This window comes from Danio rerio, chromosome 13, assembly GCF_049306965.1.
Source record: "Danio rerio strain Tuebingen ecotype United States chromosome 13, GRCz12tu, whole genome shotgun sequence".
NCBI classification, from domain to species: Eukaryota; Metazoa; Chordata; class Actinopteri; order Cypriniformes; family Danionidae; genus Danio; species Danio rerio.
This window is the reverse complement of record NC_133188.1, coordinates 18,003,854-18,072,081: the sequence shown is the minus strand read 5'-3', so window position 1 is coordinate 18,072,081 and position 68,228 is coordinate 18,003,854. Positions and strand designations below refer to the sequence as shown.

Below are 68,228 nucleotides of genomic sequence, written 5' to 3'. Positions count from 1 at the left end.
GCATCCTGGAAGGGACCATATACGGTGGTAGAAAGGGTAGGGCCGGTAAACTATCGAGTCCGTCAGCCGGGACGAAGAAGAGAAGAACAACTGTACCATGTCAACTTAATGAAGAAATAGGTTGCAGCTCCAGGTCATCTAGTTGCCTTCTCAGAAGAAACTTCTCTCGTCGTCCATATAGGTGAGCAACTCTCACCAAATCAGAAGGCGGAGCTGCAAGCGTTGGTCGGTCAGTTCAAGCATGTGTTCTCAGAGAAACCGGGCCGAACCACCATCATCCAGCACGACATCATCACCCCACCTGGCACCATCCTCCGGCAGAGGCCTTATCGAGTACCAGAGGCTCGCCGGCTGGCTATCAACAAGGAGATCCAAAAGATGAGAAAATTAGGAATCATCGAACCATCCCGTAGCCCGTGGTCCAGCCCTATAGTGATGGTCCCCAAACTCGACGGCACCCTCCGTTTCTGCAACGACTTCAGGAAACTCAACGAAATCTCACAATTCGACGGGTACCCCATGCCTCGGGTGGACGAGCTGCTGGATAGGCTGGGTGGAGCCAGATTCATATCCACAATCGACCTCACCAAAGGCTACTGGCAGTTACCACTAAGTGAAAGCGCCAAGGAGAAAACCGCCTTCTCCACTCCCGGTGGGCACTGGCATTACCGGGTTCTTCCCTTCGGGCTCCACGAGGCCCCAGCCACATTTCAACGAATGATGGACATCCTGCTGAGGCCCCACCAGCCATATGCAGCAGCATACCTCGACGACCTTATCGTCCACTCCGAGTCATGGGAAGAACATCTATCCCGGTTGCGGAGGGTGCTCCTAGATCTTCGAAGGGCTGGGCTCACAGCTAATCCCAAGAAATGCCACCTGGGTCTAGCAGAAGCCAAATACCTCGGATTCCACATCGGAAGAGGTCTCATACAGCCACAACAAAACAAGATCAAAGCACTACAAGAAACTCCACCACAAAGACCCAGGTACGTGCATTTCTGGGGTAAGCGGGCTACTATAGATGTTTCATACCTAATTTCTCATCCATAGCCAGCCCTCTGACAGACCTGACCAGAAAGGGGCAGCCGGAGAGGATACAATGGAACAGAGATGCAGATGACGCGTTCCGAGCCCTGAAGACGGCCCTCACATCCTCACCGGTACTGCACGCACCTGACTTCGGCTGCCCCTTCATTCTACAAACAGATGCTTCCGACTCGGGCCTGGGCGCGGTCCTCTCCCAGGTCCACGGCGATGAAGAACACCCCATCATGTACGTGAGTCGGAAGCTTACCCCTGCAGAGACCCCGTACGCAACGGTGGAGAAGGAGGCCCTGGCGATCAAGTGGGCAATCCTGGAGCTCAGGTATTATCCTTGGCAGGAAATTTACCCTGGTGACCGACCATGCTCCCCTACAGTGGATGGCTGCAGCAAAAAATAACAAAGCTCGAGTCACCAGATGGTTCCTGTCGCTCCAGGATTTTAACTTCACAGTACAACATCGAGCCGGGGCCTCCCACGGAAACGCTGACGGTCTCTCAAGGCTCTGGTCAGGATGGGCAGGTCTGTCAAGACATTCTACCCCCCCTCTCAATACTTTACCTTTCTTTGTAAATAAAGCACCCTCCGGGGACTTGTCTGTAAACATACGCAACTGTGTCAGTGTTTTCCCTCTGCCTCGCTACAATATATATATATATATATATATATATATATATATATATATATATATATATATATATATATATATATATAATGCCACACATTTTCTATTGGAGACAGGTTGGGACTGCCTTTTCCTCCGCAGCCAGGACTTTGTGTTGTGTGCAGAATGTGGTTTTGTATTGCTGAAATAGAAGAAATTTGGATTGTCATATTGTGCATATTGTGCTCCTAAACCTCTGTGTACGTTTCAGCATTAATGGTGCCATCAATTATGTTTGCCAAGGGGGCACTGACACAACCCAATACCATTGCTGGTAACAGTCTTGATGATCCTTTTCTTCTTTCATCTGGAGCACACAGCATCTATTTCTCCCCCCAAAAATAACCTAAAATGCTGATTCATCTGGCCACAGAGCAAATTTCCATTGTGTGATGGACCATTTCAGGTGCCTCAAAGCCCAGTGAAGTTGATGGCGCTTCTACACTGTGAAATTAGGGCTTCCTTTTGGCACAGTACAGTTTGCACTGGCATTTGTGGATTTAACTATGTGAAACTTGACAAAGGTTTGTCAAAGTAATCCTAATTCCTGAGCCCATATGGTGATATCGCTTATATATGAATGGCGATTCTTGATGCAGTGTTGACTGAGGGATCAAAGATCACAGGTGTTCAGCTTAAGCTAGTGCCCTTGGTCTTGTTGCACTGAAATTCATTCAGATTTCATGAATTTTATTATGTTAATAATAACCTGTTGAAATTGAAATATCCAAATGTTTTCCTATGTTTCTTCGAGGAACATTGTTTTTTAACATTTCAACAATTTTCTTATGCACTTGTTGGCAAACTGGCGATCCTCAGCCCACCTTTGCTCCTAAAGACCTTTCTTGGATGCCGCTTTTGACATCACCTGTTTCAAATCACATCACCCTGAATTGCTCCTTTCCCACCTTATTTTTCAAATGTGTTGCAAGAACCAAAATTGGAATATGTGTTTATTTTGAAAAAAATAAAAATAAATTAAAATAAATTAAACAAACAAACAATAAAAATCATGAGGAACACATTACATAAAATTTGCTATATTGTTTGCAATGAAATACAAGTGAAAGTAAATTTAGAAATCACTACTTTCTATTTTTACTTGGGCTTTCCATACTGTCCCAACTTTTTCTGATTTGGTGTTCTAATAGCAAGCTCAGCTAGTCCACATTTGTGAAAAGAAATGTACAGTTTAGTAGTCAAAAGGCTTTATTTTTTGTTAAAAAAAGGAATGTTAAATAATTGGTTTGAAGATTATTTTTTATAAACCCCTCTCTTCCAAGAGACTATTCTGTTCGGTCCATTGGTGGTTGTGACTAATCTACCTCTTGCAGCATGTTTTGGAAAAAAAAGGCCATTATTACAGTATATCAGAATTTCAGCTCTAAATGCTTCATCAATCCTAAGAATTGGTTCTCACTGTAGGACAGTAACAATCGAATGGATTTTACTAAATCAATTTAAGCGCAAATCTGATGATGCAGCACAGGAAAAACCAGTTCAACCCAATCGCAGCAAGACATTTTACAGCGGTAAGATTGATAAATAATAACTAATCATGCACATTTCTATTGAGCTTATGAACACAATGGCCACTCAGATTTGTTTAGATCGTTCATCATGTTGAAAACAGTTTTAAAAAGACTTCACTTAAAGATAACTTAAAACTGTTGGAAATCAGAAGCAATAGAAAATAAAATAGGAAATCAATGTTGGCTTCTAACATTCTTCAAACTTTCTTTTTTTCTGTTCAACAGAAGAAGAAAAAAAAACCACTTGAGTGCAAAAAAAAAGATGAGTGATTAAGAACACAATTTGAAACAAGAGTAGTGTATTGAGTAAATGACAAGATTTACAATTTAGTGTAGTGTAAACTAACCACTTATGTTCTTATGTACCACTTAAAATGTGAGATATTTATTGTGCAAGTTTAGTGATTATAACAGGAACTTTTGTTTAAAAAAGAAAAGCAAGTTATAAAAAAATCTTTTCTCTTAACAATAAATATTGTGTCATAGCCCTTGAGAGGGGTCTGGATGCAGTGCAATCTGAGATGCATCCAATGCTTTTTAATGCGCTCACTTAACCCCACCCCTAACCCTATCTGTCACATTGACGTCACTCACTCCATTGAGTGCATTGAGTCTGACATTGCATCGCTAAGTCACACTGGGCTTTTCCACCCATAGACACACCATTTCCAATTCCATTCACACGCACGCGAATGCGTCAGACCGGAAACGCAGCGTCATGTGTAAAGTTTTGCAGGTTGCTGTGGTGCAAAGTTCAAGCTTGGTGAACTCTGACCCTCGAAATCGCATCACTTGACTGCGTGAGACCAATCGAGGATCAAATTATAACCTCTCTGGCCAAAATATAAAACATGGAGCAATCGCTCGCTTATTTTAATGTTGAAAAAGCTTGTTTAATCCCGCCCCTTTTCGCAGCGCCACACGACAAAATATCGCATGCTCAGACTCCGATGTGACCGCAGCTTTACTTGTTGTTGTTTGTGACTTGGCCATGCTTGTTTTCTCTGTGCTGTTGTGTCTGAATTGAGTTGTCTTTGTCTAATGGTTATGTTTTTCAGTAGGCCTTTAGTATCATCCCTGTCTGGTTTATCCTTTTCTAGTCTGCTTGTTTAAGTAATTCTATTTATCTTTGATTCATTAGTTAATTTAAGTTTTAAGTTCCTTTTTATTATTGGATTTATTTTCCATTTTATTTTAGGAAGTTAAATCCAATTATTTTCACTTTCCTTTTTAACAACTTTAGTTTTCCTTTTTGTTTTATTTTAGTTTATTTTGTTTCTTAGTGTGCGTGTTGTCTTTGACCTGCTCACTGTGATACCCTGGCTGCTGGTGTCGTCTGTCAGGTTACTACTGGTAAGACCACAACTCTCCAGGATCACTGGTCAGCAAGGCATTCACCACCTCCTGCCTGCCTGAGCATCTCAGCTCAGTCTGCTGTTCTCCGGGCATTCTGTGGCTACTATTTACTCTATCTAGGACTCTCCAGCACAACTTCCTTTGTCTGTCAGTACCTTTGTTAGTCAGGGGTCATCACAGATGAATGAACTGGCAACTTATCTAGCATGCATTTTATGCAGCAGATGCCCTCCCAACTGCAACCCCTCACTTGGAAATACCCATACACACTTTTTTAGCTTACCCAATTCACCTGTACAGTATGTCTTTGAACTTGCAGGTGAAATTGGAGCACCTGGAGGAAAGGGGGAGAACAAACTCTACACAGAAATGCCAACTGACCCAGCTGAGGGTCAAACCAGCGACTTTCTTGCTGTGAGGCGACAGCACTACCCACTGTGCCACCACAAAAAAAAAACAAGGAACTTAAAACAACAAAAAAAAAAAAAACTGAAAAGTAAGCTGTTAAAATCTCTAGTTTGACAAACTAAAACAGTCTCTATGGACCTAGTGTATGCTGCTGGAAGGTAAGATCTGCAGTTTGTCGATCAGTTTGTAGTGATCACCCCTTTAGCTGTGATGACGACTATTTGTGTGCCATGCTGCTTCCTATACACTGTACTCTTTTTGTCTCCTGTCATTATCCATTTAAAGACACATTTTAAAGAGAAATAAATGGTTCAGACTCAGTAAAGTTTCAGATATATTGGAGTTCGTTGCTAGAAGGGCATCCATTGCAAAAACTAACAAAAAAAAAACTAACTAACTGGCAGCTCATTCTGTTGTGGCAACTCCTGATAAATCAGGCACTAGACTAAAGGAACGTGAGTAATCAATTATAGTTTTACAGGTACGGTTAACCCGGAAAGTATGACTTTTTCCACATTTTTTATGTTTCAGTCTTATTCCAAAATGAATTAATTCATTTTCTTAAAATTCTAGACACAATACTCCATAATGAAAATTTGAAAAGAGTTTTTGAAATTGTTGCAAATTTATTAACATTTTTAGTTAAGTATTCACAGCCTTGCTTAATACTTTGTTGATGCACCTTTGGCAACCATTACCGCCTCAAGTCTTTTTAAATATGATGCACACCTGTCTTTGGGAATTTTTGCCCATTCCTCTTTGCAGTACCTCTTAAGCTCTATCAGGTTGGATGGGAAGCAACAGTGTCCAGCCATTTTCTGATCTCTCCAGAGATGTTCAATAGGATTTAGGTTTGGGCTCTGGCTTAAGTTTGTGGGCCACTCAACGACATTTACCGTGCTGTTGTGAAGCCACTCTATTGTTATTTTGGCAGTGTGCTTTGTGTGATTGTCCTGCTAGAAGATCAATTGTCGCCCAAGTCTAAGGTCAAAAGCACTCTGAAGCAGGTTTTCATTTAGGATGTCTCTGTACATTGCTGCATTCATCTGTCCCTCTTTCCTGACTAGTCTTCAGTTCCTGCTGGTAAAAAACATCCCCACAGCATGATGCTGCCAACGCCTTGCTTATCTGGGGATGGTATTAGCCTGGTAATGAGTGGTGCCTGTTTTTCTCCACACGTAACACCTGGCATTCATTTAAAAGAGTTAAATTTTAGTCTCATCAAACCAGAGAATTTAGTTTCTTGTGGTCTGAAAGTCCTTCAGGTGCTTTTTGCCATATTCCCGACTTCTGTCTGGCCACTCGACCATACAGACATGATTTGCTGCACAGATGATTGTCCTTCTGAACGGTTCTCCTCTCTCCACAAAAGAACACTGGAGCTCAGACAGAGTGACCATTGGGTTATTGATCATCCTCCCTAACTAAGGCCGTTCTCCTCCTATCACTCAGCTTAAATGGCCGGCCAGCTTTAAAAAGAGTCCTAGAGTCCTGGGGCCTCATGTATCAACGCTGCGTACGCACAAAAACATTGCGTACGCAAGGTTTCACGCTCAGAATCGCTCACGTTTGGATTTACTAACAATGAACTGAACGTGGGAATGTGCGCAGGTTCACGGCAGCTTTTTGGCAGGCGTACGCACATTTTTTGTGCGTGTCTGTTTTATTTCCATTGGCGACTCCTAGAGGCAGTTGTGTTAAATTCTTCTCTACAAAGTGTCTGAGCCTTGCAATGGCAGCTGTATGAGACGGGTTCATCTAGTAGGTATATGTAAGATTTCCATACCATACAGTTGACCAGCTAAACATTAAAGCACAATTTGCAGCGGTCGCCTGTTTTCCCAATGTAATCTGAGCGATCTACTGCACGCACATTGCTATAAAGACACTATCTGAAGATGAATTTGCAAGCGTGAATCAGAAACATTTCCATTCAATAAATGTGCAAATAAAATATGATGCACAAACTTATTAATGATTCCTACTAGTCTTTCTCGTGATAAATAGTAGGCAAAATATGATATGTAGCGGGGGGGAAAAAAGAAGATAGAGTTCATCAGACGCCGGATTCGAGCCGAGTTCATGCTCGAACGTGTCAAAACATGATCACATGCGTCTTACGAGCGCGCCACTGAGACTGTTCAGAGTGCTGCAACAGTTTACAGATATAAACCAGACTATTTTTTTTTAAATGCACTCAGTGCGATGTTCAGACCCAACTGTGTCAACCGCATCAGCTAAACTCTCACACTCTATTTTTTTTTCTTTTGTTGTTAATTCCGAAAAACAAACTTGCAAATAACACCGCTTTTCTCCGATCTACCTCCGAAAGCAGCACCTCCAATTCACATTCTGTTCAAAGTTTCTCTTTTTGCTTGCTTTTGCAATTGCTTTTTCGTTGGGTTTTGCCATTAGCATAGTCATTAGCATATTCATACGGGGGAGGAGGCAGGGAGGGGTTTTGTGCTCGTGCATGTTGCGCTCAGTTTCACGTTCATTCGGATGTACAAAAGAATATGCGTGACACTCGGCGTACGCAGTGTTTCATACATCTGAATTTTTTTCTGCGTACGCACATTTACAGCTTTGTGCGTACGCAATGTTTTAGTAAGATTTCCACGCAAGTCTTCGTACATGAGGCCCCTGGTGGTTTCAAACATCTTCCACTTATGGATGATGAAGGACACTGTGCTCCTTGGAACTTTCAGAACAGCAGAATTTTTTTCCCCAGCCTTGTGCCTCGAGACAATCCTGTCTCGGATGTCTATAGACAATTCTTTTGTCTTCATGCTTGGTTTGTGCTTTGATATGCACTGTTAACCCTGGGACAGGTGTATGATTTTTCAAATCATGTTTAATCCTCATCAAGATGGCGACGTGGATGGCCGCCTCGGTGTGGAGCTCTCCAGTGTTTGCACTGTTTTTGTTAGTCTGTCTTGTTTTATGTTTAACAAACACAATTAGTTACACTAGGGACGAGCTGCGGAACATTTGGCAGTGCACACCAACTAAACAAAAAACGTATTTTTTTTTCTGCTGTTTTGCGGAACATTGTAGTCGGTGGAGCGGCTGTACTGTGGAAACGCTACAAGACGCACAAGCATGTAAAGCGAGCTGGCTTCAGAATACCACTGCCAAGCATCCATCTGGCGAATCTCCACTCTCTTCCTAACAAAATGGACGAACTACTTCTGCTCACATGCAAAAACAAATACTTTAACAACTCTGCTGCGCTGTGTTTCATGGAAACCTGGCTAACTGAAGCGCATTACACCACTTTCAGCTGTGCAGAGGAGATCGCGATACAGAGTCAAGGGCAAAATGTGCGGTAGTGGGACATGCTTTTACATCAACAGAAGGTGGTCTGCAAATGTAACTGTGTTAAAGATGATGTTCTGTCCTTATGTGGAAGTGCTTTTATTAACTGTAAGTCGTTTTTTTCACCAAAGGAGTTTTCCTCATTCATTCTCATCTGTGTTTACATTCCACCACAAGCACACGTGAGTATTGCACTCCAACAGCTGGCTGATCTAATCACAGAGAGAGAACAACAACACCCGGACTCTGTTTTTATCATACTTGGTGACTTTAATCAGGCAAAACTCACACATGAGCTGCCTAAATTCAAACAGCACAATACATGCCCCTCCAGAGACAATAACATTTTGGACCATTGCTACCCTACAATAAAGGATGCATATCGCTTGGTCACCAAAGCAGCTCTAGGACTCTCCGACCGCTGCCTGGTTCATCTTATACCAACTTACAGGCAAAAACTTAAAACTACTGAGCCAGTATTTAGGACTGTTAGGAGATGGACCAACAACCCAGAGTAGATCCAACAAGCCTGTTTTGAATGCACTGACTGGAGTGTTTTTGAAGCTGCAGTCACAGACCTGGACAAGCTCAAAGAGACTGTAACATCATATATCAGTTTCTGTGAGGAGTTAGGCATTCCTACCAGGACCTACTTATCATTTAACAATGATAAACCATGGTTCACACCAAAACTCAGACAGCTTCTTTAGGCCAAAGAGGATGCCTGCAGGAGTGGTGATAGGATCTTATACAATCAGGCCAGGAACACACTGAAAAAGGAGATTGGTGTGGCTAAAAAAAAAACTATGCCAAAAAGCTGCAAAACCAGTTTTTAGCTAATGACCCTGCATCATCATGTGTGGAGAGGCTTAAAAGGTTTTACTAATTACAAGACACCATCCCCCAGCATAGACACCAATAAACATCTTGCAAAAGAGCTGAATATGTACTACTGTAGATTTGACACCTTTGAACAGACACCTCACACCCACCCAGACCATCTCCCTACACAGCCATTAACACCACAACAACACAGCCCGGACCATCTCCCTAAACAGCGATCAACACCACAACAACACAGCCCGGACCATCTCCCTACACAGCGATCAACACCACATCAACACAGCCTGGACCATCTCCCTATGCAGCCCAGCCATTTTCCTTTCCCCCCTTGCACTTCAGATCAGTTAGGATAATATGTGTCAGATCTTCAGTAAACAGAAGAGAAGGAAAGCACCAGGCCCAGATGGTCCTTCACCAGCCTGTCTGAGAACCTGCGTTGACCAACTGGCTCCCATTTTCTCACAGATCTTCAACAAATCTCTAAAACAGCGCAAAGTTCATGCTGCTTTAAGCGCTCCACCATCATCTCAATCTGGAAGAAGCCAAAGATCACAGGACTCAATGACTACAGACCTGTTGCCTTAACATCTGTGGCCATGAAGTCATTCAAAAGACTGGTACTAGCATATCTGAAGGACATCACTGGACCCCTGCTGGACCCCCTGCAATTTGCCTATAGAGGTATGTGGATGATACAGTCAACATGGGAATGCATTACCCTACAAGATCTGGACAAACCAGGAAATTACGCAAGGATTCTGTTTGTGGACTTCAGTTCTGCCTTTAACACCATCATCCCATCACTGCTCGAGTACAAACTGACCCAGCTCTCTGTTCCTAGCTCTGTCTTTCAATAAATCACCAGCTTTCTGACAGATAGACAACAGTTAGTCAGAATGGGCAAAATCACATCCGACAGCCGCACCATCGGCACTGGTGCCCCCAGGGATGTGTTCTCTCCCCACTGCTCTTCTCCCTGTACAGCAACGACTGCACCGCAAAAGACCCCTCCATCCAACTCCTTAAGTTTGCAGACGACACTTCTGTTATTAGCCTCATCCGGAATGGTGACGAGTCTGCATACAGACAGGAGGTGGAGCGGCTGGCTTTTTGGTGCAGATTGAAACAACCTGGTGCTGAACACCCTCAAACAGTGGAGATGATAGTGGACTATAGGAGAAACCCCTCTGTGCACTCACCCCACTCACCATCATGAACAGCACTGTGGCTGCAGTAGAGTGATTCAGGTTCACCATCACCATCTCTCAGGATCTGAAGTGGGACATTCACATAGACTCTATTGTGAAGAAAGCCCAGCAGAGACTGTACTTCCTTCGTCAGCAGAGGAAGTTTAACTTGCCACAGGAGCTGCTCATGCAGTTCCACTTACTGTAGCTGTCATCCAGTCCACCCTCTGCACTTCAATCACCATCTGGTTCGGCTCAGCTGCCAAAACTGACCACTGTAGACTACAGCGAATAGTCCGAACTGCTTAACGTATCACTGGCACTACCCTCCTACACTTCAAGAACTGTACTCTTCCAGAGTGAGTAAAAGGGCTCGCAAAATCGCTCTGGATGCCTCACACCCAGCACATGACCTGTTTGAACTGTTACCGTCTGGTCGGCGCTTCAGAGCACCAAGTAGAAAAACAGCCAGACACAGGAAAAGTTTCTTTCTTGAGGCCATCTACCTTATGAACAGTTAAATATTCCCCAATATGCAATAAATACGTGCAATACTTTCTCCTACACACTTGTACAAAGCTCCTTATATCAGCATACAATGCAATACTTTCTCTATTCGCATCTGTACATAGCACTTTATAACCTGTATATTTATAACAAATCTGTACATACAATTCAACATCCAGATTTCTTGACTATATTTGTTTAATGTTTATCATATTTCTTTTTTTTTTCAAGATCTCAAGAATGATCAGTGGAAACAGAATGTACCTGAGCTCACAGCAAAGGCTGTGAATACTAGTGTAAATGTGATTTCTTTTTTCAGTTTTTTTATTTTTATTTTAATACATTTGCAACAATTTCAAAAAATCTTTTTTCACTTTGTCATTATGGAGTATTGCATTTAAATTTTTGATGAAATACATTTAATTAATTTTGGAATAAGGCTGTGACATTAAAAAAATGTGGAAAAAGTGAAGGGCTGTAAAAACTTTCCGGATGCAGTGTATGCATGATGTCTTATTGTGAGAACATGGCAAAAACCTTTGTGTTTAGCTGAAAATTATTTATAGATATTTTTGGGGATTCTAACAACCTTGAGCCAATTTCAATGTCTGTGTGGGTTGTCTTTGAGCCAACAGTGATATTTAGTAGAAAATATTTAGTAGAAAAAACATTTTTATAACATTAAATCTGCAAACCCTGTATTAACAAACAGCTATATTACCCACTTCATGAAAGGCAATATTTGAAAAAGCACTTTAAGCCAAAACAGGCTGAAGGTCTGTGCCGAAAGTGGTCGATGTGGCTGGGAAAGCTTCTAAAAGCAATTACAATTTAGAAAGAGAGAGAGGGGAAAACATAGTGTTACAGGTACAGTGTATACAATTACAGAATATAGGCTTGACTAACAAAAGGTATTGCGTCTTACACTGCTCTTTCTTTCTACCTGCTTTTCATTCATTTTGTTTAATATTTATTTCCCATTTTCTCATGCCATTTTCTAAAATATACAGTTGCATTTTTTTTTTAGACGAATGAGGCTTACCCAAATTAGCCACTCTGGTGCACGGCTGGGCACCATGGGATGGGTGTGCGGCTATTTAAATAATGTCAGGGCCTGCAGAGGGAAAGAGGGAGCAGACAAGCAGACTAATAACCAGATTTCAGCAACATGGCATTCTCACTCTGTCTTTTTCTCCCTCTCTCTGAAGAAAATTATTTCTTGGACTAAAAATACCCATATCCCTGCCAAAAATACTTTCATCTGCAAGCTCCAAAGACGTTCTAATTCATTAAGAGCTCCCCTACTGAATGAACCTCAAGCAAAAAGAGAACAAATAAATTAGGCATTGAGCATTAATTAGGAAAAGGAATAGCCTCACTCACGTTAACACAAAGCATGTCACATGTTTCCAGCGTTTTATTTGAGAACGTCTATATCGCAAATTGTGGAACTCTTGTTTTGCCTGGGGCGCCACTCTCACGGATCATATAACTAATGCCTAAGGAGTCTTTTACCAATGGTGTTGCAAAAATGTCATCACACTGTTTTTGTCAGGAATAATATGGCCAATTAGTGTGAACACTGACCTGAGAAGACAGAAAAGGTCTTGTTTTGAATGTGGTTCATTCAGGAGAACAATATTTTTTAGAGGTGAATAGCCGTCTATGACATTTCTAGGCCTTGAGTGAGGCATTAAATCTTAATTGTTTACAGAGGAATTTGTTTACGTCTCTGCAAACACCACTGCGGTTGTTTGTGTGTTTTCAAATGAGCAGTGCATTACTTAACGAAAATGCAAATTGAAGCATAAATAACATAAATGACAGTTAAATGGCCTCAGTTAATTCAATTAAACTTTGGAAACCTTTTAATCTGTTTGCAGATCCTGATGAGCACAATCACATTGTGCACACTGGTGAGCTTAAGTTCCTAGCTGTACTGGTCACTGGATAGCTAGAAAGTGTTTGATCAAGTTACATATGATGTTCTTTCGCGGTTCTTTAAGAATTTCAAGTGTGAAAGAGTGCAAGAGCTATGATTTAAAAAAGAAGCTATTTTAAATAAGCTTGTGTAGGGAAATGATTAATATTCAGCCTTGGAGCTTTATATTTAGGATTTACACTCAGTCAAGTAGGACCTATGGTCTGTTTTCTATGGGAAAGAACATAAAGCCTGAGATACAGCTTCTTTTGAAACAAAGCAAGCACTATAAAAGGGTGTAAATTATTAAAGGGAAAGTCTGAATTTGAACTCCCACTGAAAAGTGTGCTGACTTACTGTTTTAGGCCTCCCCCCCTCCTCTCTCTCTCTCTCTCTCTCTCTCTCTCTCTCTCTCTCCCCTTGAATCGGATCTGAGATATTTTTCCGACATAATTAATTGGGAGGGCGGGGGTGTTATACATGCAGAGCACCATTTTCAAATAATTCTAATTGGACTATTTTTAACCCACTGTTTCCAGTCCATATAGCTTCCTGAATGTTTGTTGGGTGTTTATGTTAACGAAGGCACAAGTTCAACATCAGCTATCAGCGCTTATCAGTGTCATCAGTACCGCATTGTGTCATCCCGATATGCAAGGGCATTCTCATCAAGAGCGCAAAACAAACACAGCCATATTAATGACAGAGCTGTTTTTCTAAACTGTAAAGAAGAATATTGCATTTGACCATTTTATCAAGCCAACCATCTACTAATCTTTGGCCACTGAGGCAGACTGTATGAGATGCACTTTGCTTCAGTGAACATGGATGAAAAAATCCTCTTGAACAACAAGAAAACCAGACCTCAAGATGCACTAAATAATTTTATTGGTATTTCTTGGTTTGAATCAATAGGTATTAAGGGACTCAAAAGGTGCCAAGAAAAAAAATCCTTAAGTCATTATACCTACAGTAGCGGAAGGGGTTCATCCTTTAATGTTGCTTATGCCAAATTTTGGCCCTACTACATTAATGTTGCAGTAGAATTCAAGACTCATCAAAGCAGGAAACATTTATAGATTTTCTACTGTGTAATTTTTGTGTGTTCTTAGTGTAACCTACGTTTTCTCTTCCTAGTTGACAAAAGCGACATGTGTGCTCTTTTTCTGCTATAGCTCATCTGCTTCCAGGTTTGACATGTTTTGCATTCAAAGAAGCTCTTCCCCATAGTTAAAACTGGTAATTTGAGTTACTGCCGCCTATCTATCAGTTTAAACCCGTTTGGCCAATTCTTGCATTAATGAGACATGTTCCCTTTTTTGGTAGATCATTATTTGTAAGTTCCATGATTGAGTGTAAAAATCCTAGTAAATCATCAGTTTCTGAAATGCTCAGATCTGTAGTAATAGTAATTTTAATCATCTTTCATCCTCACTCAGGTACCCTGTTTGAACATCAGCAGATCAGCTTGACCAGGACTACATGCCAAATTGCTGTCAAGTGATTGGTTAATTAGTTAGGTTTAACATGTTGAACCAATTTGCGTAATAGGGTGGGTGAGATTTTGCCATGTAGGATGCAATCAGTGGCGTAGCGGACGGAGGGGGCCCTGCGTCATCGCAGTCCCCACATTCTCACCCTGTTATTTACTTGTTTATTTATTTTTTTGGCTTCTGTTTTTGTCTTACCTGCTTTCTGGAACCGTTCTTTACCGGACTCGAACCCCGTCGTCACGGTCAACTTCTCTCTGCATCTCAAGCCTGCCTACGTACGAGTCAAGCTACCAGACAAACTGGTAATAGTGGAAAAGCCGTCTACATGGAAAAGGAACAGACCATACCACCCTGAAGGGTTCATTTAAAAGACAAAATGCTGCCATATTTACTTCTGGATACATAATTCGCAATCTCCAGGTATGTAGAAAGGGCTACGTTTTTAAAAAAAAAACCTTGGATGTAGAATCACATGGCAAAAATCAAATGCCTAAACTTACTGTAAGTCTGGTAACTTAGGTAAGCTGTAACTTATCCATCAAATCTGATTGGAAATAAATGTTAATCCAAGAACATGTTCTACTAAGTAAAATCAACCAACCAACCAAACAAACAATCTCATTAAGCTCCAAGTTGTGTTTCAAGAGTTCACACTTAGCTGATGATTGATTATAAGCAAGTTTGGCATGCTGTCCCGGGAGAAAGCCCTGAGCTCGAAGGTTCTTGAGCCCTGGGCTCCCTCCCGTTTGGAGGTAGAGAGGGGAGCCTCGAGCTCAGGTAGATCTCGACAACTCCCCTTTTTATAATAGCTAAAGATTAAGATTGAAGGCTATTAAAAGATATGCTGCATTATTAGATTACCTGTATTGAAATTTAGATTTAACGATTAACTTCTTGTGCATGTTTTTGGAATGTGGGAGGAAACCGGAGAACCCGGGGAAAACCCACGCAAGCACGGGAAGAACATGCAAACTACACACAGAAACGACCACTGTGAGGCAACAGTGCTAGTCACTGAGCCACCGTGCTGCCCTATGGAGGGAAAGGTGAAAAGGTAGGGGTGGAAGGAGGGAATTCTTTAAATCGAAGATGACTGTAGTGAGAAAACCCTGGCTCTTTATAGTGGTTAGGAATGGCCTAATTGGTGGATCAAGCATGCTAATGCAGAACCAGCCGTGTTCAATCATAATCACGTGCTCCTCTCGAAATTAGTTTATGAATAAACTTCACTTCAAGAGTTCACACTTAGCTGATGATTGATTATAAGCAAGTTTGGCATGCTGTCCCGGGAGAGAGCCCTGAGCTCGAAGGTTCTTGAGCCCTGGGTTCCCTCCCGTTTGGAGGTAGAGAGGGGAGCCTCGAGCTCAGGTAGATCTCGACAACTCCCCAAAATGCTCCGCTCGGGACAGCAGCCGCGTATTTGAAGAACCCCCCAAAAGGCACATGAGATTAATGCCATATCCGGCTGCTGAAAAGTGATACAGAAATAGCTTGGAGGAGCAACAGAGACTGGTGTGGGTGTAAAAATTAACTGAAAGTGCTTATGTATGACTATGTGTGCTCCCGGGGCCGGTTAATTGTAAGGACCAGCGGGAGAGTGAGTGGGGTAAGTGTAAAGGTTTAAAACATATGTGGTGAGTTTCGTAAAGGTTTAGTAGTGATGGAAAATAAAGCTGTAAGGTTCTGCGGAGCTGTAGCTGCAGATGAGAAGCGGTTAACTGATTAACCGCTTTGGCAGTCCAATGGGGGGTGTGTCAGTAGTGGTATGGATAAATGGTAGTGTGCGTGAGCTCCGGTGGAGCGACACTGCTGCAGCAGTGGTGCAGGGGGGATGAAGCTCGGCTGAGCGTCTCTGCGACTGCAGAGGTGCGGTGGTAGTCAGTACTAAGGGGAAGAATACGCTTCTGCAGCAGCGTTTTAACTGCTTTAGCAGTGCTGGGGGTGACAGAAGTGGTATAAGTGTAATGGAAGTGTGCATGAGCTCCAGCAGAGCGTCACTGCTGCAGCAGTGGTGCAGGGGATGTAAATGATGCTCGGCTGAGCGTCTCTGCTGCTGCAGAGGTGCAATGGAAGTCAGTATTTGTAAGGGAAATACTCCTCCGCAGGGACGTTTAACTGCTTTAGCAGTGCTGGAGAGTGTATCAGTATTGGGTTGCTAAATGAAAGTGTATAGGCGTTCGCTGAGCATCACTGCTGCGGCAGTGATGTGGAGGGGAGTGATGCTCGGCTGAGCGTCTCTGCGACTGCAGAGGTGCGGTGGTAGTCAGTACTAAGGGGAAGAATACGCTTCTGCAGCAGCGTTTTAACTGCTTTAGCAGTGCTGGGAGTGACAGAAGTGGTATAAGTGTAATGGAAGTGTGCATGAGCTCCAGCAGAGCGTCACTGCTGCAGCAGTGGTGCAGGGGATGTAAATGATGCTCGGCTGAGCGTCTCTGCTGCTGCAGAGGTGCAATGGAAGTCAGTATCTGGAAGGTAAATACGCCTCCGCAGAGACGTTTAACTGCATTGGCAGTGCTGGAGAGTGTATCAGTAGTGGATTGCTAAGTGGAAGTGTATATGCGCTCGCTAAGCGTCACTGCTGCGTCAGTGATGTAGAGGGGAGTGATGCTCGGCTGAGCGTCTCTGCGGCTGCAGAGGTGCGGTGGAAGTCAGTATCTAAAGGGATGTGCGCTTTGGAGAGCTGATTAACAGCTGTGTAGCAGATAGGAATCAGGCACAGTAGAGCGACTCTGTGGCTGCAGGGGTGCATAGGTATTCAGAGTCTGGTGCATTATATGTGTGAAAGCAATACATGTTCCCGCTAAGCCTTTACAGCTGTATTATAGCGGGGAGTGTGGTGATGGAAAATAAATTGATACTACAATGCAATGTAATTAAGTGGAGCTGCTGTAAAGGTGTGATGGTGGTCAGTATGTAAGCAATACGAGTTCCCGCTAAGCCTTTATGGCTGTATTGTTGCGGGGAGCGTGGTGATGGAGAATAAATTGATGCTACAATGCAATGTAATTAAGTGGAGCTGCTGTAGAGGTGTAATTGTAGTCAGTATGGAAGCAATACGAGTTCCCGCTACGCCTTTACGGCTGTATTGTTGCGGCGGAGTGTGATAATGGTTAAATTTTTGAAAAGTGTACATGTGAGCTCTTAAAAGAGCTTTATTGCTGTGGCAGTGGGAGCTTGGGGCTACCCCTGTGGGAGTCCGAGCTGCGGAGAATGAGTGCAAGTGAAATTGAAAAGTTATGAAGAGGAAGAGAAGGGAAGTTTAATAAAATAAAAAGGAAAGTTTAGTAAAAATAAGTCCTATGCAACTAAGACAGAAAGTAGGAAGAACAGACAGAGTCGTGCTGCTTGGAAACTAGGTTGAAGTCTGCAACCGAGAATCAGCTGGGCTTCTCTGAGGAAATATTGGCTGAGGCAAATTGAGGATTTAAAGGTGTTAGAGGACCAATGACAGAGTTTATATCTGTTGTTGGAAGACTGTTCAGGCAGGGCGTCACTGCTGCAGCATTGGTGCAGGGGAAAGAATAATCTCAGCAGAGCTTCTCTGCAGTTACAGAAGTGCAATAAAATCAGTGGTGCAGAGAATTAAGGCTAAACAGCCGTCTCTGCAGTTGCAGCTCAGGCAAAGCTTAACTGTTGCAGCAGTGGTGCAGAGGGAGAATAAGGCTCGGCAAAGCGTCTCTGCAGTTGCAGAGGTGCAGTGGTACTCAGTATTAGAGCCTCACACGGAAATACAAAGTACTATTAGCAGTGATATTTAGAAATTAAAGTGAAAAAGGGGCTCAGCAAGAGCGTCACTGCAGTTGCAGTGATGTTAATGGGGTGTATAGTTAAGTGGAGCACCTAAACAGTCGATATTAGTAAGTTTTGAGTGCTCCCGCATGGACGTTAAATACTGCCTTTAGTGATATGTAAAGATGAAGGTGAATAAGGCATATGCTAGAGGGTCACTGCGGTAGCAGTGGTGCTTTGGGTGTGAAACTCTGCGGAGCATTTCTGCAGCTGCAGTGGTGTAGTGGGCCAGTATGGAGGCAACTTGTGCTCCCGCAGAAGCATTTACTGCTGTATTAGTGCGGGGAGTGCAACGATAGCGGTATTTAGAAAATTTGTAAGTGTATGCTAGCTCATTTAGAATGTTCCTGTTGCAGCAACTGAAACTCAAGACAACCCCTGAATTGGTCGGAGCTGTAGTGAATGGAAGTGAATAGAAGTATAGGATAGTTTAAATTTGGAGAGAAAAAGTTAAAGCTAGAAAAACAGGGAAGGGTAGTGAAGGAGCTCCTATGTTAAATAGGAAGGGAAATAGGAAGGAAATGACAGAGTCATACTTCATACCCAATAGTGCATGATGGTGGAAGTTGGCTGGAGAGGATCGGCAGGGCTTCCTCGAGGTGGTATTGCTCTTCTGTGGTGTAAAAATGCTAAGAGGTTTAGAACCAGGGCCGGAGTGGGACACCCTTTCAGCTCTTTAGAACTTCAAATGTTCTACAACCCTAACAGTATTATATGTCTTATCAATAAAAATGAAAACACTAAATTACTCTAGCAAGGATCGAACCCGGGTCCGCGGCATCTTAACCTAACGTGCTAACCACTCGACCACAACAACAAAAGAGAAAAGTTGCGGTAAAATAATGAATAAAAAGGCTGTGGTCAAGTAAATAAATTTAAAAAGTGTCACTGCTGAGAGCAACAGATTCTGGAGCTAGGAACACCGGCCCTCGCGGCCAAAAAAAAAAAAAAAAAAAACGGACCGGCCCACTGGGAATTATCGGTCCTCCCGATAAGTCAATCCGGGCCTGTTTAGAACGGGTGTGTGGGGGAACGGATATCACCCTGCATCCCTTCATCCTGCGAAGATAGATCAAATATGGTTAGGTGTATTGTTGGATTGAAATGTCATACTTAGTTCAGAAGACTTAAATTAAAAAGGCTAGTGTGAATATGGCATCGAGGGTGTGGGCTATGTGAGTGAAAAAGTGTCATTTGCAAAGAGTGTAAATGTATTTAGAAATGGATGTGGAGTGTAATAGGTTGGATGAGGGTCAGCTTCTGCAACCAGCTGACATGATCTCTGAAATGAGAAAAACAAGAGAGAATCAGAAATGACATTACAACATGGTACATGTATGGCAAACACAATGAATTATTTTAGCTGATAACCATGCGGGGCGTCTTAATAAAAGCATGGGCAACTAAGTGTGAAAGTGCCTTTGTTAATGCATGGTACGAAGCCTCATTGTCGCAACGAGCAAAGATAGTAGAGGTAGGCATTTGTCCCTCCTAAGGATGGCAGATTAAATGGGAAATCTGCTCGTCTAGTGGTCCTGATGTACCTCTTGAAGACAGGGTAGGTGGAATTATAGTGGAGTTTAAACCCCTTGGTTTGTATCTAACACAGAGTCAATTGATGAAACATCAGACATGTCAGAAATGTCCTCCTCTCATTCGTGGAAGTCAAAGCGGGAAGTTTGTTTCTTTGCCGTTTTCACATCTAACCAACTTGCCATTATAAGCTTATGGCTTATAAGTGTATGGACATGAGTCACTGGGGCATATTACGATTGGACTTCTATGCCTAATGCGTTGAATGTTTTTCAGTAGCAGAGTAAACTTTTTAGAAGTTAAACTGCTATCAGATGTGGCAGTTTTTTTTTTTTCCCTTGATTTATACATTTTATAATTATTTATTTTCTTTATTATTTATTAATTTATGTATTTATTTATTTATCTATCATCTGCCAACATCAAACCCTGAACTTAAAATTAATGTCACCATTTTGTAGTAATTGTGTAAATGTAATGATAATCATTCATGAGCTTGTCATGAGAGAGGGTGGGACCATCTCAAATTTTTTGAGAGTTCATGGGATGGTGCCGCTTCTCCTTTCAGCTATTGGCTCGAAGGAGTGTCAATCAAAGTTGCAGAAAAAGGCTGGCGGCCATTTTGTTTGCCAGAGAACTAGTGTTATGATTGGAGACGCTACTCTATTGAATGCACCACAGCGACTAGTTTGGAGGATTAACATGGATGTTTATAAATGTATGCATAAGTTGTGGACTGGTGTTTTAGGGATTGGATTGTCTAGATCCTTGATTGAGAGGTGAGTCATTCTATTCACGCTAGAATCATCCTTTAAAGATGGATGTTTAATCTTAGTTGTAGTTTGTGAGGCTTCCCCTTAAAAAGTGTCATGTATGTTACCGCTGGTGCACCCCTAGAAGAGAGTTCAGCTTGGATCGCAGGCATCGAGAGTTTAGGCAAAGTTCATGGATGGTGATCGAGTTTTTACTGTTATCTTGTTGGAGAATTGGGTTGAAGACACAGAGATTGCATTGTGTGAGGCAATTTGAAGAAGGTTGAGAAGTTGTATTTGTATAAGTTGTTGAAGAAGTTGTTGTTGTTGTTGGAGAAGTTGATGTAGCTGGAGAAGTTGTTGTTGTTGTTGGAGAAGTTGATGTAGCTGGAGAAGTTGTTGTTGTTGGAGAAGTTGATGTAGCTGGAGAAGTTGTTGTTGGAGAAGTTGATGTACCTGGAGAAGTTGTTGTTGTTGGAGAAGTTGATGTAGCTGGAGAAGTTGATGTAGCTGGAGTAGCAGTAGTAGTGTATTCTTTAAATCGAAGATGACTGTAGTGAGAAAACCCTGGCTCTTTATAGTGGTTAGGAATGGCCTAATTGGTGGATCAAGCATGCTAATGCAGAACCAGCCGTGTTCAATCATAATCACGTGCTCCTCTCGAAATTAGTTTATGAATAAACTTCACATTGTAAAGTATGAGATTAATATATATATATATATATATATATATATATATATATATATATATATATATATATATATATATATATATATATATATATATATATATATATATATACCTACAATAATTACCACATAAAACAATAAAGTTGTCATTTAAAATAAATACTGTAGCATTGTTAAAGGGCACCTATTTTACCACTTTTTGATAATTTAAGATAAGATTTAAAGTAAAGTTTCAGCTCAAAATACAAATCAGAATATGTATACCTTTTAACATATGAGAATTTTGAGGTCTGAGGACGCTGAATCTCCCTCTATTGCTCTGATGGATGTTTCCTTTTCCTGCTTCGTCTCATGTTAGATAAACAGCACAGTGACAGACATGTAGGAAGCTGATCTCCCATTCATGGGAAATTCTACAGTAAGAATTTTTCCAATGATTTTTTGATGTACTTGTTGTGCTGTTTCTTTAAGCCTTTCTACAACGATGAGTCACACACAATGTCATTACAAAGCAGCTGCGCACACACACACATTTTATTTTGCACTGTTTTTGCAGGCAAATGTGACAGGATACACATTAATATACACTGCTATATAGACATCCATTATGTTAATGTACAAAATAAACCTAATTTAACATCCATAAACCAGGATTGAAGTGTCTTCTTTTATAATTGTACTGACGTGACTGTGGTGATTATTAAATAGCAATTTTACATAGTCTTTTCTTTATTGCAAACATGCACTTTTTTAAAAAGGTTTTAAACGTGCAAAACTTTTTCTTGATGTGCAGCTGATCTCAGAGAGTTCTTTTAATCCCAGTTAGCAAGTCCTGTCTTGTGAATATGGTTATACATGTTACTATGAAGACATGTTAATATGTGGCTGTCAATCAATTTGGTGGGCGGGAAAAACACCACTCCTTTATTAGATTTGGATACTATTTTAACATTAAGTAAAAATGTAAGGAAGTAAAGGAAGTAAAAAAAAGAGAGACTTATGGTGTTTATCATTCATTCATTCATTGTTTTTGGCTTAGTCCCTTTATTAATCAGTGGTCGCCACAGTGGAATGAACAGCCAACTTATCCAGCATATGTTTTACGCAGCGGATACCCTTACAGCCGCAACCCAACACCCATACACTACTGCATTCACACACATACATTACAGCTTTAAGTCCATTAAGTAATACATTATTATTTGCAACTTTGTTAATGAATGCTACAGCAAACTGTTACTTTCACTTATGAGATGAAACAATGGAGTATAAGTTACAAATGCAACTACTGAGGTCAAACAGGCAAGGGGTCAAAACTGGTGCAAACAACAATGTCAAGGATAATTCACAAAAAGTAATAAAAAAATCCAGGCAGAAGTCGAGGCAGGGAGCAAACAATCAAAAAAACAAGACACAGTCCAAGATCAAAAACACAACAGGGCAAAAACACAGGAACGTGGAAACACTCATTAATGCACATAACAGCAACACAAACAATGGTCAAATACACGACTTGACTAGACAGAGAAACAAGACTGGTGCCCACCCTTTTGGTGATTCAGGAGAATCTGGCACCTACTCCAGGGACTCAGGAAGGGAATTTGTAACCTTCTATTTGGGGAATTCAGGATGATCTAGCACCCGCCATTTGGATAGTTCATAAGGATTTAGCGGTTCTGGCAGTGGCGAAAGCTCTGGAATTGGTGGTGGCAACTCTGGGAGTAATAGCTCTGGTGGTGGTAGCAGCTTTGGCAATTCAGGTGATAGTGCCCATTCTGTTGGCTTCCCCTCCTTCCGCAAACCAGCACTGTTCTGGTAAACATCCATTCATTTTCTCGTTCACACACACACTTATACACTAAAGCAAATTTAGATCATTGATTCACCTATACCTTATGTCTTTGGGGGAAACCGCATCTTGAGGTAACCCATGCGAGTAAGGGGAGAACATGCAAACTCCACACAGAAATGCCAAATGGCCCAGCCTGGACTCGAACCAGTAAACTTCTTGCTGTGAAACAACAGTGCTAACTGTATTTCCTATATATTTTTTTCTTCTGGAAAAGGTCTACTTTTTTGTTTGGCTGGAATAAAGTCATTAAATAAAGATTTAAAGGCAATATTTTTAGCCACATTAACATTTTTCCCCTGATTTGCTACAGGACAAACCACTGTTGTCCAATGATTGCCTAATTACCTGAGCTTACCCAATTAATTCAATTAGCCTAGAAATACCTCAACAGATTAATTATAATTATCAAGTACTTTAAAATAATATAGTTCATATAGGTAAAAAAATTGCATTTTAATTTCAGTTTTTTTTTTTTTTTTTTGGAGTCCTAATCTCTAGCCTCACAGTGCTTTGGTCCACTGACTGCTTCCCCTTTACCACAGCTACACCACAAGCCTAGTGGGAGAGAACAGAATTTCATCGGTAGTTGTGGAACTCCAGTAATAGGCTGTCAAGGCAATTTAGTGACTTTATACCTAGTATGAACTGATTATTTTATTTTCAACTCTGGGAATAATGAGTCAACCTAAGATTTTTTTCACAAACGATTTTGAGTGTATTTTTTTCACAAGTTTGTATTATATTAGTAATTATAAAAATACCTATCTTGTTTAATCTCACAGCTCATTAGACAACTTGTAGGCTAAGTATAGGCTACCTACTCTAAAAATGTTGAGTTGTTTAAAAAAATACAAATCCAACATCTTGGTTTATCACTTCCATTTATAACCCAGTTAACCCAATGGTGTGGTCTGTATATTTTCTCAAACCAACCACCATTTTATCATTTGACCAGTGTTAAATAGACACACCATACACACACCATTTCACTTTACATGACCAATTTGTATTTCATCCTATAATAAAAGTGCAGCTTCAAAATCGCAACTGCACAGAAATATTAAGATATGAAACAACTACATTTAAGATCCCTTTAATCATTACAGGTTTTTATAAATTGTGTTTTATTGGCTTTAAGAACCACCATCATTTTGAAGGATGTTATCATTGCCCAAATGATTTGATCTAGGTCTCCACCTAGTGACCATCAAATTACATTACAGGCAGATCTCTTTGATATCTACTGTCTACAGTAGGCACATTCCAATCATTTCAAGGCGTACTACTTAAATAACCAATCACCATTTGTATAACTAATTCACATTTTGCAAACTCTAATTCAACTCAGTGCCTTTTAGCTTCACTGTGAGCCTTTTGAGACTCAGCGTGTCAATTTACAGACGTGTGGCAGTAATTTGACCTCCTGCTGACTGCAGTGACACAGGAGGCAATCTAATGACAAACTAATGACACAGTCTCCTGGCAACAGCGGACGCTGATGATTACACCTGTGGCTGCCATCTGCATAAAACCACATACCCAGCCACGTCTACAAGAGAGATGGGGTATTTATGAAAATATATTCTATTCATTTCTTAATTGTTTGCTTTTATGAATCATTAATGGGCGAGAAAGGAGAAACTTATCGTGTAAGACTTCTCAAGGCTCCTTGTGGGAATTCAAAAGAAGTGAGCAGGTGGCTGTGCAGACGCATGAATCTGCCCTGTGAGAAAGGTCCAGAGGGAAGGTATGACTTTGAAAGCATGGCGGAGACAGACAGACGTGCATTCTCCAAATTCAATCCTGCAGCCAAGCAACCAGCTGAAAATGCGGCTCTGGCCCCTCTGCGTGATGGTGTGTCTCTAATAGATCATTGCTCTGGTCAACTGAGTACAGGGGCACAGGTGCATCTGGAGGTAACCAGCAGAACTCCATTCGTCAATAGGGTTTATCCTACGTCTGATCTGTGGGTTCCGGCAGGTGCACGAGACAGGCCTCAAACTCCACCAACCCGACCTTCAGCTTTGATATATGACAATTCTGAACACAAGAGGTGGAACTCGAGGATGAGACCAGAGGCAGCACTGAAAGCAAAACTTGAAGGTATTGTAATCACAACCTTTTTTGTTCTACAGGTTAGGACTGACTGCAGCAGAGTGTTACAAAAAGCAATTTAAAATATCTGACTCTTACATATTTATCATCACATTCCATCTGCTCTTTCATCAGGTTGGACAAATGCACAGAGCATTAAACAACCCTCTCAGGACAGCCATGAAATAAATGCGGTCAGTCATAGCTATGCTCAATTATTCATCCCTGCTACTGTAGCAATACTCTTGTATGCTGTTTGTTCTGAAGCTTTATCACTTTTACAGTTCTGAACATTAACTATTTATGTGAAATGTGCCTTAAAGGAACGGTTTAATCAAACATTCTATCATCATTTACTTGCCCCATATTGATCCAAACCCATTATGACCTTTTGATGGAGACATTATGGAGAATTATATTTGAAAAAGTAAAAAACTTACAATTACAATCTTTTAAAATTACACAAAAATAACTGTGATTGGCTGGGCCATTCTAGCAGCTTTATTTTGTTTTCTGAAAAAAAAAAGTTTTCTCTGTGTTTTGGGATCATTGGCTTTATTCAAAAGTGCCACCTATACCCTCAAATAGTAAATGAATTTGAAGGGCTGTTCTGTGCTCCCAGTACACTATTTGAGGGAGCAGCCATTTTTAGAGATGTCCAAAATTATAGTGGACCTTATGTAGTGCACTGAATCAATTCCACATTGAACAGCAATAATGAGTCCACAACACATGTACACTCAACAGCTAGAGAATATTATGTACTGTGAGAGCTGAAATAATTTACCTGTCTGACCACACGATGGCATCTAACATCCAATACTATATTATTGGTGTAAGTTTTATATTAACATATATTTTTTGAGGGGCGGCACTTTCATCCCACAGCAAGAAGGACACTGATTTGAGTCCCGGCTGGATCAGTTGGCATTTCTGTGTGGAGTTTGCATGCTCTCCCCGTGTTCATGTGGGTTTCTTCTGGGGGTCTGGTTTCCCCCATAGTCTAAAGACGTGGTATAAGTAAATTAAACTGGCTGTAGTGTATGTGTGTGAATGAGTATGTGAATGAATGTTTCCCAGTACTGGGTTGCAGCTGGAATGGCATCTGCTGTGTAAAACATTTGGTGGATAAGTTGGTGGTATAGTCCACTGTGGCAACCCCTGATGAATAAAGGGACTAAACCAAACATGAATAAATGTATTTTTTGACAAGGTACTAACCCAGTGACAGCTCTTGTAACTTTATATAAAAAGAGTTTTTAAGTAGTTGTTGTAAAAATTAACAATAATAACAATGACAGAAGCAGCCATTAAAGTTTCTACCATATTTAAAGTTTATTATGACGTTTCCATGTGTGGTTAGGTTTTTTATTGTGAGATTTGCAAAAATGTGTACTTTTGGATTTGGGGCAGGCATCTAACACCAGTCAAATGTAACTGGATAAGCTAATCAAAGTCTTTTGGAGTACTAAAAAAATTAAAGCAGGTTTGTTTGGATAAGGTTAGTGCTAAACTGCAGTATGCGTAAAAGTCAATTTTTGCAAGAATTGAGAACCCCCGTCCCCCTGGACTATACTGTTTTCTCCCAGTTTACAGGAAGCATAGATTTACTTGTATCTTGTATATCTTGTATTGATCTAACATGGACACATGTTTATGTATAGAGTTAAGAGAACTTCACAGACTCTTCAAGCATATCCCAAATGCCACTATCTGGTCGTGTCCACCTGCAGTGCTTTACAGCTCACTGGAGGGCAAGATTATTAGCACAAAATAACTTCAACCTGCTTCTGCTTTGACCAGTATTTTTATGGCTTCGAGAAAAATAAATAAAGTGGATGCAGAGACTACATTGAAATGCCACAGCATTAAAATCAATGACATGTGAAGAGACATTGACTTTGTTACAGTTGCCTAGACATTCAAAGTCCAGAAGAAGTACCAAAAGCATTGTAAAAACATTCCATGCGACTACAGTGATTCAGCTATCATCTTACTATGGGCAGTACAAAGGTCCTCATCTCAATTTAAATACCTCAGTGTTGTTTGTGTTAGCATCCTTCAACATTTACAGATACCCTCCTCAACCCTAGGTCCACCTGTGTCTTCTGTATCCAGCCTTCCTTTAACTTGATAAGGCCTACAGTAATTGCTTATGAAACATTATAAAACCAGTATGTGTTGCCATGGTTTCCAAATTCACCACAATTTAATCAATTTCAGTATTGATGAGATGTGCTGGATCAACACATCCAACCTGCAGGATTTGCAGGAAATTTCTTTGTGCCAGATCTCACAGGACACGTTTAGAGGACTTGTTGAGTCCATGTCTCTGCGTGTTGGTGCTGTTTTGGCAACATTAGAGCCAAACTTTAGACTATGGTATGTTAAGCAGATAAACTTAATGTTGTGAATGATTGGTGTTGTTTATGAAAGCTTGTAGTGCTTTTATAAAACAATACACATTTATTTGCATTGTATGGCTAAAACTGTTCTTCAGAATTTCTACTTTTGTGTTCCAGAGAAGAAAGAAATAAATCATACTTATGTTACATTTTATGTTATGCTTTTATATTACATTTGACCACTCTTTAGACCAAAGGGCATTTGCTAAAATTACACGATTGTGTCATTTTACTTTCCTTTCATAGGATCCGGATCCATCTGTTCTTTTTGATAGCAAAGCAACAGCAGCTCAACAATATATCTACACTTCTGCAACCCAAAGGTCTGATTATATGCTATAAAAGCTCTCTTATCAATCAACTCAACCGTATGTACTTTTCAAATACCTTTAGTACCTTTCGTCATTTTATAAGTTTGACACAAACTTTTATTCAAAACTTGTATATTCAAGTTATACAAAAACAACCCAAACATTTCAAAAACAAATTTGACTAGGTTAGCAGGGAATGCCTGGGAAGAGCAGGGATGGACAAGACTGTAACTGATGAAAATAAGTACTAGAAGAATCCAGTATGCAAGTAAAATACTTTATTGACGTATTTAATAAAGCGCTGGAACAAAGTCCAAAAACGATAAATAAACAAACAAAAGATAAGGTATCCCGCTCAAACAGGGGTCAGGGAACAAACAGAAACAGAACTGTAGATCTGGATCTCAGGCGGAACTCCACGCCAGTCCTGAACACAGACAGAGAGGACATCAAAAACAACAACGAACTGACACAAGACAAGAGACGGGCTGTCCAGATATAGCCAAGATAACAAGTCGCAGGCTAATCAAAATAGCAGGGTACTACATAGAACTTGACATAACACTGACACACATGGAACACCAAAACAAAACAAAGCCATGTGACCAAACAGACACTCAGAAGTGCGCACACCTACAACCGTGACAAAGACAGGATATGACATGACAAGACTTGACTCTCTCAAAGATTGATGACAAACTGGCACAGGACAGCTGACAAGAGGGAGCTATAAAGGAGCACACATTAATAAACAAACAGGTAAGCAGGATTAGCTAATAATAGGTTAACAAGGAGCATGGAACAAGACAATAGACAGGAGAGCACATAATACACAGATACAATAGAAGCTCAAGTAAAACAGGACTAGAACACACAGGCAATGAGAGAACCTATTAAACTCATGCTCACATGAAACACAACACGAAAGCATGTAGTCACAATGTAAACACCAGGCCACGTGCTTTACAAAACACCAACAGAAGACTGAACATAAGACACAAGCACATGGTAAATGAAAACATTTGCGTTGCACTCACACATGTGATGTGCATGTTCCAACAAACTTAACTGAAGAGCTGAACTAAACATCACACCGCCGACAAAACAAACACAAGCACGAGAGGTCAAATCCCGAGCATGCCTGAACCTCGCATGTCCACATCAAACGGGAAACCATGCGCAGCAATCGAAGGACGACGACAAAGACAGGATGTGAGTGCTTGCCCCATAAAAACTTGAGCACATCATACAAGACAAGAAAGGACCAGTGTCTGGACTGTGCCACCAAAACAAGAATTAGCAAGACCGAAGTGGCAGAATCCTGACTCAAATTATTATAGGCCTAAAGAGAAGTTTGATTATTTTGTAAAAGTATTTGATCGATATTGTCATTATAGTACTTTCATTGAGTTTCATGCTACTTTCCTCTTATTTCCATTACTTAAATTTTAACTGACATTAATATTCATCTGCAATTGATATTTATTTGTCAAATGTCCAGGAAAAATATACCTAATGGGAAAATTTAATTGTGTGGATATAGAGGTTATGAGGATGTGGCCTGGGACTCGAAGTTGCCTCCTCGTCACGAACCACCCATATCTTCTCTGGAAAAAATGGCTGACCCTGTGAGCCAGTGCTTTGTGCTAAAGCGATACCATAGTAGACCTGAGCTTTGGCAGGTGAGTCTGATGCACTGATTACTTTGGGGAAAGATTTTTCCTTTCTTTCAGGCCATTGGATCCCATTGGAGCAAACACCAGTTACGTGGCACATTTAACCCAAAGAAACCCATTAGCTTGTAAGTGATTAACCTAACCTTTGATTTTAGAATTATTACAACTGAGAGTCTAGACAAAGTCTTTAGACATATGCATTATGGCCACGTACACACTATTGCTAAGTTTGGTTGTCAGTTCCAGTTCAATTCATTACACACAAGTTCAGTAATTTCCAAAAGGAACACAGCACCGTACCACCACACTTACAAAAATGATATCCATATGGAACCAAATGAAACCCTAGTTATTTACATATTTAAAACATTTTAAAATGTCAGTATGGACTGTGCAATGAATCCAAGGAAAATACATATACCTTTACACAGTAGTGTTGCCAGATATTAAAGTCAGATATTAAACAAGAACAAGCTTAATCATAAAATCTTTGTATTTTAACATAGTAAAATATCAATATCCATATCTGTATGCTTCATTAACTCTATAAACTGTAAAATGGTAAAATTTGTGAAGCGACCATCAAAGCAACAAAACACCACCAAGCTATTTCAATTCTGAATCTTTCTAACATACTAGTATCTATTTTCATGCTAATTGTACTTCTATTTTTAGACCACTAGTATTATAGTTCTAGTATTTAACACTATTCTAAGATTCCTTAGATCTCATTAATTATATAGTGATTTTCAAACAATTAAGAACTTTTTGAATCCGAAAAACATACTGTGACAAATGTTGTCATATTAATTCAGTGTTGTCTAGACTGAACTTTGGGATATCTGATGCTGTGCTAATACTACAGGTGTGAATGAACGAAGGATATAAATGAGTGGGGTGAATGAAATATAATTAGTATAGGACAAATAAAGTGTATTGGAATATGCATAATAACTACAGTAGATGTTTAAAAAAAAATGAACCTGTAACAACTTTTCAGTTACAACGAGACATCAGCAAAAAATATTCTCATGACTATTGTGAATGCAGATTTTTTTAATAAGCACAATTTTGGTTTCATGGTTGGACCATTAGGGTTTCTGTAAAACATTTATGACTTGTTTACCTACAATATCTTTAACACATTTTATTCATCTGTATTTTCTTCATTGCCACCTGTATGTGTATTTGCTTAGTTGGATAATTGTTATCTAACTCAAGTTATAACCAGTGTTGGGGGTAACGCATTACAAGTATTGTGAGTTACATAATAATATTAAGAGTAAGTAATGAATAAAGTAACACATTACTTAAAAAATAATAATAATATTTGAGTTACATTTTAGATTAATTAATTCACTTAAAAATAATAATTTGCTGAATTAAAATTAGTGTAATCACATTGAATCACCCTCAATAAGAGAATGAGCTCTTAGGAACAGGCAGAAACCAAGACGTCAGAGTATTAACACATTGCTTTCAACTTTCATTAATCTGTACATGGCAAGTATAGCGTCAGGGAGTTCTCAGAAGGTATCATTATTCAATTTGTTTTTAATTATTGAATTATTTTTTTAAGGTAAATGAAGGTAGGTTATACTGTGTGCTGTCAAATGCTGAGCTCGTCTATTTAAAAGTAAGTACCCTGCAAGTTCTGAAAGAGATCAAGCCTCAGGCTGTTATGAAAAAGTAACGCAAAAGTAACTTAAAAGTAACATAACGCATCACTTTCAATAAAAAAATTACTAAATAGCACAACTAATTACTTATTTAGGGAGTAACTCAATATTGTAAGGCATTACTTTCAAAATGAACTTTCCCCTGCATATATTACAACTACTCACTTCAGATGTTAAGCATTAAACATTCACCAGTGTGATAGAATTGACCACAATACTTCAAACTGATTAATTAAAACAAGTGTTAAAGAACCTAAATGTGTGTATGTGGCTTAAACATGAGTTTGTGTATAATAAATTATGTTCTTCTTAATTAACAGCACCAGTTCATGCCCAAAATCAGGCCATATTCCTTTATACTGGTAAGCAGATGCAGAAAGGTTACTTCAGAATTACCCTTCTTAAACTACATGCTTTCCTATATGCTAATAATTTGCTCAAAACTAACACCCAAAAGTGCTACTGTACTGTACTTAAGCATGCAAGTTCCGATTGGCGCATGAGCAAAAGTCAAACCCTCTTTTGCTAATTTTAAAAAGCCAATTTAGAACTGTTAATTTTTTTTTGTTTGTTTTTTGTTAGTTAGTTAAAGTTTATTGCTCGTAATAAAGGGATAGTTAGTGCAACATTTTATTCATTTATACACCTTTCACTTTTTCCAAATTGTTGAAAACTGGTACACACTGACTTTTGTTTTTACTACTTTAGAAGTCTGTGGTTATATCTTTTGTGTTTAATGGAACAAAACAAAGAAAAAAACTTAAACTTATTGGGAACAAGTTAAGAATGAGTGAATGATGAGAATTTTTATTTTTGGGTCAACCATCCCTTTGAGTTAAATAAACTAACACTTATTTATTAATGGTTTGATGTGACTGTACAGCGGTACAGTGGGCTCTGAGAACATGGACAATGTGAACATCCCAGAAGAAGACTTCACCCCTCTGACAGTTTTGAGGAGCAAAGTACCTCCTCATACCCTTACCAGCTAGTATGTGTCTGAATCTGTATATGTTGTAACCATATATCACTTCTGTTTTTTTTTTTTTTTTTTTTTTTTTAAGCAATGTTTGATTTTCTCTGCAGTCGAACTACTATTCCTGGTTACACTGGAAAAGCCCGGTTTGATAGAGCACAGACTTCAGAGGCCAGTCTGCCTTCTTTGCTTTGTACTCCACAAACAGCAGGGTAAGTCATTATAACATTGTAAATTCAGATATTAAGTTTGGTCTGAAAAGGCCTAGCCATCTGTCCAAGATGTTTTCCTTTCTACAACCCAAGATATTGGGACTGATTCCAATATCTCTTGATCACACAAGTAATAAATTGTTTGGATTAATAACAACAACAACAACAACTCTTATAAACTATAATAGCAAAGAAAAAAAAACGTATAAGTATAAATATAAAGCAAGACCATGGAGGTGTGAACCTAAACTGGTCTCACGGTTCAGTTACGATTATCATGCCAGTGATTTATTTAATTTAAGTTCTTTGGGCATTGACGATGCTTTCTATACAGTTTTATTTTTTCTTCACAGGACAGCAATTCTTGTATTAAAATGTATAAATCTATTTATATGTATATACTATTTTTAATACAATTTTGACCTTTAAAACGAAGTGAAAAATATAAACTGTACCTTTAAAAACTTAAGTACATACACAAAACAGGAACATTTAAAGCAAATAAACAAAAATCCCGCTCACTTTCTGAGCCTTGTCTAGCTAGTTCTCTTACACCTCTATAATTGGTCATGCACTCAACAGAAAGAGCTGGTATTGGCTCTAACTGTAACACCTGGGTTCACTCAAAGAAGGCACAGGACCTCAGGATTATCAAAACACGTATATTTATTTACAAGACTTACGGAGATGACCACAGGAAGAACATGGAGTGAAGCTAGACATCGACATAGTGAGAATACCAGACATTGGAGGAAATGAATACAAGGACTTGGTAACACTTTACAATAAGGTTCATTAGTTAAGGCATTTACTAACATGAACTAATCATGAACAACACACAGCATTTATTAATCATAATTGAACATTTACTAATGCATTATTAACATCCAAGTCCATGCTTTTTAACATTAGTTAATGCACCATGAGTTAACATGAACTGAAAATAAACTACTGTATTTTCTTTAACTAACGTTAACTAACATGAAAAAATGTATTGTTCAATGTTTGTTCATGTTACTAAATGCATTAATTAACATTAACTACTAAACCTTATTATAAAGTGTGACCAAGGACTTAAATACAGATGAGGGTAATGACAATGATTTAACACAGGAGGATGAACACTGGTGGAACAGATGAACATAACTAGTGGCTAAAACTGGAACAAAGGAGCACATGGTGAAGGTCACATGAGAAAAGCAAACACAAGAGGGCGTCAGGTTGTGACTCTAACGCTCTGGCGCTGTTCACTAATATGAGGCCCACAGATTGTGTGTCATCTTCAAAACAGATTTCAGCAGATTTTTAGCCCATCATTAATTCTGTTTATTTACTTGAGTAAATGTGTAAATCTGAATTTATTCAGTTTTTATTCAGAAATTTATTACTTTTTATTTAATATTTTAAGGTTTTAGTTATGATACTCCGCTGGATACTCCCAAAATAATTCCGCAGAAATCCGCAGATTTTTACCAAAATTCTCCGCAGAAATAGCAAGAAACGTCTGCAGATTCCGTCTGGCCCTGCCAATAAGTAACACTGATAAATGGCAGCGGCGATCACAGCAGATACTTGACAGACACGGAGAGGAAACTCACTCTGCGCCTAATACCAAATGTGTGTCATCTTCAAAACACCAGTTTTTTCGCCATTGGTGTCATTGAGTTCTTGGCCGGATTAAAAACAATTACGTTTTCTGCCGATTTTGCTATGCAAAATGGCGTAAATTGTGGAGTTTGCACTGGAAAACGCAGTGATCTTTACCTACTTTTCATCTTAAACGCTAGCATTTGGAGCATGACATGCGCTTGGTAATAGATGCACTTTGACTCATTTGGCTTTCCATTATCCGGATGTATCGCTGTAACAGCCAAGAGGAAAGGAAAAGTCACACCAGCAGGTCAAATGGGCCACAGTGAGAGAGAGAGAGAGAGAGAGAGAGAGAGAGAGAGAGAAATGGAGTTCCCTTTCATTTTCTCAAACGCAGTGAATTAGGGGCTTTTGCTGTAAGTGTCAGCGAAAGACTGTCCAGCAAACACACACACAGTGAAATTGTGTAGTTTCTGCGTTTTTAAGCAGTTAGAGTGTTTTAATTGTTCGTCCTGGCCTCCCTCGCCATAGTAAGCAACATAGAGCACATGAGATAAATGACGTCAGTACACAAAAAATGGTTATGATTATTACTGAACTGATACTGTATTGTCTGCATCTGCATCGCAGTGCACCAAAGAAATAATTAATTTTGAGACCCCTACAAGACCATTACACTATTAACTAATTTATTCATTCATTTTCTTTCGGCTTAGACTCTGATTTATCAGAGGTCGCCACAACAGAATGAACCGTTTACTATTCCAGGATATATTTTACACAGCGGATGCTCTTCCAGCAAACTTCACACATAAATGCCAACGTATTTCAGTCTTTTTACTTCAAAATGTCATAGTTCATTTAATGTGATACTTGCCATGTGTTTGTAATTGTTAAAATTGAATAGAAATGTAATCTTTTAATTTATTTATACTGTATGCTAGTTACAAATGTTTGTCAAGGGTAAACAATAACTTGTAAAAATAGCTAATTGATAATAAGGAACTTTAGTTATCAATATTCAGTAAATCAAACAAGCAACACTGTTGCTGTAACTGTATTAATATATATTAATTCTAAAAAAAAAATCAAAAGTGTTGGTAATGTTAAAACTAAAGCTTTAGTAATATATTTTTATGTTAACAAATGTAAATAGTGCTAATGTAAATTCTGGAAGAGCATTCAATGTGTAAAACATCTGCTGGATAAGTTGGTGGTTCATTCCACTGTGGCGACCACTGATGAATAAAGGGGCTAAGTCAAAGGAAAACTAATGAATAAACAATATTGCTAACTTTACTCCTCTTTGTAAGATCAATTTATCTCAGTAGATGGCAGCATTGCTTTGTTTTCAGAATGTTCTTCATGAATGGAACTAATTCCCACAAATAACTTATTTATTTAGAATAAATACTTTTAATCATGTAAATCCTGTACAATAACCAAGCACCACATACTTGTATTACATTTACTAAAAACACTGTGAAGATAAAATCAAGATTAATCATGAACTGTTAATGCTGATAAAACTATATGGAGAAAAAAATAATAATTGAATACATGTTAAATTGAATTTTTACTATTTGTCAATTCTGTGTTTGTAAGTTTTTAAGTGGGCTGTATTAGACATGCTCTGCAGCAGTTTGCACATCACAGGATCACTCTCATTTCACTTTGCACAAACTTTTCACTCAATTACCTTCTCCTACAGTATCTTTCTCTGTTTCTGTCTTAGTATATGTCCTGTATTTTTTTTTTCAAACTCCTCCTCCTTCCTTGTTCTGTCTTTGCATCTGTCCTAGATTTTAAGCTCTTTAACAGAGTGTGGCTTCATCTGGAGGTGTGTGAACTGCACATAAAGCATCACTACACTCTCAGAAAAAAAGGTACAATGAGGGTACAATTTTGTTCCTAGAGGGAACAAAATATAAAATTGTACCTTTAAAGGTCCTATATTGGTCCTTAGGGTACAATTTTGTACCCAAATGGGCTATAAAGGTACAAATGTCCAGATTTAGGTTTGAAAGGTACATTTTTGTACCTTTTATAGCACATTTGGATACAAAATTGTACCGTAAAGGACTAATTTGGCACCTTTAAAGGTACAATTATATATTTTGTTTCCCTATAGGAACAAAATTGTACCCTCAGCTCATGATAAGACCAAGACACTATATAACACTAATTTAAATGTATTAATACTAAACATTATTACTAAAATACATAATTAAAAAATATAATAAATAAATTGATTGAATTAAATATTTTAATAATTAAATTTTCTTACGTATTTAAATTAAAAAATTTTCTCAAAAATGTTTATAATTAAATTTATAATGAATGTAATTTTAATCATTAAAAACGTAAATACTGGTTTTTGCTTACTGTTTAAGACCCTATAGTTTATGGGATGTAGAATAAGAACCATGCAGAGTGACAGCATCTTCATACAGGTGGTGATGCTGTCTCTTTAAGAATTTGGCTTGTTGAGACGTTATAGTAGTGTTTGTTACTGAGGCGGTCCGTCGAGTGTGCTGGCTGTTTACACAGAACTTCGCACGCTTTGCAAAGAAAAGTCTATTTTGGAGTCCACACTTTTCAGGTAAGAATGTATTAAAGATATATTTTTAATCTCATTTTTACATGTGAAGCCGTGTTCTGTTGATTTTGTCTGACTCTCGGGTCTCGGCTTTCCCCCGCTTTAAGTGCTCCGGGCTGGCCTGCAGGATGGAGTTTGCTAATATGTCTGCAGCTTATTAAAGAAGTTAATACAATGTGATATCGAAGTCACCGAGGGACATAACGTTATAGACGGTGAGTACTATATGCTGTTAGTTTTCTCGGTGTAAAAGTTCCCTTTATCGCCTACGTTACGTATTTGTGCCTTATATCTTACGTTACGTTAACGTTACTGCTTTATTAATAAGTGTTGCCACGGCGGAATATAATCGCAACCCAGATAGCAAAATACACTCGGGCCAGTTGCGGCGGCAGAAGCGAGCCGACGCTGCCGTATCCATGCACCGGAATCGGGCCGTGACCCGTGAGTAATGTGCGGTGTGGCCCGGAGCTCGCGCGACTAAAGTCTTCATATACCTTGGTATAAAACCTTTTGTTATTAATACTGGAAATTTGTAATTATCGATAATGTTTTATATTTTGAGGCCATTTTTCTAGCCACGGTTGACCGCTGAAATGTAATTTTAGACGGTTATATAAGTTACACCGCCACCCAGATAGCAAAATACACTCGGGCCAGTTCCGGCTAGATTGTCGCCTGCCGAAGACTTACCCCTCGGCCCAACTTCGGCTGCCGGACTCGGGCCGGATGCCTGTGGACTCACTGCCCGATTCCGGCCCGAATCAAGCGGGCCAGATGCGGCGGCCGTAAGCGAGCCGACGCTGCGCATCCGCGCCGGAATCGGCGCGAGGGTAATGTGCGCTGCGGCCCGGAGCTGGCGCGACTCCGTATTTATACACCTTATAAAACCTTTTGGTATTACATTGGTACTTGATATATGGTATTACAACCATTTGAATTTATATAACAGCAAACACAGACTATAATGTAAACACAAAGTGTAAGCACTGCGTTTAACCTTTGAATAAAGTGCAAACTGCATACATATTCTGTAACGAAAATAATCAGACAAATGACAAAATAAATAAATGTTAAACGTTTATTGATTGCAAGAAAAAAATAGTACTAAAATTTTATACATAATTTTGTAGTGCACAAGAATATCAATATAAAAACAACAATAAAACAACACAATAAAGACACACAGAAAGCTTTAAACAAAAAATCTAAAAATTACACACAAACACAGATGTTTTTAAAACAACCCTGTTTTCCCAATAGACTTGAATTAAAAATTTGTAAAAAAACAGCTAAATTTTATATAAACCTAAATATAGAAACCCATTTAAGATATAGCAAGAAACATCTTAAAAATACCAATGACAATCCGTAAAATATCCAAGTCAAACTTGTAAAAAGTACTGCAGAATTCTGAAGAAACATCTTGAAACATTTTTTAATAAAACATTAAAATAATAATAAACAAACAAATATATATATATATATATATATATATATATATATATATATATATATATATATAATTGCAGAAGTATAAAGTCAAACTTATTTTTAAATAAACTTGAACAAAATCAATTGCACAAACAGCAATTTTCTTTCAACACGTCTTGTGCAATTTTATATTTACAATTGTATTTGTATTACGTTTATTAAAAATGTATCAAGATGTATCTTCAGAATTTGGCGCACACACATACATACATACCATACATATATACACACACACACACATATATATACATATACATATACATATATATATATATATATATATATATATATATATATATATATATATATATATATATATATATATATATATATAAATGCAAATGAAAGAAACAAATTGTTCAAGTATCAGGGAACATCCTAATACACTTAAAATGTTGTTTAAAAAATAAAACAAAATAGTGATGTAGACATTTGACACATTAGCTTTCTCTTCTTTCTTCCTCCATCCCTGTCAGGGGCAAGTTGTAGCTACCTTGTAATGCATTTTTCCACTTCTTTATCAGTGGCGTGGTATGGACATTTTTCCTCACTCCATCTGTGATTAAAAGATAAACAGATAATTAGTAGTGAACAAGTACTAATGTAAAAAAAAAAGAAAAAATTAGGAAAAAAGTAGGCTACCTACGAAGCAAAAAAAACAATAAAAAAAACAAATAAACTTAAAACACTTTGAAATTAGCAAGAGCTTGAACTTACCAGTTTCTTCATTTGTTCGGGCTGCTCCTTTAGTTGATTTTCAAGCTTTTCCAAATCAAATTGGCCAAAGGAAGGTCAAATGTGTTTACATCTGGAATTTCATCACGTCTGTTTTGGTTTTGTGAGAATCAGGCCCAGCTGCTGCTTTATGACGTTGCATGATTTTAAAACTTCAGTCAGTCGTGCTAAAAAAGAAAAATAACAGATTAGTATAAATCAACCTGTAGCTTATTCTCATACAACTTCTGTAAATACAACAGTGGGTTAGACACTGCTGATATTCTCTAGTTGATCTTTACTTTCTAGCTGCATTAAACCTTAACAAATTTAGTGATGTCTTCAATTCTTACAAAGACATCACGAGATGCAATAAGTTCTGTCTTGATCTCAAACTGCACTAGAACAAAGACTGTAAATGTTCATAGGTGTACTGCAGGAGTGTCCAAACTTTTTGGGTCGAGGGCCAGATGCAAAAAAACAAACGTTGTCGCGGGCCAAATTTTACATACATCACACAGACACGTGTGTGTATATATATATATATATATATATATATATATATATATATATATATATATATATATATATATATATATAAATACAGTTGAAGTCAGAATTGTTAGCCCCCCTAAATTATTAGCCACCGTTTATTTTTTCCCCAATTTCTGTTTAACGGAGAGTTAAACATTTTTTTCCACACATTTCTAAACATATTAGTTTTAGTAACTCATTTCTAATAACTGATTTATTTTATCTTTGCCATGATGACAGTAAATAATATTTGACTAGATATTTTCAAGACACTTCTATACAGCTTAAAGTGACATTTAAAGGCTTAACTAGATTAATCAAGTTAACTAGTCAAGTTAAGGTAATTAGGCAAGTTATTTTATAACAATGGTTTGTTCTGAAGACTTAAGGGGCTAATAATTTTGACCTTAAAATGGTTCATAAAAAAATTTAAACCGCTTTTTATTCTAGCCGAAATAAAACATAAGTCTTTCTCCAAAAGAAAAAATATTATCAGACATACTGTAAAAATGTTCTTGCTCTGTTAAACATTATATGGGAAATATTTAAAAAAGAAAAATAAATCAATGAGGGGCTAATAATTCAGACTTCAACTGTGTGTAGATAGATAGATAGACAGACAGACAGACAGACAGACAGACAGACAGACAGACAGATAGATAGATTTATAGATCATAACAAGAACTGCTGCTTAATTGAATGCATGTAATAGCGACACCCGGTGGTTATTTATTGAATTACGTTCATTTTTGTATAGCGGGCCAGATTCTATTGATATTTATAAAAAGCCTCGCCGCGGGCCGTAGTTTGGACACGCCTGGTGTACTGGAATGTACAGTATCTGTGCATCTTGATGGTGGTCTTAAGATTTCTGCCATAGTCATTGATGGTGATGGTACTTGTGGTGCTGCATTGATTTCTGAAATCTTCATACCTGCCTTTTATCCAGCCTCTTTGTTCCAAGTAATTTTTCTTCATCATGGTATAGATGTGTCTATACTGTCCCTTAATCAGATACATTTACAAAACATCACTTTAGTATAGTGCCAGGTCAAAACTCACAGGTTGTAATAGATCAATGACATAATGTTGACAGTATGTGTTTAAAATAATTGCAAACAAACCTGTTCTGTCTTTAGATGTATGACAGGCGATCATCATCCTCATCTGTCTACCAGTCAGAAATCACAGTTGGGTTGGATGTTGGAGTCGAGCTTCCTCATATGCATCTATAATGAAACATCACATTGTTGTTAACCTCCCGTAAAGAAAAGTTCAAATCCTAAAATACTATCAAAGTTAATTAATGCATATAATACCTATAGTGTAAATAATCAGTACACAGAAGGTTGCACAAGATTTATTTGGAGATTCATGCAGAGTGACAGCCTTATGAATCTGAGACATAGATTTGTAAGATGGTCAAGCACATGCATTATTCTGTACCCATGAAGATTAACCTACCATTGTGAAAAATGTTTGATGATGATAGCCAATAACAATAAACCATTTCAGCTGTTTGTGAAGCAATTAGTAATGTAATGTCTGAAAAGCTCAATCTATGTTGAAAATATATCAGCAGTTTACAGCTTATAATGGACTTTAGCACACAACTATAACATGCCTATTCACGTTCAAAAGAGTGTGCCATTGACTTCTTTGGTCGTGATGTGCTGCAAAATGATCTCACTAACCTTTGTTAAACAAGAACAATAAGACTTAACCAACACATATTGTTACCCATTCATTTAAATCAGAATTTATCACTGTCAATAACATAAAAAATAAAAAAACCAACATCAAAATCTGCTTTAAGACGTTCAGTTTTACATTAACTGACCATTACAGCTTGAACAAAAGATATAATTGATTCACATAGGCTAACACATATGAATTAAAGTGCATAGTAATATATTTCTCTTGGACAATTTAAAGAGAATAGTAAACAGTCGAGTTTCAATCATTTTTCGCGACTAACTGCATAAACAAGATAAACAATAATATTTTATTAATCCAAAACGATTAGTTTTTATTTACACATAATCACAGAATTAATACTGTTGGATAAGTATACGCCTGTACAATGATTTTTTTCAACATCCACGGTACTTTATAATGTTAAATCAGGAAAAAAAAACACGTTTTGCCATGTTAGCGTTAATGGATTCGTCTACAGAAACTTTCTTTAACGCAAAGTTAGCATACACACAAATTCGTTTCATGTTTCTTTAAAATAATTAAAATAGTTTTCAGTTACTACACACGTTACAATCTAACATTGTGTAAAAGGAAAAGGAACTTTCAGACGTGTTTGTAACTGTTAGCGTTAGCATACATTAGTCGTGTCCAGTCGTGTTTTTTAAAGCAAGTTACATTTCGTATCAAACGGTTTTAAATTACTAAACGCTGTTACAACCAAACACCGTGGAAATGTTTTAAGCTCTAAATTCGCTAATTATACAGTACACAAGCAGTAAAAAGCTTACCTTTCTGACCGGAATCGATGTGAAATCTTTGAAAAACCAAACTTTTTCTTCTTGTGATCTTCGTGCCATGGTGGTTGACAACCAGCTTTTTGGAGCATTACCGCCACCGTCTGGATTGGAGTTTGGATCATGAGTTTAGTTCTAGTCACGCATGTGTTTATTATGAAACCAACTTCTGCTTTAAAACAAAAAAACAGCACAGGAGCGTGCTATCTCAAAAATAAGCGAATTTTACATAGTTTTTCTCTAGATGACATGTATAATCTATTTATAAATAATATTGTTTTGTTTGCGTCTAAACATTGCGACCATCCACACTAAATATTCTTTTTTTTTTTTTTTTTGCTATCGTACCATGAATATTTTCTCAAATTATCATTAAACGTGGAGCTAACAGATTACTAGATAAAATAAGAACTTAATCGGTTGCCATCAGCCGAGTCCTTGCCAGAAGCGGCCAGGACTCTACAGACAGACTCGGACCGGATATGGTTGACCGGAATCGGGCCAGTGCTTTACAGCCGCATCACAGCCGCATGTGCGCGAGCGAGCTGCGGGCCGCACTCTGCCCGGATAACACTCGCCGATGCCGAGTCGGAGCCGGAGGCGCCGGAGGGCAGCCGAGCTCGGGCCGATTACTGCCTGCTATCTGGGCATTTTGTGAAGAAAAATCACAATTTTGTCACCGACAAAGCGACTGATTATGTAAACGTGGCTAGTTACAAACGTGGCGTGTGTAACTTATGCTTGTACATATCTTCGTTTCAGTGTCTAAGTTACATTAATGTTGAGGAGTGTCCACAAACTCTCATGTCCAGAATTGTGGGTGCTTTACTATCGTTTAACGTTATACTTATGTTAATGTAGAATTATTAACATACCATGTTGTATAAATCGACGTTTTAAGTTATACTTTGTTCTTTAATGTAATAATTTGTCTCATCTGTTCTGAAACTGGTACCTTAAGCTATTTTACCTATTTTATTAATATCTCAAAATAAATAAATGGTTATTGCTTTATCTTGTTGCTTTCCAGAAGTTTTTGAAGTTTCCAATTGTCTTTCAGGACAAGATTGAACAACAGAATGCAGCCTAACAGCATCAGAGCAATGAAGGCAGGTCATATGAAAGCATGGCTCAGTTACAAGATGTAAGTATGTATCATTATCTATACCATGGTTTTAATGGCTTACATACTATTTTAAATTTGTAGGTTTTTACTTACAAACAACAATAAATGTACACCCACATGTTTAAAATTATTTTCTAGGTTTTCATCGAAAGAAAAGAGATCAACTGAAGAATGCTATGGACCTGACTCTAAGGTACTCTTTCTAAACTTTCTCCACTTGATTAATATTATTTAATTCTAGCTTTGTATGGATTCCTTCATATTTGTTTGTATGCCACATCTTATGTTCCAGGAATTGATTTTACAGCAGCACTTCTCATGTTGCCAGCCTTGTTAAGCGAGACACTTCAACATTTCGTTGTGCTCAGGTGCGTATGTTGTTTTCTGTTTAGTATATGCTGTGATAAATGCATTTTATAATGCTTGATATTCTTTATATTAGGATGACGCAGTGGGTAGTGCTGTCACCTTACAGCAAGAAGGTCGCTGGTTCGAGCCTCGGCTGGGTCAGTTGGCATTTGTGTGAGGAGTTTTTGCATATTTTTCCAGTGTTCGTGAGGGTTTCCTCCAAGTGCTCCGGTTTCCCCACAAGTATAAAGACATGCGCTATAGCTGAATTTGGTAAGCTTATTTGTCTGTAGTGTATAAATGTGTGTGTGAATAAGTGTGTCTGGATGTTTCGTAATACTGGGTTGCAGCTAGAAGGGCATCTGCTGCATAAAACATATGCTGGATAAGTTGGTGGTTCATTCCCCTGTGGCAACCCCAGATTAATAAAGGGACTAAGCCGAAAAGAAATTGAATGAATGAATGAAATTTATATTAGTCTTTTAATCTGTGATACTTTTTTTTTTTTCTTAAATCAGTGAATATTAATTATTTTACTTTCTATGCATGTTAATTTTCTCTTCATCAGTGATAGAGTGACTGATATTAATGTAATTACTGCTTTGTCATTTACAGTGAACCATCTTCACCACATCCAACAGTTCAAGTACAGGAGGACACCACCGACTGGACAACTGTGTTAACAAGACGAGTCACGGCAGTCTTCAGAGTTGATGGGATTGCGATTAGCCGGGCTAATGATGTGGACGAATATACATTTTTGACATATCCATCTTATTAGAAGAACACCTTGATGTTTCTGCAGTGGAATGTTTTGAATGAACGGTGGACGGTGACAAGCCTCGATCTGATCCAGTTACCAGAGTGATCAACCTTGTTTTTTGTTTCTCTACATGCTCTTGGGATAATCACAATCATCAAGTTAATCCAGCACACTGCTCTCATTCATGCATAAAGCAAATTTTTAAATAACTTGTGGTCCTAATGACTATCAAAGAACATTTTCCAGATATGAGTGCCTTACATGTCATGTTTATCAAATTACAACTCCACTTGAGGATGATGAGGAGTAATCTACTGATGTTGAGGAAGAGGCTACTGATGTATTTGGTTTTCTGCACTGTTGAAGCAATTTATAGAGAAAGTTTGCCTTCATTTTGAAATACAGAGAAAATGTTGATGACAAATTATTTATTATGACTGAGTATTCTGACTAAAGACAAATACTTTGGACTTTATAAAGTGCAGTACTTGATGTAGCCTGTGTAATGTTTTATAAATCTTAAACAGTATTCTTGTGGTCTTTGTATTAAGTGTAGATTATTTAGTTTTTATTTTTTATCTAAATTGTTCTTTTTACTGTTTTACATGTCTGCTTTATACTTGCTGTGTAATTTTATTTCTTAACACATTCAGTTGTAAGTTGTAATGAAATATTTCTACATTAATAAATAAAAATGGACATCTGTGAACCAAAATATTTTATTTATTTATTTGTGCATGCAGTCACCAAAGGATCAAAATGCCTGGGTCAGTACCCTGAAAATACTATATAATATAAAAAGGTACATTTTTGTACCTTCAGTGTCTAGGGTACAAAATTGTCCCTTAAAGGGTACAAATGTAGAAGGTATAATTTTGTACCTTTAAATAGAGGTACAAATTTGTACCCTTAAGGGTACCACCCCAGTGACGGGCCATTTGTACCCTAAAAGGTACAATTTTGTACCTTTTTTTCTGAGAGTGTATAGATGACATCAAGCAACATTCTGCAGATCAAAAATAGTACAGTATTCACATTTTTCCGCACTTGATTCTACAATTTAAATAATGGGTTGCACTTCTGATTTGGGGAACTTTAATTCAATAGAACTAAAACAAATGCTTTTAATAATCCATATATGTTGTGAAAACTGAGTGGGAGGTATGATTAGCTTTGGGCTTTATTTTTATCCATCATGAAAATAAAGTTATTCCTGTTAACGTGAGCTCAGAATCACAAGCATATATTTTAAGTTCAAGTTTTAAGTTTAGTTCCTCCTGATTATTAAGGACTCTTTTAGAAAATTTCTCAGTATATTATTATATATTAGGGACCAAGCAGAAGTGCTGGCAGGACCTTTTTGGAATTGGTCAGTTTATTTATTTATTTACAGTTGAAGTCAGAATTATTCAATTGTATTCAATTCAGCTTTATTTTTATAGCGCTTTTACAATGTAGATTGTGTCAAAGCAGCTTCACATAAATGGTCATAGTAATTGGAACAGAGTAGTTCAGTTTTTAGTGTTTAAGTTCAGTTCAGTTTAGCTCAGTTCAGTGTGGTTTAAAATCATTACTGAGAGTCCAAACACTGAAGAGCAATTTCATCGATGGGTAGCTCTACCGATCCCAAACCATGCAAGCTAGTGGCTAGAGGCTAATTATTAGGCCCCCCTGAATTATTAGCCCCCTATTTGTTTTTTTCAACAATTTCTGTTTAACGGAGAGTTCATTAAGATTATGAATCATTTACACTATGAATCATTTATAAAGCATTAGCATATAGTGAATTAATTATCTGTTAAGCATTAACTCTACATTAATATAGTTAAGTAGTAGTAAGTAGCAGTTATAAACTACTTAAGTAGTAAGTAGTTTATAACTGCAGATACAAATGCTCTATTCTTGACTTGTATGACTTGTCAAATGTATAATGTTACTAATTAATTGTATTTTTATACTTTGTTAATGATTCATTTTTCATTAATAAATTAAATATTACCTCATTTACAAACCAGTTAATTAGTTGGATGTTTTTAAAAATAATTTGGAATGAGTTAATAAACACTTTTAATTCTTATTATTCAGGCATTTACTAATAGTGCAATTGTATGTTAACAAATGCTTTATTAACTCAACTTCATCCAGTTTGTGGCCTAATCTAAAGTAAGGACTACTTATGCTTTATAAATCCCTTAATGACAATTAAAGGCTCAGTTATATTATAAACTTTATTCATTTTATATTTATTTGAAGATACATAAATGAAACTGTATCAAATGAAAAATAAATCTTTGCATCCTTATCTAAAATAAAATTTCTGTACAATATAAATATCACTAAATAACTTTTAAATGTTGTATCATAATATATTGTTAAATTATTATATTGTTGTGGTTTTATCCAATTTTCACAGTAATTTTATTTTTAGATAGGAATGGAAAGATTATTGTTCCTTTAATACTAAGCCTTTGATTGTCAGTTATAAGCGATTATAAGCATAAATAGTCCTCACTTTAGGTCACCAAACTGCATGAAATTGTGTTAATAAAACATTTATTAACATACATAATGACCATTTCTATATGCCTTAATAATAAGAAATATAAATTTTGATTTAAACTGTTTATTATTTATTTACTTACTCATTCTGGAAAAATGGACTACTCTTAAATATAAATGGTTTGTAAATAATGTGATACTTAATTTAGAATGAAAAATAAATCACTCACAAATTATATAAATACAATTATTAAGCACTTTATACATGTTCTTATAAGTCAAGAATTGAGCATTTGTAACTGCAGTTATAAACTGCTTACTAACATTTTAAATGTAAAGTCAATGCTGAACAAATAATGAATTCACTATTTGCTAATGCTTGATAAATTATTATTATAATTTAGTTATTATAATGAGTTACCAATTTCTTCAACACATTTCTAAACATAATAGTTTTAATAACTCATCTCTAATAACTTATTTATTTTATCTTTGCCAGGATGACAGTAAATAGTATTTTACTAGATATGAAATAGGTTAACTAGGCAGTTTAAGGTAATTAGGCAAGTTATTGTATTACGATGGTTTGTTCTGTGGACTATCAAAAAATATATAGCTTAAAGAGGCTAATAATTTTGTAATTAAATTGTTTTTTTTATTGTTTTTATTTAAGTCGCAATAAAACAAATAAGACTTTATCTAGAAGAAAAAATATTATCAGACATACTTTGAAAATTTCCTTGCTCTGTTAAACATAATTAGAAAAATATCTAAAAAAGAAAAAAAATCAAAGGGGGTTTATTACATTTTGATTTTAACTGTATTTATTTTTTAAAAATAATATGCCTTTTTTAAAGTCGAAACATTCTTGAAAACTCAAAGCTTTGCTCACACCAGAAGTGGTGAGCATTTACATCTGATATGGGGGACATTCTATCAGAAACGTACATTGTCACTTATAAAAAATGTGACAGGGCCTGACCTTTAAGCTTGTCTTCCTCAAAGAATCATAAAATCATACAGTACAATGAACGAACGCATCCTTGATCACTGTCAGCTTCTCCATCAAATGATGTCACTTCCTTTGACACATTTTATGTTAAAATTAATGCAAATGACTGACTGAAACATGGGGACAAATGTTAATTTATTTGTATATTTGTAGTATTAATTTGTCAAATTTATTTCGTAATCAATTGATTTTAATATAAAAAAACTTAAAACTTATTTCTGAAGTCTTTTTCTCTAAATAACAGTTTTTTGCATAACAAAACTATTAAAGCTGTAGGTTCAATTAGGCTGAGGACAAGGACAGTGACAGGGTTTTTAAATTTGTATAGTGTTTTTAATAAAGAACAAAAATCTGTGAAGCAACTGAATGACATATTCCTTTACTTAATAACTCAAGAAGTCAACTATCAGTCCATTTTAGAAATTTTTGGGATGAAATACTTATTATTTGCTGTATTTATGTTTTTATTTCAGGGACAGATAATGTACATTTCTGGTAGAAACTCCCATGGGATGGCTAAAAGGCTGAAAGGTGCTACATACACTTTCAACAAAGTGCATGTAGAGCATGGATGTCCAAACTCGGTCCTGGAGGGCCAGTGTCCTGAAGAGTTAAGCTCCAACCCAATCAAACACACCTGAACCAAATAATCAAGCTTTTATTTATACTAGAAACCTCCTTGCAGGTTTGTTGAAACAAGTTGCAGCTAAAATCAGAGGGACACCAGCCCTCCAGGATCGAGTTTGGACACCCCTGCCGTATTCGTCAAAGGGTGTCTCTGTAGCAACCTTACAAATTTGCAATATGTTTTTGCCCAAACAAGAATTTGTTATAAATCAAAAATGCAATGTCCGATTGGTTTCAAAATTCACATTTGTTATACACGTCAATATTCAGTTTCAGTCATAGCGATGACAGGAAATTACATGTTTTACACCGTGACAAACTCCTCCTAGTCATTTAATCAGACCAACAAAGTCTATTCTGAAGCTATTTGTGATGTTAAATTGTCAAGGTCTAGACTTTCCTTAAAGAAGAGGAAGTTGTCATAAGATCTACCTCAAAATTTGCGTTTGATAAAGACATGTCCTGAAGACATTCACATGCCAACTTTCAGTTACATTCATAGTGCCACCTGCTGACAGACAGACGTTTGGCATGTATCAGTGAAGTTGTAGTGTGTTTATATTCCCCACAGTTTTTTCCAACTGCTTATACGCATTTTCAAAACCGTATCACCTTTTTTCACAACTCGACACACAATTTCCAAAACTGCACACATGAAATAAAAAATGCCAAATATTTTCTTCAAAATGGAACACTGCATTAAAAATCCCATAAACACTTGCCAGAATGAAGTATTAACATTAAGTGCCAAACCCTTTATTCATTATAGTAAATGTTTAGATATAGCATGTAAACATGGTTGTTCTAAATCTTAAGCTCATTGCTCTTTGACCTTACATCTACATTTCAATACAATGTTTAACAGTGACAGTAATTTGCTAAGAGGAGTATCAGGTACACTGTAAACACCAATGTCCTAAAAAACAGAAAATATTTAATAGGCCAAACATTATAGGTGTGTATTGCAAAAAAAAACATAAATATACTGTATGTAAAATTAAAAAATAAATAAATTGTAAAGCAATTACATATGTAAAGCAAAATTATGTTCTTTACAATATAGTGAAGAACACAAATGTGTGTGAAGGGAGTTTGAAAAGTGAAGGATTGAGAAGTTTCCATTGCCTGGAATAGCATTATGTGTGCATAGGGTTGATCATCATACACTTTACAGCGCTAGGCTCAGAAAAATTCCCCTATTCTGTTAGAATTTAGGATTTAGAAAAGGAGAAAATGGGGTACAAAAAATTGTGGATGGGTGGCAAACCAGTTTTTTGGGGGGAACCATGTGTTCCATCACATTTGACCTATACTAGACTAAAGCATGCAGTAATTAGATCAATTAAGAAATTAGGATTTCCACATGTGATAAGCGTGTGTGTGTGACCTTGTGAATAAGTGTAGCATTTTGATTGGTTGTATTTGAAAAAGGAAAGCAAGTGGCTTCCTGTTAGATTTTTGTCTTTTAGGTAGAGAGTTGTGTGTAGTGAAGAGTTCAAAGCTGCGAAATACTGCAGCTTCTAGTTTTGAGTAGTTTTGCATTGTGAGTAACATTTCAGACACGTGTGACAATGATTTTGTGTGTAAGCAGTTGGAAAAAACTGTAAATGCATATTTCCAACTGTTCTCTGTCATCTTGAGGCCACCGAGTGGTAGTGAGCCTGGGTGCGAAGGCCCCCTCAACACTGCTTGCAGCTTTCATTTTATCTTTGCATTTCTTAAAGTACAGCCATATTCAACACATCCTTAATATCGATGTGGAAAGACTTTTTGGGGTCACTTATGGTCATCTAAGAGAGCACCCAGTTTTGTAAAATGCTTTACTGATTTTTTTACAGTTTAACGGCCATCAAAGCTGCCTGGTTGAAATTATCATTAAAACAAAAACTTTTGAGATGATTTAAAAGAAATCATAAAAAAATCATAAAACTGTCATTTAAGGGTTCATGAAAGCTACTTCCATAATTCTCCCAAAGCATCTGCGATTTAGAAGAAAGGTGGACATTTAATTGTCTATTTTCTTAAAAACTTTATTCTCTATTTAAAGGTTAAACAATCAGGAAGAATGATTGTTGAAACATTGTTATTTTCTGTGGGGTTTTTTTTTAAATTCAAATGAAACAGACACTAGCGGGAAAGCAACACTAGTCCAGCAGCTCTTACACCCTCCATCTGTAATGGCAAAACATCCTCGGCTTTCAGAATGAGTAGGAATGAAGCATCTGCAGCTCTAGCAAAAATAAGAAGGAGGTGGTGTTTGAGAGAAGCACTGGAGGAAAACCAAACTCCTCACCCAAGGACCGGGTGTTTTTTTTTTTTTTAAACGTGTTTCCTAGCTGGGCCCCAGAAGAGCTGCTTTACTGTCTTTTTGGAGCAGACCTCTCCAGATGGCCCTATCCAAAACCTAGCTGCTTTTGTTGCCAGTGGTAATCGTGGTTTTTGCTCAACCCAGATCCATTTTCCTGGAGCCACCAGTTGCTCTCAAATGTGTTTCCCTTGCCGATAAAACAGCCATCTCTTTTCCTTACAGCAGAAAGTCAGCACCTTTACAACTTCCTTTAACCCTCACCTCCTCCTTATTTGGTGATAAACTTAAATGTCTCCAAACTGTTTTCATAGCTCTGCAACTTTGGAAACTCTCAATCATTTGAGTGTGTCATGAGACAGACTAGTGGTAGCTTTATGGAAAATTGGGCTATTGGCTTTAAGTCATTTACTCCATGAAACCATCCCTTTTTAAAGCATTAGTAATATATAAGTAGATGCATAACCTTTACATGTCTATGAATCAGCATCTAGATGTTTAAATGGATTACATATAATCATATATGTGACCACAAATGTGTCTAAAGTTGCATGGGTTTGTTTTTAGCAACACTGTACAGAATGGTGTCAAAATGATTGATTTTTCTGTTATACCAAAATAATTACAATGTTAGGTCACCTGCATTCTAACACATCACCTGTGATTACACTAATCAGACTCATACTTACGAGACACAGGCTGTTTCTTAATGCGTTCTTCAGCATTCTTGAGTCTTCATGTACTCATGTAACGTCATCATCAGCCACAAAAGTTCAGTTCCAAAACTCAAGACCATAAGAACAAAAGACACATAATGCAGTTTTTCTTTATTATTATTATTATTATTATTATTATTATTATTATCATCATCATCAATGCTTAAATAATAACAAAAAAGGCATTAATATTTTTTTAATTACACAAAAGACTGAGATAACAATAAATTTACATTCACAATCTTTCCACCCTCTTTATTAATAATACAACACATATAAATAAACAAATAAAATAACAAATAAAATATATGATTAAAAAAAAGTAGATAGGGAGTTCTCAAAACATCAAACCTGTAACACAGGGAAGTGACACCAACAACAGAAGTTTGGATCCACGTGCAGGTTTATTCGTCGTCAGGCAAGCAATGGTCAATACAGGTGCAAACGGGTATGTGTAGGCAATCCAAAATCGTAATCAGTAACAGGTGAGAGGTCAAAAGGCAGGCGGCAGGCAGGGAGAACAAGAATACAAGGCTAGGTCGAAACACAGGAAACCTAGACAGGAAGAACGCGTTGTAATGTCATCAACAGATAGACAAGACTCGGCAAACTGAATGGGTGAGTGTGTGGCTTAAATAGTGTGTGCAATCAGTCTCTGACAATCCTCAGATGGTGTGAATGTAATCAGTTTAGATGAGGAAGCATGTGTGTCTGTGACCGTAGTGCATGTATGAAAATGTAGTCCAGAAATGGTGGATTTGTAGTCCATGGTTATTGAGAGTGAAATCCAGCGATCTTATGAAAGACGATTGCTGGTAATCATGACAAAACCAAAATACTCATATCAAGTATATAAATATCTTGTTTTTTGACTTTTTAACTCTCCAAATATCTTCAAATATATCACAAATTTTTGTTCGAACACCACTAGTCTTGGGGAAGTTTTGAAAATATTACATTTAATAATAGAAATGTTCAATAATATTAACAAATTATTTATTATATAAGATAGCCAACACTTAATAATATCCCATGAGAAGATAAGTCTTTATATATATATATATATATATATATATATATATATATATATATATATATATATATATATATATATATATATATATAAAAGTTATATATATGTTATATATATTTATATATATATATATATATATATATATATATATATATATATATATATATATACACATATATATAAAGTTTATTTTTTATTTTTTTTTTTTTTTTTTTTTTGTATCCAAACTAATACTTCATCCCAAAATGTTTGTACCAAATTACGTTAAAAAAGCAAGTGTTCAAATTGTTTCAATATTTAAATTACTAGGGATGTCCTGATCGATTTTTTTGCCCTCGAGTCCTAGTCTGAGTCATTTGATTATGAGTATCTACCGATACTGAAACCTGATCCAATAATTCTATAATATATAAAAAAAGAATAAAGAAAAGTGAAAAAACAGATCCAGGATATTCTTTAATTTTATATGAATTCACCTTATTTTAATATTTAACAACTTAAAATACCCGACAGGCAAGCCCAAGTTTGTATATCTCACAGTTTACTATGTTGTCGTCATCAACTTTATAATACATCCAGACCACAGACATACTCATGCTTTAGGCTGCATTTTCACAGTATGTCTGATACAGTTTTTTCTTCTGGAGAAAGTCTTTTTTTATTTCGGCTAGAATAAAAGCAGTTTTAATTTTTTATGAACATTTTAAGTTCAAAATTATTAGCCCCTTTAATCAATTTTTTTAGACTGTCTACAGAACAAACCATCATTACAACAAACCTTGCTTAATGACCCTAACCTGCCTAGTTAACCTAATTTACCTAGTTAAGCCTTTATATGTCACTTTAAGCTGTATAAAAGTGTCTTGAAAAATATCTAGTCAAATATTATTGTGTCATCATGGCAAAGATAAAATAAATCAGTTATTAGAGATTAGTTAATAAAACTATTATGATTAGAAATGCGTTGGAAAAATATTTCTCTCTATTAAACAGAAATCTGGGAAAAAAATAAACCGGGGGCTAAAAATTCTGACTTCATATATATATTTTGTAGTGTTAGAGTAAGTGCAATTTTGTAGTGTTAGGGTAAGGGTAACCTCGTTGGAATAAGCTAGTTGAGTGATTCCCACTCATCAATGTTTGATTGACAGAGACAACAAAGCTAAAGGGAGCAAATCAGCAGTGTGAGTGGCGTAGCTTGTAAAGCACATGAACCTGGTTTGAATTCAGCGTCTGATGAACACGTTCTTCTTTTTTCCCTTTACTACATATCAGATTTTGCTTACTCTTCATCACGAAGAAGACAAGTAGGAATCATTAATATGTGTGTGTTTTGTGGAAGACTCATGGAACTGGATTGGAGAGGTGTTATATCAAAATCATATGCATTGTAAGTTGATTGAAGTTATACTGATTCTGTGAACTTGAACAAGTATACTAAAATCAATTAATCTACACTAGTTGTATTAGAATTTGTTTTTCAAAATGTGGTTTAAATGCTTTCAAAATAAGTTAAATCTTTGTAGACTAAAATATATTTACTGTATATCATTTATTTTTAAAATGTGGGCTATACATTATACATTAATTTTATTTTATTAATACACTAGAGTTTGCAATAGCTGCGTCCCAAATCGCATACTTATGCACTATTCTACGCCATTTTGTAGTATAAATAGTGTAAGTAGTGTGTTCACACTGAAAACTCTAAAAATAATAAGTGCACTTTAATTACCCGGATGATGCACTCATTCAGCCGCTAAAATGAAGTGTGTAATGATGAACACTTCACGCACTCAACGACCGCAGGTTTGCTCACGTAGCGGAAGGGGCGGAGCTATCAGACGCACATGTTAAATAACTTTATTTATTTTGAATGGTGAAAGCAAAATTCTCCTACTACAGTGATTTTAGCGCCTCCCGATGGTAATTGCGGCAATACTCACGGCAGATATTATCTGATAATTCGGTCGTTTATTTCACCGATTTGGCGACCGTCAAACGTCATCAGGGAAACGGCTTGAATTTTCGCTTAGTAAAAACACATTAGTGTGCCATTTGGGACGACACTAAATACATATACTATCCTGTTGAGTGTGTAAGTGCATAAGTACATAGTGCATGAGTGCATAGTGTATAGTGTGCCATTTGGGACGCAGCTATACAGACCCTGAACATGCATCAATACTGCTGCCATATTTGTACAGAGCAAGTAATTCAACCGCACTCAGGGAAGAATAAAGCCAATCTGAAGATTCTGGACTTTTGTTCTGTGTATGAGTGTAATTATGAGCAAACAAAGAAAACAAAGCATAAAGGCATAACATTTCATAGATAAGATTTAGATTTTCTTTACGATTATGTATGTTACAAACTTTTGTGCTCAACAAATAGCAGTATTGATGATAATACAGTCACTTACTGCATTGACCATAGCACCATCTTGCACTAAGTTTCTAGGCTTGTGTATTTTTGTTGAATACAATTAGCAAACAATGTAAATAAAATATAACAACAAGATTCTGTGGTGCAAGTTCTTGAAGTGACTTATAAGGATGCCTGATAACATAACACTGCTTGAGAAGCATGTATATTGATGGGGTCACACAAATCATTCATTTATGAGATTTATTTACAAATGAATCGCTCCCTCTATTAGAATTAGAAGTGAAATCAGAAGAGGGTGTGTTTCAGGACATGGATCAAATCAAATTTAACAGGTAGGGTGGATAATACATTTACATGCACACAAACATATGCTCTTGGTCAGCAATGCCCATGTGGTCACTTATTCATCGATGTAGAAATATAATTTAAAAGTTTACTTATAAAGAAATATTTGTATACTGATCGCTGGGGAAACTAATGTTACATTATTTATTACAGTTTATCTGTTTACTAATCTACAGTATTCTGTAGCATTCATCAACAAAGAGTTGTACACATTATACACTTAACTATGTGGTTCAAAAACATGTTTATTATAAATTACATATCTTCCAGACATCATGAAATAACAGATGAAAGCATACAAAAGCATGGACAAATAATCTATTATGTATTTATTTATTTATTTATTTTGTAAGGGGGGGAAAAGTGCTTTAAAATAATAACCGTCTAGTTTTGTCACAAGAGTTGCATTACTTTTTTTGTTTTGTCAATGAATTTAATATCATCAGACATTCACTGCTGATCTGGATGCTCAGAGTACGGTTGTTTATTCTGCTGAAATGCCAGTAAAAACATGGATTATTGCAAAACAAGATGGAGGTTTCGTTGCAGTGATTACATGGCTGAGTACTATTTATATTCTACTGGATTTTTTTATAAGTGTTGTGGCATTTGTATCTGATTTTTATATTACACATTAACATATTTATTCTCATGACACAAATTATGTGTTTGAAAAAGTTTGTACACATAGATATATTAAAAAAATGTTTATTACATGCTGCTTTTTCTTCAGTTTTTCAGGCAGTTTCTTGAACTTTCTCCCCATTGTGAGCAAAAAACATTTGAAAGTATATAAAAGCTATTCTGCAATTTAAACAATTAAAAAAAAAAAACAGAAATATTTTGATATTCTGGTAGTGATTCCTATGTAGAAAAACCACTTTCTGCTCTTCATTTGAATTTTGCACCTCATCAGTGATGTCATTTGTAAACAACATATTAACGCATTCCTTCTAATAGACAACAATAGCATAGGCACCATCTAATGTAAATATCTATGTAGATTTATCATTAAAGTTCAGAGATATAACTTATTTATTTCAGAAATTTCCCTAAAAGAGACTGTGAAAGTAAACATTAAAGAGCCCATATTATGGGTTTTTGAAAATTCCCCTCCATGTAGTGTGTAACACAGCTCTAAGTGAAGTGAAGTATCCAGCTAAGGCTTAAATCTGTAAGAATACAGTGTTTAAAACGGTTGATTCATCTATAAAAGAGTCGACTCATAGTGCTTCAAACGAGTCGCCTTGATACCGACTCATTAGGTGTTTCGCCATGACGTACGAACGAAACCAAGTTATTCACGTGCACGCGCAAACCCGGGAGATTTCAAACCTGAGGCCCCGCCCTCTGACGCAGAAACCCAGACACACACGCACACCCACAAACACACGCACACAAACATGCCGGTCGATTGAAGTCACACTGCAGATGGATATTTTATTGAGTCTCTACCCAAAGATGAAACCTCAGCATTATAGCCAAGCAGTTGGAAACTTCTGGAAGCTACATGCTACAAAGAATACTTCATCTGAGTTTGTTAAAGGAAGGATCAGTAAAGAGTAACTGATGGACGTCAGGATGGGTTTCTTCCATTTCTCAAGTGTAAGTACGTGCGGTTAAAGTTGTTGCCTCGTTTACTCTAGCTTGCAAATGTATTTAGTTGTGATTTGTTACTTGTAACCGCGTGTACTGTATCAGGTTAACTGGATATTTTATCTTATCGCGTGCAAAGTCACGTTAAAAACGCGACGCGTGCTGTTTGTTTATGGAGCTCAGTGCTAGAGTTCTGCTCCCGCGATTTATTCGGAAATTTATTCCCGCGGCTGTCCCCGCGGGAATAAATTTCCGAATAAATCGCGGGAGCGGTCGGTAACGGGTTTAATTTGTGACGGGAGCGGGCTGTCTAGCAATATCACGGATATTGCTATGCGAATTAGAAAGAGAGAGTCTGCGTGGTGCTTGTGTGTGTGTTAGTGCGCACGCGCGCGTATGAGAGAGAGCGAGAGAGAGAGAGAGAGAGAGAGAGAGCGAACGAACGAACGAACGCGCTTTGTGTGCTTTGTGCTGTGTGTGTGTGTGTGTTTATACAGACAGCTTGGCTGTCTGGACTGTATACTGGGTGATTTTTGGTTGTGTTCTCCGCTCTAGCGGGACCGGGCGCGGCGGGCAGAAAACGGAGCGGGTTCTCAGGCTAAAACCTGGCGGGTGCGGGCGGAAGCGGGAGCGTTGTCATCCGGAGGTGTGTGTGTGTTTTTGTGTGTGTGTGGTATGGCGAGTACACGACTGTCTCCTTCGTTCGGTTATCCGTGGCACTATCCACTCGCCATAGTGTGGCAGCTAAAATCCACGTCTACACTATCGAGCGTGTATGAACTGTGATTACTTTTTAAATTGCTGATTAGCTATTGGCCATTTCCCTCTCTGACTGAAGGCAGTCGACCAATCGCGACAGACTGTCATCGGTCCAATCAGCGCAGATTAGCTCCGCGCTAAGGAGGGGTTTGGGAACAAATGAATCACTGGACGATTCATACAGGAGTCGCTGGGATAATTAGGTAAAAATAAATGCAGATTATAAGACCATGAAAGTGTTTTTTGACCTTGCATGCATATTAGACTGTTGTTGGAGACCCTTACAACCAGGATATGACCCTATTTCATGTATAATATGGGCTCTTTAACATAAAACTCTTAATAAAGGCATAAACACATTAGGGTGTTTATTTACTGAAACTGGAATTAAATTGTCCAAAATCTTTTATATTCTATAAAGTTTTAATCAAGTTGTTTTATTGAAAAAAAAATAAATCATTGTATGAATACTGTAACGTTTAAATATTTTTTTGTTAAAAATACGTGAAGGTAATATGACCATCAGAAAAGAACACAGCATCCAAGTCCCTTTAAGGCAAGTAATTTCACTTGGTGGCCATCTTTGAAATGCAGTAAACATCTCGAGTAGTATGCTCGAGCATTCTGTCTGAATGAACTGTTTGCAGAGCTTTCGATTACATTAAAAATTTGGAATCTCCAATAAAATTAAACTAAAACTGTCTCATAAGTTTAATTTTTAAATGTTCGAATCAAACAAAATTGTATTTTTTTCAGGTTGCCCTAGCTAATGCACATGCACATTTGAAATAAAAAAATAAATAGTTCTCGCGATATTCTGAATACGTTTCAGGTAACCTGGCAAGACCGGTCTCCAAGAGAACATAAGTCTGTTCTCTATGTTCTTGGAATTAAGAAACAGTGCCATTCCCCTGCACCCATTGGTTGTTTCTCAAAATGCATGCTTCAGCGATCTTACTTGTGTTATGTCATCATCAACTGTTCAAAAGAACGATCTCCACAAGAACACGAGTCCATTCTCATCGTTCTTGTAATTGAGAAACAGTCACTGTTTGTTGAACCACTCGCCATCTACTGTGAAATTACCAGACTCTCTCCTCTCCCAGTTGCGCCTATGAGTGCTTCTCGTTGCTTCGACATGAGCTTATGCCTACAGACTGTTCTAAATTTGAGCTACTTCTGCATTCTCTGCCCATCATTCTACAAAAGACTTTTAACGACATAAGAATGCAAACAAACTATAAAACCTACCCTCTTTCCCATTGTTGTCAATAAATAGTGTTGTATCTGTTCTCCTGTTAGTGTGACAACCAGTTGTTTTGACTTGGCATCCGCCATGACAAAAAAGAATGAATCTGCAGTTCTAAAGAATCTTCAAGCAACTACTTGTGGGGGGTATTTATGCACTGAAGCCCACTGGGTGGGCCACGCAGCTGATTAAATCAGCTCAACACGACAAATAGAAGATTCCGAGTTTAAACACTTCTACCCACGAAGGCAATGCCACTCCACCTACCAGGGAAACTAACGTTGGAAGAAAACAATGCTCGTTACACAAAAGTTTGGCAAACTTCTTTTTTGGCAACAATCTGGCAAGGTGAATGAATAGACTTAGGAAAAAAAAAATTGTGCATCCCAAACAAATTAAATAATTATTTTCAAACTAAAAGCTGTAGGACAATCCCCCACTTTGTTATGATCCCTGGCTCAAAGTAAGCAACAAAACAAAGGGACGCACACAAGCTAAGCAGTGTTTACAATGGAAAAAATTTATAAACTTGAAATGATCACAATAAAAGAAAATAATGCCTGTTAAAGTCATCTTGCCAGTGTGTAATGCATAATGTTTGCATAAACTCTAATGTTGTGGTGTAGAAATAAATGTTAAACAAACTGGGCCCAAATCCAGAAAACAACAACAACAAAAAACAAATAACAATCCAAAACTAAGTCCCCATACTTGTAATGCCAGCAGTCTCTTTAAAATGAGTGCTCCAAGGTTTGTCAATCAAGGCAATTACATGGGTGGAACCGGCAAGCAGTGGTGTAAAGTAACTAATTACAAATACTCAAACTACTGTAATTGAGTATTTTTTTTCAGAAATTGTAATTAACTAAGTAGTTTCAAAAATGTGTAATTTTACTTTCACTTGATAAAATTTTTAGTACAGTATCTTTTAATACTTTTACTCCACTACTTTCCCTCAACCTGTGGTCACTACTTTATTATTTCCTGTCTATGGAGATTAGACAAAGTGTAATACTCACTACTCTTGAGTACTTTTAAAGGGCTACTTTTCACTCATACTTTGGGTTATATTTACAACAGATACTTTTACTCGCTCTATATTTTTGGGCAATTAATGGTACTTTTACATGAGTATGATTTTGCAGTACTCTTTCCATCATTGCCGGCAAGATGCACCAAAATGTCAGTATAGGACCATCACAAAAGATCTTTTTTTTTTTTTTACGTAAGAATGTAATATCAAGGGTAAACTGAGGTTCTTTGAATTGATGAAATGACAGAAATGAAAATCGTATAATTTTATAAAAGCTAACATGAGTTACCTGGTTCGAGTCCCTGCTGAGCCAGTTAATATTTGTGTGTGGAGTTTGCATGTTCTCCCTGCGTTCGCGTGGGTTTTCTCCGGGTGCTCCGGTTACCCCACAGTCCAAAGACATGTGGTACAAGTGAATTGGGTAGGCTAAATTGTCCATAGTGTATGAGTGTTTGTGCATGAATGAGTGTGTGTGGATGTTTCCCAGAGATGGGTTGAGGCTGGAAGGGTGTTCGCTGCGTAAAAACGTGCTGGATAAGTTGGTGGTTCATTCCGCTTGGGCGACCCCGGATTAATAAAGGGACTGAGCCGAAAAGCAAATTAATGAATTTGTTTTATTTGAGCTGGAAAGCTCAAGTATTGACGTTGGAACAAAAACGTCTGTGGAGCAGTGATGTAAAGTAACAAATTACATTTTAAGTATTACAAATTAAGTATTTTCTTCAGGAATTGTAACTAAGTAGCTTTAAAAATGTGTACTTTTACTTTCACTTGAGTACATTTTGATACTATTACTCTATTTTCCTTCAACCTACTTATTTTTTTCTTCTCTATGGGGAGTCCTGCAGTCCTGCAGTCCTGCAGTTCCTGTTCAATCAAATAATAAAAAGTTTTTTATCATAACAAACTATTTCAATACATGTTTGCAAAGTGTCCAAGAAGATGTCCAAAATCTTCACACGCAATCACTCCAAGACAGTTTAGATGGCGTGTCACTGATGAAAAGATGGTCAAATGGTCTTAAACAATCACTAACTGCATTGCGGAATGTTAAATTTTCACACACATAACTGCATGTAAACACATCAACCTTTCACAGTGTAATACTCCCTAGTCACTTGAGTACTTTTAAAAGGGCTACATTTTACTTATGCTTTAAGAAATATTTACAACAGATATTTTAACTCTGCTTGCACACGTCTTGGCCAATTAATGGTACTTTTATTTGAGTATGATTTTCAGCCCCCTTTCCACCACTGCTGTGGAGGTTAATGGCTGCTTCTTTTTCAACATCCTTTATTATATGTTTTGTGTTCAACTGAAGAATTAATCTCGAACCAGTTTGAAACTTGTAAAGGGGGAGTAATTGATGACATCATTTTAATATTTGGCTAAACTATCCTAGCAAAGTACATATCATGTCTTGGGAGAACAAAAAAATTCAGATTTTTGTGATGAATAATATTATTTTTTGTGTTAGCTGAAGATCATGCCGCAGTGCATAGAATATGTCTTTAATTTGATCATTATCATTTATTCCTAGGAGCCTTCCTGGCACATGGAACTCCTCATTCTATGGACGCAAAGCTCCACTATCAAGTATGATCACTACTGTCCCTCCAGGAAACCCTTACCTTCATTCCAAAGCCCCGGTACTTTCCATGAAATAACTAAGAGGAAGAGTGTTCTTTTACAAAGAAAAATAAATGATGAAGAAATATGGGAAATGAGAGTCTTCCTTTTTATAAAATCCAATCTGTGTTTGTGAATAGATCTATAATGATGCTATGTCAATGACTGATTCTCTAAGCTCTGAGTAATGATGAGCATAATTTCCCTTGATTTAGATGAGTGCTTCTGTAAATGTGGAGGTTGTGCCATTGTCTTAATCTTCGTGTGTGTGTGTGCGTGTGCGTGTGTGGGTTTACATATTTGACTATATGTGTGTCCATGCGGATAAATGAGTGAATCATTTTCTCACAGATCCTCTTTTGCAAGCGTTTATTGCTTTGGCACATCCAAAAAGCACTTGCAAACTGATTGCAAAAAGAGATATTTTGTGGTTATGTAGCAATGGCATTGCAAATAAAACTTTGTTCGTTATGATCTTAAAAGAAAACAAAAGACATGCATTTCTGAAATGTTCTAGTTTTGCAGCCCAAGAACTGCGGTTTGGAGAATAAATGAAAGAGCACCAATGAAGCTTCACCTGCTTACAGGAAATAGGTTTCCTGTTTCCCCCTTTGTCAACTCTACGCTTCTGTGTCAAAAACAGTCTGCTCTGGAAGCATCCAGATGAAAAAACCTTCAACTAGTAAGACTTAAAATTTATTTATGAATTTAAAAAAACACTTAAAAGCAGTCAAATCCATTTATATAAGTTTTAAAATGATTTCACAACATCCTTGGTGTACTGTTGAGGGTTTTTTGACAGTAACCTTGCTTGGTAAATCAGCTAGTGTTTGCGATACTCTGATAAGAAATAAAAGTAAATACAACAGAAAAAAAAAAATATATATATATATATATATATATATATATATATATATATATATATATATATATATATATATATATGTCCAGATAAACTTAATATCAATTCTGTATTACTGCAAATGTGTGTAAATGTCAAACAAACAAGTAGTCAATATTTTAGAGACTTATTCTTTCATTCTTTTTCTTTCGGCTGAGTCCTTTATTTTTCATGGGTGTGCCTCAGCGGAATGAACTGCCAACTATTCCAAACGAACATGCACACTCCATACAAAAAAACAGGCTCATTCTGAAAATGTATCTCTATATACATTTTTAGAGACCACTAAATACATCCCAGGAGCTACTTTTTTTGCAGTTCTTGTTTTCACGAATCCACCAGAGGCCGCTGTGTAAACTTTTTTAAATGTCATATTTTTCTCGTGTGAATCCACCAGAGGTCACTCTCAACTAACTAACTAGACTGACTGACTGACCGATTGACTGATCCCCCCACCCTCCTCCTTCTCTAAAACCAACCAATAGGGTATATGCGGAAGTATGCAGAAGGACTTAAAATTTGTAAGTAACCTAGGTTAAGTGTTTCCGGTCAACTGTTTGCCATTACAAAATCAGTGCGTCTGTTTTTTTTTTTTTTTTATATCAGCGATCTCCTCTGGCTGAGTAATATCCAATATAACGTGGGTCTCAGATTGTACAAAAAGCACTGCATGAAATTACATTTTTAGCTGCCATGTCTTCAAAATAAGAACATTTATTTTACCCCAGTATATTCAATGGAGCTTTTGCACTAGCCTGATAATCCTGACAGGCCTGTGCGTGTAAACGGCTTTTCTTCTTGTTTTACACTTGAACAACAAAATAAATGCCAAAGTCTATTCAACTTAATGTATTGTAATTACATTACAACATTGATGCTGTAAAAAGAATCGTATAAAATGAAAAAAGTCACATTAACCCTTAAAGACCGAATCAGCCGCCCGCGGCTATAAATAAGTCTTAAGGGCTCTATTTTGACGGTCCATGCGCAGAGCGCAAAACGCAGGGCGCAAAACGCAGGGCGCAAACGCTTTCAGGGCGTGTCAGGACGCGTTTTTGCTAATTTAAGGATGGGAAATCTGCCTTGCGCTGCGGCGCATGTTCTAAAAGGGTTGAGTTTATTTTTTTAATGAGTTATAGGTGTGTTTTGAGAATAAACCAATTAGAATCTCATCTCAAATTCAGAGATCTGAGTCAGCTGCGTCGCACCAAGAGCGCATTCGCTATTTACTGGACGCAAAGTAAGTCTAAGTGGAAAAAATGAGCATTTCACAAGCAAACAGTTAACAGTTTTTTAACAGAAAACTGTTAAACAGAGCATCTACTGCGTGAGAATGAGAGATAATGGAACTACTTTCACTTTCGCTCTTGGATAGGGAAACCTTTAGCACAGACATCAATTAGTCTATAAATAAATAATTTTGTTTGTTAAGCTCAAATATTCGTTTCAAAACTATTCCTACATTCAGTTCTAATTTCTAGCAAACGAATAAATGAATAATAATAGCAAAATGTGCTCAAAAACCTGAGTTATATCCTAAAACACATGCCATTGCCCCATATGGTCTAAGACAGGTGGGCAAATCTAAGCTTGTTTTTAATAAAACAAATATAAATATGGATATAATAAATAATACTGCTAATAATAATAACATTATACAAAAGCAAATTGTTATGAATGAACTGAAAAAGCCTCCCGAGATGAAGAAGACATAAAAGCAGGGGTTTTTCATATTTATGTAGGCTAGAAAATTATTTTAATCCTTTATATTTATATTCTATATCTATTCTTATTATAAACTATATATATCCTTAATATTTACATTTTTTCATATGTAAAGATTAGTGCTGTCAATCGATTAAAAAAAATTAACTAATTAATCGCACTTTTTTTAAAAAATTAATCGCATTTAAAATATTGAAACTTGTAATTTTGCCTATTTAAATGTAAAATTAATGTAAACGCAAGAAAAAATATTTAAATTCAAAATATTATTTTTTAATAGAATTTTTGTTTAACTTGTAACACAGATTTCTTCATGTATACAACATACCCACAATAAACCATCAAGATCCTGGCTTGCCATATTTATTACAGAAATTAAAACACAGGCATGTTAATGACATTTAAATTTCAAAACAATCAATGCCATTAAAGAAAACATTGATTTCCATGTTGGATTCTAAGTGGACTGCAAAAAATGCCAAAAAACAGGAATTGCAGATATGGAAAATGAAAAATTATAATAATAAACTATAGAATACAAACTGTTGCACTCATTGTAAAGTTTTATTGCTGTGAGTTGAGAACATTAATTATAGAGTAGAAACAATTTTGCTTAATCCTCCTTTACATTCATCCAGTTGCTAAGACTAGGAGTATCCCGCAAGTGCACAGAGACTCCCAAATGCCCGCAAATGAATGATAATTTCTTGCAAACTGGTCGTTAAATACATTGCACACCCCTCTCGCCCCTACTCAGATACGTCGCTCACTCCACCCCTGGCACCCCTCAACGGGCCTGACACAGACACACACACAGACAGACACACACAACGCGCTGCAGACGTTTTGGCCCCAACGGCCTTCCATACTGGAGCGACTCCCCTCAGATTCAACACGCATGATCACGTTCATCAAATTTGCTAAGCGTCCTAAACTAAGCGTCCTAAAGTATTACTGTATTTCACAAGGATTCTGACACAACAACGCGAAGCATACGCTTTCGTTGCGTTTAATGAGGAAATACGCTAAACTTGGAGGGCTCATGCTGAAAGGCAGAGTAATGCCCTGTCTTTGACAGCTCGCGACTTCACCAGACGTTCTGAGTACATTTACATAAGACACCAATACTCCGATTTTAATATGACCCTGCTTAAAAATCCAGCTTAAACCAGCCTAGGCTGGTTGGCTGGTTTTCGCTGGTCAACCAGGCTGGTTTTAGAGGGGTTTTGGCCATTTCCAGGCTGGTTTCCAGTCATTTCCAGCCTGGTCTTAGCTGGTCAGGCTGGAAAATGACCAGCTAAATCCAGCTAAAACCAGCTTGACCAGCCTGGTTTAAGCTTGACATAGCTGGTTTTGGCCGGGCTCCCAGCCTGACTAAGCAGGTCAAGCTGGTTTTAGCTGGTCATCTCCCAGCCTGACCAGCTAAGACCAGGTTGGAAATGGCTGGAAACCAGCCTGGAAATGGCCAAAACCCCTCTAAAACCAGCCTGGTTGACCAGCTAAAACCAGCCAACCAGCCTAGGCTGGTTTAAGCTGGATTTTTCAGCAGGGGATTAAGATAATACTCTTATTGAAATTCTACCGTGTAGCCTTAAAAGGAACCTTACCTTAAAGGAACACCGAGTCACGAAATGCGGAGGATTTTCTTTCTGTTCGCCATGCGGTATCAACTTACAACAGAAGTCGAAAGTTAAAAATGAAACACCCGAAATTGCATGAAACTTTGGATAACTTGTGATGCAACTAATTGTTTTATACTGGAACTTGCCTTCAAAAAGTGCTTCCTTGGTCTTATGCACATTTATTGCATGTTGAACACACGTCCACCACAACAGGAAGTAAAAAAAACCTGAACTGCATTAATTGCGTTAATTTTTTTTAACGCGTTAATTATTTAAAATTAATCGCATGCATTAACGCGTTAATTTTGACAGCGCTAGTAAAGATATTTGCCTATTGCTCTCTTGTGCGTATTAAGCAGTGCGTAAGCGAGGCGCAACTCTGCGCCGGAGTTTAGACCGGGTTAGTTTTGGTCTAATGAAAAATCTATTATAGATCCTCAAAATAGCAATGCGCCAGCGGTCCTCCTCAGAACACCTTCCTTTTTAGACCAGAATGCCTCTGGGCGCAAAAATGAGCGCTAATGCATTTGCTATTTAAACAGCGTAGCGCAACGCCTCAAAACGACTCTTGCGGCAAGCTGAAACTACCAAAAGACTACTGCGCCACGCCTTGCGCCACACTGCGCCGGGTGTATGATAGGGCCCTAAATGTTTAATAACTTTTGATCCGCTGATCCGATCTGTACAATTCAAAGATTGGCATAAAGAAGAGAGTCTAAGCTTTCCATCACTATAAAATATTACATTCACGGACCCTCTGAGGCTCCGGAATCAGTGTGGTTACGTCATCACATTTTGACAACACTAATTTGACAAAGAAACGCATGTGGCTTGTGTCTCCTGACAAACTAGACGTGATGCATTGATACATTGTCCCTCCTCCATGCCCAGATTGGTTAAAACTCGCTCGCTCTCAACCTATAAGCATAGGTTTAGCTTTGTGGAACAGCAATCAGCTATTTGAACAACCCGGAATGAGAAACACAGCAAAGACGAAGTGCTGGTCTTGCTGTTTTCAAAAGACGCAAATGCTGGTGCGACTGTTTGCCTGCAACGCAAAAGTTGAGAGACAGCAGGGTAAACACCATATTCACGCTGACACATAAAACCTAAGGACAATCCTTAGGTGAATCTTTTTTATTTATGTAACTATTTATAGTGTAATAAATATTGATATCTAATTTTTTACTGAGGATTTGCACCATGTTTATTTCGATTTTGACGCATTATTTCTTTCTTATTTTTTATTTGTTCATTGTAAGTGGTGCTGTTTATGGTAACTGAAAAAATATTATTTGGAAAAAGTCAAACTTGCTTCAGTGTTCTGTTATTTTGTAACAATCTTTCTGTTTAGTTAATTCCCAGAACTTCTGTCTGTTCATGTGTTTTTGGACCAAACAATATTTTAGAATGGACCTTTGAATGATACAGATTAAAGTTTCAGGTTCTCCTGTTTAAAATAATATATGACACTTGTGGCTGACTGCTAAAAAAACAATAAAACTGCTTTAAATAAAAATAATAATATAGGCCCATTAGGTGCCCACAAAATACCTCTAGGTCTTTAAGAGTTTATCGTTCACCAGAAGTTTATCAGTATGGGAAGAAACACTAGCTCTGCATCTACCCTATAGCATTTTCATGGTATACTTCTGACTACATAATTTGCGATCTCCAGAAACATACATGTGCGATTTTTCTTTAAATTTACTCACACATTCTCAGTAGCCATATCTGTAGGGCTGTTTTCAGGATGAGCATGTTGCAGAAATGCATTATTTATCCTCCACTTGTTTTAAACCTGTTTGAGTTTCTTTCATCTGTTGAACACAAATGAAGATGTTCTAAAGATTTATGGAATAAAAATTCCCTGCTGCATCAGATCCCTTCGAACCTCGACTCTTTAGGATTTCTGTCCATGAAGACAGCTCTGCTGGTCTTGTTGATATCGATTAAGAGGGTCGGGGAGGCATTTTTCGGTCAGTGACTCTTGCCTGTAATTCGGGCCAGCTTACTCTCACGTTTCACGGTTCTGAGACCCCGCCCGGAATATGTGCCCAAGGTTTCAACCACACCGTTTAAAGACCAGGTAGTGAGCCTGCAAGCGCTGCCTCCGGAGGAGGCAGACCCAGCCCTTTTCTTACTTTGTCCAGTTCGCGCTTTGCGTATTTATCTGGGCCACACTCAGAACTTTAGATCATCTGAGCAGCTCTTCATATGTTATGGTGGTCGGCAGCAGGGAAGTGCCGTATCGAAACAGAGGTTGGCCCACTGGATAGTGGATGCCATCTCCCTCGCTTAAAAGCCAGGGCGAGCCGTGTCCCCTGAGAGTGCGTGCGCACTCCACTCAGAGCATCGCATTCTCTTGGGCGCGTGCATGCGGCGCCTCTCTAACAGACATCTGTAGAGCTGCGGGCTGGGAAACACCTAATACATTTGCAAGGTTTTACAATCTGCGAGTGGAGCTGGTTTCCTCAAGGGTATTAGGTAACCCTTGGTGATTGAGGAAACAACTCGGTTAAGGTGTTGAAACACGCTTGCTGCGCCATTCTCCCTAACACGGAGATACGTGCGCCTTTTCATCTGTCAGTAAAGTTCCCCGTGAGGTAAGCCCTGCAGATTCCTCCCAGGCCCCCAGCACTGACTCAGCGGAGGAGTCACTTGCTGGCCCATTACGTTGTAGGTCTGCCCACTGGTCAGCCCGCGTTTTGGGTATAGGTGCCCGCTATGCGTGATCCCCATTAGGCTATCCCATATGCTTATTCAGCCGTGGTGCAGTCCCCGCTCACGGGCGGACCCGTGTCTTCCCTCTCCACTAACCATCTTATTATATGCGTTCTCCCCTTCTCAGGGCTAGTCCATATATTTTGCCATCATATCTCC

At 37.6% G+C, this 68,228-nt stretch overlaps 1 protein-coding gene and 2 long non-coding RNA genes across 9 annotated transcripts; 2 read left to right on the top strand and 1 right to left on the bottom strand.

Moving 5' to 3' along the window:
* The first annotated feature begins 23,420 nt into the window (after positions 1–23,420).
* spmip7 (sperm microtubule inner protein 7) lies at positions 23,421–61,192 on the top strand. Of its 7 annotated transcripts, none has more exons than XM_073920041.1 (10): positions 24,325–24,806; positions 24,871–24,993; positions 25,120–25,178; positions 27,636–27,712; positions 29,244–29,382; positions 29,434–29,501; positions 31,376–31,417; positions 31,939–32,046; positions 32,142–32,243; positions 61,009–61,192. In XM_073920041.1, exons 2-10 carry the CDS (start codon positions 24,957–24,959, stop codon positions 61,133–61,135), a joined length of 759 nt encoding a protein of 252 aa, XP_073776142.1. In that variant the 5' UTR covers positions 24,325–24,806; positions 24,871–24,956; the 3' UTR covers positions 61,136–61,192. The 7 variants fall into 7 exon arrangements, 5 of the variants coding, with proteins under 5 accessions (XP_021336446.1, XP_073776141.1, XP_073776142.1 ...); XM_073920042.1 differs by having other exon boundaries at positions 24,371–24,744; positions 24,836–24,993; XM_021480771.3 differs by having other exon boundaries at positions 23,421–24,993.
* LOC137487381 (uncharacterized) lies at positions 36,322–44,618 on the top strand. The gene is made up of 7 exons (XR_011005927.2): positions 36,322–36,435; positions 36,540–36,647; positions 42,727–42,810; positions 42,931–42,985; positions 43,085–43,160; positions 43,235–43,413; positions 43,756–44,618. It is a non-coding gene; the product is annotated as an uncharacterized lncRNA (long non-coding RNA).
* Positions 38,698–40,437, bottom strand: LOC137487380 (uncharacterized). Its single transcript, XR_011005926.2, has 3 exons — positions 40,299–40,437; positions 40,109–40,179; positions 38,698–38,828 (listed from the first exon to the last, which is right to left on the bottom strand). It is a non-coding gene; the product is annotated as an uncharacterized lncRNA (long non-coding RNA).
* Positions 61,193–68,228: the final 7,036 nt, after the last annotated feature.

Coding starts and splice junctions, on each gene's coding strand:
- spmip7 (XM_021480771.3), top strand. CDS start 24,462: ATGAAAATATATTCTATTCATTTCTTAATTGTTTGCTTTTATGAATCA. Junction 29,502..31,375: donor CCAAAGAAACCCATTAGCTT/GTAAGTGATTAA, acceptor CTTAATTAACAG/CACCAGTTCATGCCCAAAAT. Junction 32,244..61,008: donor TGTACTCCACAAACAGCAGG/GTAAGTCATTAT, acceptor ATTTATTCCTAG/GAGCCTTCCTGGCACATGGA.